This window comes from Dipteris shenzhenensis, chromosome 12, assembly GCF_047967505.1.
Source record: "Dipteris shenzhenensis isolate YYH24624 ecotype China chromosome 12, Dip_SZ_1.0, whole genome shotgun sequence".
NCBI lineage: Eukaryota > Viridiplantae > Streptophyta > Polypodiopsida > Gleicheniales > Dipteridaceae > Dipteris > Dipteris shenzhenensis.
In genome coordinates this window covers 895669-967757 of record NC_141607.1, presented here as the reverse complement: position 1 = coordinate 967757, position 72089 = coordinate 895669, and the positions used below count along the sequence as shown (strand labels likewise).

General features: G+C 40.9%; 1 protein-coding gene across 2 annotated transcripts; it reads left to right on the top strand.

Annotated features, from left to right (window-relative positions):
* The first annotated feature begins 12553 nt into the window (after positions 1-12553).
* Positions 12554-56772, top strand: LOC147895649 (nucleobase-ascorbate transporter 2-like). Of its 2 annotated transcripts, XM_087383257.1 has the most exons (14): positions 12556-12771; positions 13826-13923; positions 14160-14336; positions 30344-30444; positions 30543-30618; positions 38450-38509; positions 38955-39139; positions 39520-39616; positions 49894-49980; positions 50111-50169; positions 50273-50364; positions 50699-50776; positions 55995-56155; positions 56325-56770. In XM_087383257.1, the coding sequence occupies exons 1-14, from the start codon at positions 12678-12680 to the stop codon at positions 56535-56537; spliced, it is 1578 nt and encodes a 525-aa protein (XP_087239383.1). In that variant the 5' UTR covers positions 12556-12677; the 3' UTR covers positions 56538-56770. The 2 variants fall into 2 exon arrangements, with proteins under 2 accessions (XP_087239384.1, XP_087239383.1); XM_087383258.1 differs by lacking the exon at positions 49894-49980 and having other exon boundaries at positions 12554-12771; positions 56325-56772.
* The last annotated feature ends 15317 nt before the right edge of the window (positions 56773-72089 follow it).

Sequence of the window (72089 nt, the reverse complement as noted above, 5' to 3'; positions counted from 1 at the left end):
GCTTTTTGAATTCACATCTGGGCCATAATTGTAATATTGGCTATTTTACTATCACTGCATGGATGCAGAGTAGGTACTAATGCTATCATCCTAAAGAATCTAGGTCCTTTAATTGCTAAAAAAGTTGGAGTCCTTTGATTTGTCTCTGATAGTCCATTGATCTCCATCAAAGATTACTCTATAATTGAACTTCTTTTTTATCTATCCAATTGACAAGAGATTCTTATTGAGCATTGGAACATAGATTACATCATGTATCAATCCTTTCTTGCCTATATAATTGTCCATGGGTACTTTGCCTTTCCCTTGAATAGGATTTTGGTGTATTATCAATAGTGTAGACAATTTTTTTGTTTAAACGGTTCTTTATGATCTATCATGTGGGATGATGTTCTGCTATCAATATACCATGGGTCTTGATTTTCTCCTTCTACATTATTAATATGATGAGTACATTCACCCAAAGTACTTGATTGTCATTCTAATTCTTTCAAGCTTTCAATTACAATATACATGCTCTATCGATTTATTGATTATAGGAATCATTTTGTTGGTTTGCATTGGTGACTAATTTTTTTCATGATAATATTCTCTTCCTATGAAATTTACTCTATTACTCTATCATCCTTGATCATATTCTTTCTTTCTACGATCTCCTTCATGATGTCCAAATTTGTGATAGTAAATTTCACTCTATACTTGTCATGTTTCTTAATAGATTTCCTCACCCTTGTTTAAAGATTTACCCATTGTTTGGTTCATAGGAATCTTTTTTTTTATTTGAATCGTGAGTGTGACCTTGATTTTGTCCATGATCATTTTCTCTTTCTTTGAAATTCCCTTTATTATTATTGTTATGTCCTCCTTGATCATATTGTTCCTTTCTATAGTCTCTTCCATAATGTTCAAATTTGTGATAGTAATTGCACTTTGTACTTCAAATCAACAACATACTATCCAAGGTCAAATGCTCAAGCCAAAGCAATAAGCTGCTCAAGACAACACCACAACATTGTGAATAAGATTGAAAATAATTAGGACTTGTGAATAAGATTGAAAATGATTAAAAGCATAACCTCCACACAGCACCATGGGCCTATCAAATGGCATTAAGGGTCATAAAAAAGAAGCATTCCATTCCAACTAGCATTCACTCTACAAGCAGATTTACTAGCGGAATTCCTTGTGCCAAGTTTGAGGCTTTCCATTCAACATACAAATGGACAAGAAGAAGATCTTTGAAAACAATTCGACCAATACTCCAAGATTGACAAATTGCTATACAATCATGGTCCAAAGCAACAATGGTGATGGGGTTGAGAAGGAGAACATATATCTAAGGGTCTGTGTGCAAGTGTTGGAAGTAGAAGTGGACCCAACCTTAGACAATAGCCTCAAATGAAGTCTAAACTCAAGAGATAAGCTCACCAAAGTCTAGGAGACATTCTCTAGCAAGGGATCCATAATATTTAAGAAGATTAGGTGGCAAAGAGATGAATTATAGGTAGAAGCCAAGGACTTACACTAGCAAAGTTTAGGAGACATTGTCAAGTGGGGGATCCATAATATTTAAGAAGATTGGGTGGCAAAGAGATGAATTATAGGCAGAAGCCAAGGACTTATACTAGCAAGGCTGAAGCTAAGAAATTAATATAGCTACAAGCAAATACAAGGAGCTTGTTGGATCAGATCCCCAAAGATTATGATCCCAAAGGAGGAGAAAGAGGGACATCTATCATAAATGACCCTATAGACATCGACACCCTCAGTAAAAGATATCTTCCAATACTCAAATAAGCCAAGGTGGAGGCCACAATCAAATAAAGGTGATTGAAAAGTTGTTGTTATTGGAACAACAAAGGATAAAATTGCTATAGGAGCACAAGAAGAGCTAGTTATTTGACCTCACCACCAAGGTCAAGCTCAAAGAGTTTGAGCCACCACCAATGCCCACTACCCTTCAAGGACATGACAACAAATACTACTCATGGCCCACTAGCTTGGCCACTACAATGTCTAGACTAGGGAGTTGGTCTTGCCACCAATATCTGCTAGCACTCTCTAAAAATGGAGCAAGCATGGCAAAGGGCCATTTGGATGCAAATTCAAAAATCCCAAAAGATGCAAGATCTGGCAGGTAACTATAAATCTATGCAATTGGACACCATCAAAAGGATTCCAAGTTTACAAAACTAGCATGGAGTCATTTGACAAAGACTAGAACTATAAAATGCACCACATCTTAGAAGCTGGACCTTCTCATATATACAAATTATTTTATGAGTATGCGGAGCACCTAGTGCCATATGGACAACCAACATGAAACAAGAGTACCTTGCACAATAGTGGAAAATCCAAGCTATGAGGACATGGCTTAAGTATCAGTTGGGGGTAATGTTGAACCTTATAAATAGGAGATAGGATTTCAACAAAGGGATAAACCAAACGAGGGACAAAGGGTGCTATTAAGCAAGAGGATGAGCACATAGGTTGAGCAAAGAACAAGGTGATGCATTTGTTGAGGTCAACATCGTTGCAATAGCACACCAAATCAAGCTGATAGGGACCTCCTATGTCAAAGAATCCTAGAGCATTTTGACGCTTGGCTTTATCACACCAATCTGATGGGTAGTGTGGAAGAATTTAAATGCAAGTGGGTGGTAGCCCTCATCGCTTGTTTCAAGGATTTGTATATAAGAGGGTGGATGTGAGGACGTTAGGGTTGTTGTGTTGCCAATGCAAACTGTAGTAGCTACATAGAGTTTGGACATTGGATTCTAGACTTGAGATCTAGAGTCTAGAGTCTCATGGGTCTTTGTAATAAAAATATATTTCTACCATTTCCTTGGGTACATTCTTTTTCTTTTTGTCCCATTCATTTCTAAGAAACATTTACTCATCTTACAACCAGTGATTTGTCCATCCATTGCACATGCCTAGAACTCATTGTAGGCAATGTGGGCTATCACTTAGTTGCTACAAAAGGCAATCTAAATTGTATACCCTAAATTGTATATCACTTAGTTGCTACAAAAGGCTATGCAAGTCACTTCCCTAGGCAAGGTCCTCTAGTATAAAGTTGAAAGCTCTAAAAAATACAACGATAGTTTGGCCCAATCGTTACAAACATTAAAATCAAACATGATCACAAATTCATGATTTACCAAAACCATAGAAACCAAGAACCAGGAAACAAGTGTAATAGAGAAGAGAAAGAGAGAGCAATGCTACATTGGTCCAATCTACCCCCCCTAGATGGTGGCTCTTGCTTCCCATCTAGAGTGTTTATAATTGTAATTCCAAAAAGCAAAGAGCCAGTAATAGTACATCCAAAAGCATCGCTTGTCCACAATTAGAGAGATTGCTCAACATAGCTCCACGAGCTCAAAAATATCACAAGGCTTAATATCCTCATCCACAATTAATAAAATAAACTAGCCCATGGCTTAATATTCACTACTTTACAATATGGCCCATGGCCTTTGGAAACCATTCAACACTTTGATCAATCCAAACCACCTTCACCATCTCTGTTCCTTGTTATCCAACTCATCATTTGTGCTTAAGCCACCAATTGTGTTAGTTGTTACAATCAATTGATGAATCATCACACCAATTGATTCCCAACACAATTGTACGCTTGATATATAGACATCAAAATACACACCTTGTGACCAATTGCAATAGCACCAATAACACTAGCAACATTAGTATTAAGATGGAATCACCCACAATACTAACCATCTAGCCTATCAAAACACAGGTAGTTAGGTGTCCCCAACTAAACCCCACAAAGCATCTGATAGGACCTCCGCCACATCCACTGCGCTCCTATGGAATACTTTGCCATAGTCACACTTGACTAAAATAAAATAATTTTCATAGCAAGAAATATTAGAAATACAATTCCATTGTAACGAAACTCAATTGTATATTTGACTTTTCGAGTCAATGAGTAGAGATGTGAAGAGTACTCTCTTGGATATTCATTATCATCATGGTCAAAAAATTTCTTCAAGAGATCTTAAGCTGTCATTAACCTAGGGATAATGTATTTAGCCAATTCAAAACTTATGAAACATTGTTTTAATTCCTATCATATACCAAGAGAAAGTACTATACCACATCAATTCATTGCTTATGTTATTTTGGTACAGGTTCAAGCATTATATTTGTCATATTCCTCAATATCTATGTTGTCCCATACCAATACAATGTTGAGAAATAATAACAAATACAAAGCATAATTCCTTTTTCTTATGATGTGAGTAGCAATAAGTGACATATACTATTCTATGATCAGAACGTCATTATCTAATCACACGTCAAAGTTTTTTATTTAACTTGGTAGCTAGTAATGATCCAATATGTATATTCTTCAGCAACTACTAGAAAATACATAGAAGATATTATCTAGCATACCAAATATCTCATTATCTATAAAAGCAATTCTATAAAGAAATTACCAAAGCAAAAAGCTTGCCAGCAGCAAATAATCATGACTTCCCTCCTCTTGCTTAGCAAAGATGTCATATGCTTTTTCTTCTCTTAATTTTCTCCAATTCAGTTCACTTTAGCAGAACACTTTATCGAAGCATACCATATGTATCACACAATAATAATTTTGTTATCTACAATTAAGCAGACTAGGATTGGCATCTACCCAAGCAAGCTATGAGGATATAAGCCCTCTAAGTAATTGTATTTCTTATTTCATACATACCACATGATATACGTCTTCTCATCCTTATCAATGCACATAATCATGCTTATTTAATTATAAAAAACTCTGAGCTCACCTAGATTATCCTAGATACTATATAGGCTATCATATTTTATTCTCCTTTTCATGGTATTTTAATATGATCTATCACTCTTCTTCAGATTCAAGTTTTCCATTCCATCGCCATAACATTTTTTCTTGTCTCTATATGAGTACTCCTATGAGATTAGGGAAATTGAAAATATGGGAAAAGAAATATATGGAAATAGACACATATCATCTTTGTCCTTCCAAATATTTGCTTGCTTGGTTGAGCCCCAATTAGCTTTCTTTTGCTTCCCATTCAATCATCGGTCCGATAACTTTGTGGTTCAAAAGAGATTCCTTGTAGAGCCTCTCTTTCATACTGACCTCATCATATGCAACTTAAGAAAAGCAATTCAGTAAAAAGAAAGAAGAAGAATAAAATATGTATCTAAAGATGCCTTGGTCGTCTCGTCATAACACTTGTATGCTTGATTGTGTCTATTAAGCTGACAAGAGAAATTGTCGATTGGAATCAAAGCAATAACATGCATATAGTGCATCTATTTGTCCTTGTTTCATCTGTAGCTCTTGATTCTTGATTTAGTCCTATTTTAAATTAAATAGCCGTGGTCTTTTGCTTAGGAGAGTGACATCGTTGTTGCAATTTTCATATGACTTTCATTATTGAAATCACATGATGCTACTATTACTTCAAATATCATTCATTCTATAAGAATATGAATCTTTTCTGTCCTCATGCCCTAAGATTAAGTCATCTCTGGTCATGTCTTTTCATCTTCCTATCCAAAGATGGCTTCTACCAATTCATTGAGAATAGGTAGTGAAAAGAAACAACCATAAATTTCTTGCCTCAAGTCATAATAGAGTGATCTATCCACTCAAAAGAACTAACACATACCTCTATAACAAGGTTACATGGGCCATTTTTTGTCAATCACAATTGTAGCACTGATTTTCAAAGCATCTTTGAAAACTTTTGCATAAAAACTCAAAACCTAGCAATCAACTAGTCAAAATGATCAACAAGAACATTTTGAGAATAACTGTGTCATCAAATTGGAGAAAATCATGTCGCTTGCCTCCCACGTGAGTGTAGCCAAGCTTTGATACCATTGTTACGAAAGTTAAAATTAAACATGATCACAAATTCATGATTTACCAAAACCATAGAAACCAAGAACAAGGAAATAAGTGGAGGAGAGAAGAGAAAGAGAAAGAGACACTGCATTGGGTCCAATTTGTCCCCCCTAGATGGTGGCTCTTGCTTCCCATCTAGATTACTTATAATTGTAATTCCAAAAAGCAAAGAACCAATAATACTACATCCAAAAGCATCCCTTGTCCACAATTGATGGATTGCTCAACATAGATCCATGAGCTTAAAATATCACAAGGCTTAATATGCCCTCATCCATGATTAATAAAATAAATTAGCCCACGGCTTAATATTCATTACTTTACAATATCGCCCATGGCCTTTGGCAACCATTTGATATTGATTGCTCAATCAATCCAAATCACCTTCACCATCTCCATTCCTCGTTATCCAACTCATCATCTATACTCAAGCCACAAAATTGTGGTAGTAGTTACAATCAATTGATGAATCATCACACCAACTAATCCCAACACAATTGTACGCTTGATATACAGACATAAAAATACACAGCTTGTGACCAATTGCAATAATACCAGTAGCACTAGCAACATTAGTATTAACATGGAATCACCCACAATACTAACCATCTAGCCTGGCAAAACACATGTAGTTAGGCATCCCCAACTAAACCCCACAAAGCATCCAATAGCATTCCCGTCGCATTTGGTGCGCTCCTATAGAATACTTTGCCATAGTCACACTTGACTAAAATAAAATAATTTCCATAGCAATAAATATCAAAAATATAATTCCATAGCATCAATAGCCGAGGAGACAATGAGACATGTTGATGAAGATTGATGTCTCTACATTTGATGCAAAAGGATTGTTGTGACATTGGAGGACTTGCAAACGTACTCCAAACTTTACGAGCCTCAATATCTCTCTCTCAAGATGCATACACAAAACCTCTCATAAGGCACTCAAAGACCTTCACAAAGCACTCCAAATACACTCTCAATCTCTCTCAACACTCACAAGAATCTCAAGGAAAACATGAAGTTTCAAAGAAAAATATCTCACTATTTAGGAATCCAAACTGAGAAATTTTGGAGTTGACAGAAGGCTCTCTTCACCCCTCTATATGAGGGAGATAGACAAGCTTCAATGGAATTCAAATTTATATTTTCATATATTCAAGTTGTTTCCTACATTCATGTCATCATTCTATCGTCTTCCCTTTCCATTCATTTCCAAGCAATGTGTTTAATTTCTTTGCACCTATGATTCACCCATTCCTTGCACACACATAGGTGGCACACACTTCACTTGGCCTCTGAAAATAGCAATTTGCCTTGCTTACCCAAAACAAATGCAAATGCACTAGCATATCCATACAATTCAAGTAATCCATTGCATGCGACCACGATTTGGGCATAAGAGGCTTACTTGTTTGCATCAATCGCTTGAGCAATGTAGAATTTTCCATGTTGTCCCTCGTGGATTTTTGTGCTCCTTGGCCTAAGCTTTGCCTTTACCTTTACTCCAACCAGCTTAATGATTTACTCCAACTAGCTTAATTAATCATCAAAAGGTTCCATAAAGAACATATTACTTTTTGGTTCCTTGGATGAAGCACACTCTAGTATTTACCAAGGACTTGCTTAACCTCTTTTAGTGACATGGATCTAGAAGTGTACCTTTTCTCCTTGGAGCACATCATGACTAGGGCTACTAGTTTCGACCCCACCCCTAGGTAGCTTGATTATTTTTCAGATGGTTCCACTAAGACCACATTACTTTTTGGCTCCTTGGATGAAGCCCTTTGGTATCTACCAAGGACTTAGTTAACCTCTTCTTATGATGTAAACCCATCATTAGGTCCATGTAATAAGGCAACATTCCGATTCTTCATTCGGATTTACCACTTAGGTTTCTATGGCCTAGAGTCAAGATTGTGCAACTAAGGAGGATTCTTTGAAGATTTTATGTCATAGAATCTTATATTGAGTCATTAGCTAATTATAGAATTGATTTTATCATTAGTTGAGTCATCAGACCAAGCATAATAATTAAAATCTAAGCTAGAAGGCTCAATTTCTAAGCTTGAAGTATGCAATGGAAGCATTGCCATGTGGCCATTATGATGAATCAAGCCAAATGATCATGGTATGTTCCACAAATTTTGATTTGGTTTTCATAAGTAATCAATCAATTGAGCTCAAATATATAATATTGCAAACTTTCCTCTTTTGGGAGTTAGTTCCTTAACTATAGACCTACATGCATTGGAAACTATGCTATAGAATCTGACCATAAGATCCCCCAATTTCCTTCTAATGAAATAGATCTTGTATGTTACTCTATATCCGTCCTAGAGGGGTTTTATAGATTCAAGGAGGATCCTAATTCCTTAGATAGTTTACTAGACCTAATTGGTAGATTTTAGGGTGCGGTGAGATACATGGTGGAAACTTATGGAGGGGGTTCTATGGTTGATCCAAATGGGAGGCACACTCTAGCTTATGCTCACTAACCTCCCCTTCTCTTGCTTCATCTTTTGCTATAGGACCTCTTACTCACATAGATTAAGCATACACAAAAGCTTTTGACCCTTCTCCTTAGTCCTTCTTGAGCTATTTTTGAAACCACATTTTCCCTCCATTACATCTGCTCCCATCATATCCACTCTCCTCTCCTTGTATCCCTCCCAACATGTCTACTGCCACCACAACATCCACTCCTAACATGTCCATTCCCTCTAAAATGCCATATCATAGATTTTAGTTAAATTACAAAACTGCAACCACAAAATATAAAGGTAGGTACAAATTACAAAATTGTGACTATAAAATACAAAGGTGTGTACATGCCATATTTTCCTACTTGGTTTCATTATAGGAGAATTCGCAACATCCCACAACATCATAGGAGCATTTGCAACCAAGAGCCCTTAGAAATAGTAACAATCATTAGACATGTTGAATAAATGAAATTAAAAAGGCATCCTATGTCATTTAAAAAGTGGAAATTTAAAAGGCATCCTATGTCATGTAGAAAATGGAGATATGAGATTTAAACGTATTCAATGATTCTTGAATGCATTATTAATTCTTTTTTTTGAGAACCTTTTGAGATCAATTTTTGATGAGGCGGGGGCAAATACTAGAAGCAACCTTGCAATTGGATCAAGCAAATTGAGGTGTGACCATGAAGTGGATAGCAACATATTGGAAGAGTTGAAGGTCTAGGTTGCAAAGGTTGAAGCGATGTATAAAAAAATTAGAAACTCAATTAACATCAATAGGAACCCACTACCCAAATTTCTTTGCATGAAGTACAAGACGTCGACATCCATCTCTAGCCTTTTCTAAGTGCCAACCTCCAAATGGAGTTAGTGGGTTAAAAGATATAATACATGGAAGACATGGACTTTGAACCGAAGTGACATAGGATTCTTTTGGTAGTATTGTTTTACAAAAGGTGACACTTGTGTATTTAAATGCCTAACCAAGACAAATGAGGATCTATGCATGTACAAACCCTAATTGCAACAACTTAATGTCTCTAAACTTGGCTTGATCGTCATGTCATGCACATTCTACAATATGGATTTTTATAAAAATGCATTTTTTCAAGCAATTTTTTAAATTGAAGTTAGATAAGGATTATGGTAAAACCTACTTAAGATAAATAAAAATTCAAGAATTCATTAAATAGAATTAGGGTTCATACCTATGCAAGATAAGGGTTTTTAAACTAATACTTCGCAACCACTTCTATGTAGATTTCTAAAGATTGAGTTTAGTATAGAATTTCAAATGAGTAAAATATCATGCAAACTCAACAATACGAGCTTTTATAAAGCAAAGCGTACAAATTTTCAAGCAAAATATTATTTTGAATGGGTTTTTCAATTCAAGCTAGATAAGGATTATGGTAAACACTCACGATAAGGATATTAAAAATTTTGAGACTTTCGTATAGAAATAGTGTTAATATCTACATCAAATAAGGGATCAATAAGGGTATTTAAAGTAACTCTTCATAACCACCTTTCGGGTAATATTTCTCAAGATTGAACTTTGTAAGATGTAGTCACAAAAGATCAAATTAAAAAGGGTTTGTTTTTGCAAATCCTTGCTTGATAACCTTCAAACATTATTATACACATTCTGAATAGCATGGACACATTCTGAATAGCATGGCAAGAGTGTGAAATACATGGTATGTTTGGGTAACGACATATGATCAAGCATATGCCTACTTGCAAATAATTGATATAGTCTCAAGGATGAGAAGTCGGTAGGAATAGCTCTTAAAAAGAAACTCAATGCTATAGGAAAACAACTTTATCTAGTTTGATAATTTATTGCTAGCTTAATCAATTACATAGCAAGATGATGCATCATGTTGTCTCACATAATATGTTAGATACAATAGTAAAATTCGTGCTAAGAAAAAGGAAACTACAACTTAGAATTTTAGCCTTTGCCATTTATGTGTCCTGAACATAGTAAAGATGTGACCTTACATTAGAATAGGTCAAGTTTTGATAGATCAAGCTAATAGGAACGTTCATATGTAGAGTTGCCCCTTTATGTGCTCAATAATTAGATGGGACAAAATTGTAGCTCAAAGATTTGCTGTGCGTAACGTTTATACTAGATCTATCTTCTTAAATCAATTATGTGGACTAGCTTTCTTTGGATGGTAGCTAATGAAAATAAGTATATGTTTTGCCTTTTAGTGAGAAATGCTTACTTTTGAATGGTAGCCAATGAAAATAAGTATATGTTTTGGTAAATTCAAAATACAAACCTTAGAAATCATAGTTTACATACATGTACCCACATCACACACATATAAACATGCACACATGCATGCACATACATACATGTGTGCAAAGTGTATGTGTGTGAAACCATGTGCATGCGACACCCATGTACACACACGTACACACACACAAGTACACACGCACGCACATCGCCACATGCACACGAACGAACACACACACACAAAAATGTTCATATCAATATCATTTTCAATAGCATGTATCATTCGTTTTCAAAAGCATGTGCCATTCGTTTCCAATAGCATATGTCATTCGTTTTCAATAGCATGTGTCATTGCATTTTCTAAGGTTGTCTACTTTTCATGCATTGTTAATTCTTTTCTTGAATGAAAAAACCTTTAGGGGTAACGTCTCACAAAAAATTATTCACTAGTTGAAGAACATTGAAGATGAAGAAGCTTTATCCGGCAAGATTTTTTTGGAGTACATTATAGATCAGGCCCATTTGTAGCAAAAATACATAATTAATGCCTCATGGGATCCAGCTCGTGGGATTGATCTTTTTGTTTACCTCAACTTGGAGGACATAACACATGCACACATTGTCATGGTGACGCTCAACTTGCATTGCCAAGGTATTAAATTGTATGCCATTGGTGACATGTTCCTTTTGTAGGACATAACACATGCACACGTTGTCATGGTGAGGTTCAAAAAGTGGTTGGGAGATTGCATGTCATGACATTAAATGAAAGAGGGCTTGTTTGAAAGATTCTCTTTAACAATGTGGAAATTTTGGAAAACCAACATTGGGATATGATATGATTTGGCAATAAACAACCTACTCTTAGTGAAGTGGAGTGATAGTGACCTATGATGTTTCAAGCTAAACTTCTTTTCATGACCCCACATTCCCTTTCATGGAAAGACACCCTTAATTTTCCATAATTACCACAATAATGATGAATAAGAGCAAGCTATAGTATCCCAATGTTGCCCAAGCCATAAGAAATAGAAGAAAATGTCCATATCCATACCAACCAAAGGTTTTTTACCCTGCATCTCTTCTTTGTCGGTGTACTACCCACATGCCTTATTGTTACTTATGCACTGAATTTACATGAGTCCAAACAAGGTAACTTTTTCCTCCACATAGTAAATGAAGAGGAGGGGGGGGGGTTACTTCTAGAAAACCCTACATTGAACATGTGTTGAAGGAGAAATAATAAAATCCCTACTAATAGAGGAATCCTAGATTGCCTTCCCCTTAAATATGTTTCTTGGATTGTGTTGATAGATCCCTTATGTATGTAGATTTGTGAACTTTCTAGCTTGCAAGACCCCTGTTTTAAAATTCATGTCCTAGGATCACATATTTTCGGGTGCATCCATAAGTATGTACCCCTTGACATTGAAAAATGGGATGGCCCCATGTGTAATCTATGAAGAACTAATCTCTAAGCTATAACATGATGAGACCCCTTAGAGAGTGTGTGTGTGTGTTGTGGTGGGGGGAGACGTTGAGCTTTGGAAAGTAGCAAAGCATAGGCTTAAAGTCTTCTAATGCATGTGGCTTGTGGGAAAATTAATGTAAAAAAGACTCAAATAGGTACAATCCACAATAGGGTTAAGGATGGAAATAAAAGAATCTCGAAGGATGAGGCATTGGCTTTGTAGTATCCCAACCATCACGGCACACTCGACATCCATGGAACGTGCCATTTTCCTCTCTTATATAAAAGCAAAGAAGAACAACAAAGGCAACGGAGAGGACCCATCTCTGGTTAAGGGAAGAGGGGTAAGACGTGCACGATGCATGAAGATTATAAAAATGGGAGGGTGACGGAGATGTGCGTCTTTTCAAAAGCAAGCCCACTTCATCTCTCTCTCTCTCTCTCTCTCGCTCACGCACTTGATGATGATGATGATGATGATGTTCCAGTTGCGTCTTCTCCCCACTCTTCCCTCTTCTCCCTCTCTGCTGCCCGTCCCTCCTACCCCTCTCTCGCACCATGGCCTCTGCTGTCAAGGCCGAAGACAAAACTCATCCTCCTAAGGACCAGCTCGAAGGCCTCGAATATTGCATCGACTCTAACCCGCCCTGGCGTACTTCCCCTTTCCTTGTAGCCTAGAGAGCATTCATTTTGCACATGCCCTTGCAGCCCGGGCTGAGAGTAGTCACTGCTGCATGACGGGTCCGTCTGATGATGGCTTTGTGGACAGAAAGTGACTAAATGCCTGTATGGGCTTTACAATAAATCTTACAGGATATCTGAGAGCGTTAGAAAGAAAAAGCATTTCACTGGCATCGTTAAGTACTGCTAATAATATTTGCAGGACTGATGTGCGTAGTGAGTTGACTCCTAAGAAATACGTAGTTTTAAAGTTACTAGCAATTGTAAAGTTCTGTCAAGTTGGGTTTTCTGCTCTGCTGATGGCAGAGTGAAATGCATTTAGCTCTGCTCTGAATGGTCAGCGATATACGCGAGAATTCCCAGCTCAGTTAGCCAGCGACCAATGATATTTAAGCTCGTCAGAAATGGGATCCCGTATAGCATAAATCAGAAAATCTTTACATTTACAAAATTTTGAAACGAACAAGCTTAACTTTGGTCGAGCACTATAAATAACTGTTTAAAGTCCGTTGAGGGCTGCAGTATGAATCTGGACCCGTGGTGATTTCACTAAAGGGGTCTTCTCGTGGCTAAAAGAGACTACTCCGCACAATACGAGGGACTTTCAGACTGGACCTGGAGAATCATAGGGGTGGTTCCACCAGAGGGGATTTCTGTTGGCTTAAAAAGACTATTCGGCACAACATTACCCACATGGCTTCTAATTACGACGGATTCTAATACTCAACCTCTCCAGCTTACGGGAATGTGCTATGATACCTCTAAACCACCATGTCGATCACAAAAAGTATCCTTTTTGTGCATTCATATTTTGTACTCGTGCAGGCCGCTCGAAAGGGTAGGTGTGGGCACTGGGGCCAAAGCTCCCCGATAGTTATCCAAAAATGTGTGAATCATGCGGTATATAGGCCCAACGGACACATGAACAGAGCTTTTAGGACCTTAACTTTAGATAGCATAATTCTTACTGTCTTTCATTCCATAATCTGGATCTGTAACGGACGTCTGGTCTTTCATTTGTACAGCTGAAGCGATCATCTTGGGATTTCAGCACTACGTTGTTATGTTGGGAACGACTGTTATGATACCCACTCTTTTGGTTCCTCAGATGGGAGGCACAAATGTACGCAACTAGACTTCTCTGCAGACTGTTTTACAATGCTATAAAGAGAAACGTGAAAGTGTGAGAAGTTGGTGCTTAGGGTTCATGACCCATTGTTGCTAATGAACTGGCCACTATTTATGCCTCAATGTGCAATGCTAAGAATGATATGTATTTCTGCTGTCTTTGTCAAAGCAATTATGATTAAATTTGCATTATCTAGCCGCTATGTTTTTAAACTAGTCATCAATGTACAGGAAGACAAAGTGCAGGTCATCCAAACCCTGCTATTTGTATCAGGCATCAATACACTCCTGCAGACATTGTTTGGGACTCGATTGCCAGCTGTCATTGGTGGTTCTTATGCTTTCCTAATCCCAACTTTGACCATAATAAACTCATCGTCGCTCCAATCTATAATTGGTCAACATGAGGTATGCACAGACAAAACACCGAACATGATGATTTAGAAACCATGACTCTTTTGTTTTGCTTGGATTCATGCTCAACATGATGTCATGTCAAGATCTGATTGAAAGGAATGTTTATATGATTTTAATACGGTGACTGAATATGACTTGAATATGGTAACTGAAGCTTCTCCAAACCTGTAGAGCCATAAATAAGCTCAAATGTTTGCTAAGACATTATTAATACTCCAAAAGGACATCCATATAAACAAAAATGAAAGCAAAAATGGATAAAAGGAAAGAGAGTAGTGACTCATAATTGCCACGTGAAACCAACAGTGTTAAGTTTCAATTACATTTTAGAAAGTTCTCTGCTGAAAAGTCTAAGCAAAGAAATTCCATAGAATATGCATTGCACAAGGGGGATGTGAGGGAAAAACAACTTTATATTTGTAACAGCAACATCGAGTAGTGATGAGGGATGAGAATTTTGTGAAAATGGATATAAATATAGTGTAATGATGTCTCTGTCAATGCCCATATTGCAACTGCATTGAAACTTGGAAAATATACGGCGTCACTGGTGAGAGAAAATGTAGTCTGTCACACCTTATTTATCACGACTGTGAATGCAGAACTTCAAAAGCAGGCTGCAGAAGAGTCTTTGGAGTTCAGAGTCTTTGATTCTCTGTGCTGTGTATTGATACAATTCTCCAATCATGGGTGGTCAGTTGTGCCTTTTTTTGGTTGAGTATAGGCGTACTCTATTTTCTCTCACACGCAGTCTCTATGTCATCTTGTGAGATGATTTTTATGTAACATTTGGCAACACTACATATCATGAAGATATGCTACTTGTATGCTTGTGTAGTCATCCTTTGGTAGATTGCCATATGAAAATCATGTAATATCTTTGATAATGTACTGCAATAGTAGATCTTTGATTGTGATCATAGTAATCATTTCGATGCTTCATTCATAGTCATAATCACACATACTTTCTTAGTGATATGCATGGGTAATGTTTCATGATGTACATATGCATATAGCAATGCTGTCGTCTACATAGTAATTAAAAACGTAATCATCATTTCCTTCTTAAGATAACAATTTAATACATGGCTTACCATGTTCATAAGGAAAGACTTCATAGATGGAATTGAATTACAACATAGAAGGAAACTCATAAAACATATGCACTACTCGTGGTGCATGATATGGGTCCCAAATGGGAGGACCCCATTTTGAGGGGACTTTATTCACTTGACAATGATATGTCCCACGTAGAGCCCTTAAGATAAAACGAACTTGTAATATCTTTCTGATATTGTGAGGCCATATTACAAGGACAAAGAATAAGTCATGTAGACCAGAGCATGATAAAACTTTTCCTTGGGAAGGCTTTTGGTAAAGATGTCTCTCATGTCCTCCACTGTAGGACAATATATGAAATCTATGTGGCGTCCCTAGATCCTGTCCTGTATGTAATAATAATGCACCTGATCATATTTTGTACAAGCATGGAAGACCCGATTCTTGGCTATATGCCAATGGCACTTTTGGTTTCAGAGAAATGGGAGTGGTCATACCTCGTGAACATGCAAAGTCAAGCATCAATCTCCTCAATCAAAACACATTTGATTGAGACAGAAAAATGCCTATTTTGTCTTCACAATAATCGATTGACAGAGAGAATGACCATAGCTGGGTTGAGGAGTTGCTTGAATCAGACTATGTAGAGGGTTTCAAAGTCTACACAGATGGTGATTGCCATACCCTTCATGAGGTCAAGGCTATGAATAATCCTTATTGTGCATATTCGAGTAAATAAAGTGTATTACTTCTCAACAACTGAAAAAACGGATGGGAGTGTAAAAGCTAATTTCAAATCTGAAACTGCAACGTAAAGAGAGGTGAAAAGCCTGTATGCACATCATACAAAATCATAAAGTAAGCAGCATCAACTGACCTAGATCCTGAGGAAAATCTTAAAAAATCCAATGAGGGGCATAATGCCCAGTCATGTGAGACTCCATCAGGTGGAGCTGTTGTAATCTCAGACTCTAATGTAGGTCTCCACTCTGTGAGAAACCCCAAAACATCTTCCTGACTGAGTCCTTAGGGTGAACAATCCACTGATCAAACTTGTGATGAGATATCCCTGCCATCTACAAGATCCTCTATTCCACAAGATTCTTTAAAGGAAGCTAGGAAATTATGGACTGGGATGAAATTACGGACTGGGATTGGTGTGTGGACAAAGTTGCTGAAAAGGCGAGAGATTGCAGCTAGGGATCACTCGAAGACCTGGAGTGGAGAAAGTTTAGGGAAATGGTGTAAGGCTTGCCCTGCTGAGGCTCTCAACAACACCCCTCCCTAGGTAAGAGTCAAGAGGAAGCGGAAATTAAGTTGTCCAAAAATTCCTCAAACATGTCTAGGCTGAGTGTCTACCCATGAATAATGCCTAGTGTAGCATTCCCAGCATGGCAGAGCAATGCTGATGGAATGAAGACCTTCCTATCCTTTGAATCCAAGTGCCTATCGCTGAGTCATTGTGCCGTTTTCCCCCTTACTGTGCCAAAGACTAACTAGTGAGTGCAAAGGCAATTATAATGAAGGGGACGGGCAGATTTAGAGAAAGGGTAGAACTAGCAGAAGGCAGAGAGAGGAAGGGAAAAGGGAGTGAGAGATGAAGGAATAGGGTAGAGAGAGAGAGAGAGAGAGAGAGAGAGAGAGCTGGAAGCAGGAGGGTTGTGTCAATACCAAACTTTGAGACGTACAATAGGAGGTGGGATTATGTAGTTTTCTCAACCATACCTCTTTTAGCACTTCGAGGCCTAGCCTGATCAGTTCTAATCCTCACTAGCCTGGCAACCAATACCATGATTTGAATGATGAGGTCCCTCGTATGGCAGCATCTTCAAAGAGTAGAGCTTTTCGACAATCAAATCATAGAAATCCCTTGCACGGACAGTTTTCAGAAAAGCACCTTTCAGCTCATCAGTTGCAATAGCTATTCCATCTATCTTCAAGAGTGCCAGGAAACATGGGTATGTAGCTGTTTTCCCATTCTGCCCATTTAGCCTTGCAAGTGTGGAGGAACAGGCAGATCTGAATCCTCTATAAGGCTGCCCTTGAATTCATCTTGGCAAGGGGTCCTTCCAAGGGCTCTATTGGAGCCATCATAGTCAAGACAAGCATTTGAACTGCAGTGGCTCATGGAGGTGACAGAGAGGCAGAGGGGAATGGAGATGATACAAGGGAATAAGGCCTATGACAAATGCACTAGGGTAGAGCGAAATATGTTTGGTGGGTGAAACACTCTACGACACAAAAACCCGTGAAAGTATTACCGATAATGGACGACTCTTCAGTCATAGTTGCCAGGGAACGCTGTTCCATAGCTATAGAACGTTGGAACGGCGTTCTCTTCACTGAGCTTGAAGAGAACGTCTGAGGAATGTCTGGTCTATGGAACGGCTATGGAATGTTCCACATCCCTTGTGGAACGTCTAGGGAACATTCCCTAAGCCGTTTTCTACATGCAGATCATCTAGATGATGGAGATGATTAAGAGGATGAAGAGGGCAGCAACCACAATGCTGCAGATTTAGATTGATCATTGATGTTGACAGTGAGTGGATCATGCATGTAGCAGCTAGTTTTTTAAGTTCTAGGAGCCTTAGTAGTAGGAGGTCTCACTCTCCTTTTCTTGTATCCAGATTCAAGATTCTAAGACTCAAGATAATCTCATATGCTTGTGCCTTGTCTCTTATGGACTTTGCTTTTGTATGCCATTGGCAAGCTACAATGATTAATCTAGATTCTATTATCAATGATTATGCATGAATCATGATTCATCTATAAGATTCAGTATTGACTTTATGTCCTGAGTCTTGAGTCCTTACTCCAAAAGCAATTGCAACATTTTTGAGTCTTGGAAGAAATGTATAGAATAGTATGTTTGTTTATGGGTATGGTGACATGGCGTTCCCTTCCCGTTGACGTTCCCTAGGATTTGGGCGTTCCTGTTCCCTAGGGGGTCGATGTTCCGTTGCTGTTCACGTTCCCTAGTAACTATGTCTTCAGTGCCTACAGATGTTATATTCTCTACATGTCTACTTTTGGAACATGTATGCAAAATGTTCTCTCACTCCTCAAAAGTATCCCATCATAATCGTGAAAGTTTTTCATAAATTGCACTCAAATTTGTCAAGTCAATTCAAAATAGAGGTGATCCGTGGAACAAGCTGTGCATTGGTTGGTGCTATGAAACATGTGGAGATGTGGGGCTCTCTTGAGGCAGTGGCAGACAAGGGAGCGTGCATGTGTACAATGAAGCGTTCAAGTGGAATGTGACAAGATGGTGAGAGTCAAGACCATTGCAAGTTGGGAATTAAGAAAAAAGTGTGCTCCGTAGTTATCTAAATGTGTAGGTGAGCTACGAGAGGAAATGAGCTCTAGAATTCACAATGCCCTAATCGGGACACATCTCAGTGATTTTTACAGAGACCTTCAGATATGTGGACTCAAGAACGCCTTGCTGCAATAAGGGATGCTTTTGGAGCAGTGAGCTGAGTTTGCTTATCATGCGTATCAGTCTTTTTGGATTTAAAGAGCTAATAGACACTTTTGCATTGCCTTGGACCATTGTTAGATTCTCATGGTGTTTTACAATTAGATCCATATTTGGTCATATGGATTGCTACTGAGTATTATGCCTCCCTCCTGACAACAGAGTGTGACATACGTGAGAATCTCAGCCATATTGAGGGTTTGGGATGTAGTTCCCTTGTTTTGATTAACCTTCTCCTTTAGTGCTAGCCTTTGTCATGGCTGAGTCTGCCCTTCACCTTTGGAGTACTGACGGAAACTTAGTACAAAGACTTTTGTATAAATGGATGCTCAAGTATGTGTGGGTGTGTGGATTTGTATTTGTGAGAGTATTTGTGAGAGCATATGTTTATACTATGGTCTACACCACTGTTGGGCGCTGATGATGTTGGTGGGGATGCATGATGGAGTTTATGGTTTTCAACCTTATGAGTGACTATCATGAGATTCAAACTGCACTATGTGTTGGCGATTTTAGAGGATGAATTTGGGCATGTTCTTGGATTCATCCAAATATACGTAGTTCCATTGTTAGTGATCCTTGAGATGAGAATATCTTTGATGTGCCTTCCTCTGGCATGGAATTTCAGGATGCCTTACATGTCCTGCATAAGGGTAAATGCTCTGGTTCAGACGGATTGTCTTTTTCCATGTCTTTGTGGGATGATGCTGGTGACCATGTCACCTCAGCTCTTCAAGACATTTGGGACTTCGGTCTTATGCCTCCTTCATTTTTGGAGGGTCTCATCATCTCATCCCTAAAAGGGGCAATAGTCTTTGCTTACATAAAGGAGGCCGATCGCTTCATTTGTCAATGTTGAACCCTCTGAACAAAGTGGCCTCAACAAAACAAATCACCGAATGAAAGGCCTTAGCAAAAAAAGAGCACTGAATGAAGGGCAACAGCAGTCTGAACAAAGCATGAGGCGATCCATTCGCGAACGTGCAGATCATTTGGACTGAACCCAAGTGAGAAGCTGATCCATGGAGAGAGCAGTTCGCCGAGCCAAATGGTGAAGCCACAGTATCAGTTGGAGTTTTGGCACTAGTTAGGAAGGCACCTACCCCACGATGGGTAGGTGCAATCAAATGTAATGCTTGGTGTGCAGTGCCTGCCGTGTCTTGTCAGAAGAAAGGGTATAAAAGGGAGACTGCACGTAGAAGGATCTTTTTCATTACGGTTGTGGTTAGGGAGTGGAGCCGTTAAGATTTATAGCCAAGACCATTGGTAAGAAGAGGCCAAGTGTGCATTGACTGCAGCCAGTAAGCTAGTAAGACTGATAGTCAAGACCGTTGGGACGAAGAGGCCAACGGTGCGTCGAGTCCATCCAGTAAGCTGTTTCTATTGTCTTGAGTAGAAACCAAGTGATAAAAAGAATATCTCCTCGATTCACTGTGTAAAGTCTTGCAATTGATTGCATTCTTTCATTCAATCTTCCATCTGCATTAGTCCACCCTGGTGTGTTTGCTCATTCGATAATTCACTGTTTACATTCCGCATTGAATGAACGCTTCATTAGTTGTCTGGAAACAGTACTTTGCCGAATTCATATGTTAGGTGCAATTTGTAGTTACTATCTTTGGCGATCCTTTGGGGGGTGGTTTGCGGTGGATGTGCCAATGAAGTTATATGGGAACAAGTAGTGCAAATCAAGTCACAATGAGTGTCAGGACCAGTGGATATAAGAACTTGTCAATGGCAAACATATCAGCAGAGGAGAGAAGAATGTATGGCAAGATTGGATGACCAAACTCATGGAAGCTAGACATTGAACAAAGAGGATACTCAAATCCAAGAAGAAGGTGGGCAAATTGAGCACTTAGAAACCAGATACATCATCGAGGATTGAAGAGACGAAGGCATGGAAGAAGACCAAAAGAGTCCAAGACCCTACCTCCCAAGGAGAATCGGTCAATTTAGGCATGAAGAACCAGGAAGCAGATTCCCACCGAACTCACAAGGGTAAGAGAGAAGTCCAAGTTCAATGGCACAGTCCCAAGGATGGATTTGTTCAAAATCCCGCCATGAAGTCCACGAACGACTCCAATAGCAATCAGAGGATCAAAGATAAAGATCAAGTTCTAAAGAAACATGGGATGAGAGGGTGAGAAACCTCGTTCCCACTTGCAATATTACCATGCAATATGGAGGAAGAATACTCGATGTACTTTCCCACAATGTTCCTAGGTAAAGGCATTGAATGGTTTGATCAGTATCCAGAGGGTCATTTTATATATAGATAGAATGGAGGAAAGCCTTTCTAAAAAGGTTTCAACATGAGTTTAACAAGGATGTGATGTTGAAGCTCAATTGAATCAAGAAAAAAAGCCAGGGAATCGGTGTACAAATTTGCAGCCTGAATGAGGGTGTTTGACCAATTAACTGACCAAGGCTCAAGACGAAACAACGTTGTGTTCATGGTCGTTGACCGGCTCACCAGTGGCGTAGAGTTGCATAACATGGAGATCATGAATCTTACAAGAACGTATGGTGGATTGCTTCACAAGGCCATTGCGATCAAGAAGGGGGTCATTGGTGAACCCAAAAGAAAGAAGAAAGTTGTCTTCCATGACATGGATAACGAAGAAGAAGACTGCACGATGTAGAAGGGGTTTTTTGCATCCACTATCTTGAGCAAAAACCAAGTGATGAATAGAGTACCTCTTTCTCTCCATTCCCTGTACAAAATCTTGCTATTGATTGTATTCTTTCATTCCATCTTCCATCCACATTCGCCCACCTTGCTGCATTTTATCATTCCGTAATTTGTTGTTTGCATACTGCATGTAATGAATGCTTCATTAGGCTGTATAGAAACAATAGTCTGCCTTGGAAAGTCTAGAATCTAGAGCACATATCAACCAATGCATGCCCAAGCGAATGATTCCATAAGTTATTTGCAATACGTAGCTAATGGCGATCCTCCTGGGGAGTCGTTTGTGGTGATCCTCTTGGGGAGTCGTTTGTGGTGGATGTCCCAAAGAAGTAATATGGGAACAAGAAGTGAGAATTAATTCGCAATGAGTGTTAGGACCCTTGGATACAAGGACTCATCAATGGCCAAAAATCAGTAGAGGAGAAAAGAATTTATGGCAGGATTGGATGACCAAACTCGTGGAAATTGGACACTGAATGCTCAAATCCAAGAAGAACGTGGGCCAACTGAGTAGTTCGAAACCGGATATGTCATTGATGACCGAAGAGAGGAAGGCATGGAAGAAGAACAAAAGAGTCAAGACTCTGCCTCCCAAGGCGAATCCCCGAATTCAGGCATGAAGGACTGGGAAGCAGATCCCCACCAAACTCACACAATAAGAGAGAAAGTCCAAGTTTAGCAGCATAGTCCACGAGGATGGATTTGTTCGAAATCCCCCTCGTTCCCACTTCTAAAGTTTTGTATGAATGGTGGAAATTTTGCGATGTAATATGGAGGAAGAGTACTCGATATACTTCCCCACCATTTTCAGTGGTTTGATCAGTTCCTTCCTATACAAGAACCGCCTGCCCTTGCAGCCTCGCACTACCCTAAACACACATCCAGTCCTTCCGTGACTTCGCCAATCTCCCTAACCCCCCTACTTTCCACAGCCCCCCTTCTTTTCTATCGCGCCTCTCTCCAGCAGCTCCCCCTACGAGTTCTCAATCCCCCCTTCCCCCCTCGCCTTTTTCCCGTCCTTCTTGCCTTTTCCTATTCTGATCCAATACAAGCAGCCCCCTTTCTTCCTCTTCCATCCCTTGTAAAAGCCCTTTCTACATTCCCATCCAAGCCTCCCTTTTGCAATCGCTGTAGTCAGCTAGCTCTTTTGCCTTCCTTTTCCAGCTCCTGTTGATGACTTTGGATTATGCTCCATAAGGAGCATTGTCGGCCCAAGCTTTCCAAAGATATGCTTTTGCTTCCTTTCACAACAGTCATGCAAGGCCACTTCTAGACCTCCAGGTACAAGTGCAGGTGTGGATCATGGTGAGGGTAGTCATCCCAAAGGATGGTAGGTGTTTAGGGTGAGGGAGCACCAGAATTGGACTTACAGTTGTGGTGAACTCAGATGATGATTAGAGACATTGCGTCGAGCACAGCAAGTTGAGGCACCCATCAGCACCTCTACATAGTCCCCTCTTCATCAGCATCATTTTGATCATGGGGATTAGATTATGCGCTGTTTGGTCAACGGTCACCTTGCAAGGCCAATTTTTATGAAGATTCCAATTAGGACCTTTTCATTACTCACGCGACTATAGTCCTCAAGCCTCTCACTCTTCTTTACCACGAGTGAAGCTTATCTTCAAGGCCTTCGTGGATCCCAATGTCCACCTCTTATTGGGGCATTGTCCTTCAAAGAGTTTGATAATATTCCCTTGTGTACAACATTCGTCCAAGTCTTATGATGTTGCCATAGACAGCTTTGAATTTCTACTTTGATATCGACGCTTCCCACTCTCCCAATCAAACCACATTAAACTGAATCTCCTTAGCTGATTGCCATTTTGGCAACATGTAAGTGGCATCAAAAGGGAGAGGATTCGAGGATTCTCATAAAGTAATTGCAGGGGAAAAGCACAAAGATTTCATGTATATTCTTCTCTTGGTTACTTTCTCCTCACCAATGCAATCTTGAATGCCCTCCTCATAGCCACTCCACATGACTTTGCCTTTGTCTTCCACTCCAATTTTGCCGTGTGCACCTCCCAAGCCTTCTGTGACCTCGCCAATCTCCCTAACCTCCTACTTTCCAAGACCCCTTTCTTTTCTATTGCGCCTCCCTCCAGCAGCTCCCCCTACAAGTTCTCTCAAACAACCCCCCGTCCCCGGTGGCCTTTCCTATTGTGGTTCAATACAGGCAGCTCCCTCTCTTCCTCTTCCATCCCTTATAATAGCCCTTTCTATATTCCCATCCAAGCCTCCCTTTCGTGATTTTCCTAGTCGGTTAGCTCTCTTGCCTTCCTTTGCCAGCTCTTGTTGATGACTTTGGGTTATGCTCCATAAGAAGCATTGTCAGGCCAAGCTTTCCAAAGATATGCTTTTTGCTTCCTTTCATGACAAGAGGATAAGATCTTCATGCAAGGCCACTTGTAGCCTTGCAGGTACAAGTGTAGGTGTAGATCAGGGTGAGGGCCAGGGAGCACTGGAATTGAGCTTATCGTTCTGGTCAACTCAGATGATAATTAGAGATATTGCATGGAGCAGCAAGTGGAGGCACCCATCAGTCCCTTACATAGTACCCTCTTCATCAACATCATTTGGTCATGGAAATTTGGTTGTGCGCCATTCAGTCAACGGTCACCTTGCAAGGGACGCTTATCTTCAAGGTCTTAAGATAAGGACTTTGTGGATCCCAATATCCACTTATTTCTAGTTGTATCTCATGAGGAGATTGAGGCATTGTCCTTCATAGAGTTTGATCAGATTCACTTCCATTCAATCAATGTTCCCTTGTGTACAACATTCAACAGTCTTATGATGTTGCCACAGACACCTTTGAGTTCCTATTTTTGGTTGGTGTTGACGCTTCCCACTTTCCCAATCAAACCACCTTATACTTCTTCGCTTATTGCCATTTTGGCAACATGTAAGTGGCATTCAAAAGGGAGAGGATTATCATAAAGTAATTGCAGGGGAAAAGCACAAAGATTTCTTGGACAAGTATTTCTTTTCACGTGTGTTCTTCTCTTGGCTACCATCTGTTGACCAAGAGCTCTCAACCAATCTTGGGTGCCCTCCTCCACTCCATGTGACTTAACTTTTGTGTTCCACTCCCGCAGTACGAAAGAGGAAAGGTACCAATAAGTGCAGTAGAGGCCCATACCTTACATATCTTTTGCATTAGTGGTAGGCAGCTTCTTTGGCTATTGCTGTCAACCACCTTTCACTCTCAGCTTCCCCCTCATAAGCCTTCTTCTTGGGCCATTATTGCTTCTTCCTCTCCCCATGGTGTAAACTTCATCTTTGCCATCCATCCCTCTTCCAATGCCTTAGCCACCATCTTCACATTCATTTGTTAAAGCTGTCACAGTTTCATGTGCTACATTTGTCAATACCCTAGATTGTCTATGGATGGACTTATGGATTCCAATAGAGTTATTCATACCCATATTTGACTCCCATGGGAAATGCTGTCCTAGTAAAGGCTTAGGACTGTCTAAGCTACCCAACTTAATCGACGCTTTTATACAATCGCTAAAAACATTTCGAAACTCAAAAGATTTCACATTTTTGAAATGTTTAAAAAAATCGGCTTATGTTTCAAAGACCTAAGGTTTTGTTCGGGTATAGAAAAAAGTGCCGAATCTGCGTCGTATATCCCACCAGCTTAGGATGGCCTGAGGAGCCTAGACATGCAAGAAAATAAGATTGAAACATGCAAGTTGCAATCTTTTAAGTCAATAATAGACGCCATAATCAAGATTGGGGATAACAATGCAAAGTTTAACACAAAGACAAAGAGTTGTTAGATGGTCTTGCCCTTGGGCTCTAGGTCCTAGCCTCCAAACTCATATTTTAATCAAGTAAACTATAGGCATTCAAGTTTGAAATTTCACATACCCACGTACGCATGCACACTCACATCCACATGCACATGCACACATATACGCACACGTGCGCGCACGCACACACACATATATGTATGCATCACAACATACATATTTCAGGATATGATGCAAGCAAGGCTCCCAATATGAAGTATGCAGGTAAAAGCAACTAAAAACGACTTATCTGGAAGCCTTGGACAACTTTTTGTCATGGTTCTTTGACACATGAAGATGTTCCGAAATGTTTCAATTTCAAAAAACACGATTTTTTGGTTTCTAAGCTCTGATATGTTCACATGCTGGTGGTCTTGTTGCACAAGAAACTCTACCTCAGAGATGCTGAGGTTACCATCTTCGAAAGGGTTATTTGCCCAATTTTAGAGGAAGTGTACATTGCCATATCTATAGATTATTCAGTTTCTGCACAGGGAGGATTAGAAGGTACCAGAGCTGTCAAATGCAGGCTTTTAGACTGAATATGCTTTGTTTTCTTTTGATTCGGAAAGCTGTTTCTCTTGGACACTAGTTTTGAGCTCTATGCTCATGATTTATATATGGAGTACTTTTTTGCTTTTTAACTGTTAGTTCCTTGAACATGCAACATCTTGTAAGGCTAAGGGCCAGGTCAATTTACATATTTGTATTTTTCATTTATCACAATAAAAATTGCACCAAATGAGTGATCTTTCTATTCCCGAGGGATTTCCAGAGCCTACACCAAAAGTTCTTCGGCACAACTGCGGAAATCTGAAAATTATCCCAATGTGGCGCTCTGGAGGGCCTCCAACCTCTACTGCTGAGTTGAAATCTCCAGGCATTTCTTACTGTGTAGCGAAAGAAGGGGAAGCTCTTCTCTCGGTGCCCCTCATCAATCTATTCCCACTCCCCTGGGTCCCACTGCAAGAACCTAATAGGGGAACCAACATACAGCTAGAGTCTCCAAGACCCCAGCGCAAGGAGAATAGGATCAGGGTCAAGATACCACTGTGAGTCCCTGCCCCACTCCATGAATCCTGCAATCTTGACAGGCTAAAAAGCAACCTCCAAAAGAATATCATTAGAAGATCTGACAACTCTGCCTCCCAACTGAACATCCAAGACAAGGGTATCCTCATGTGCATCCTGCAATGCAATGATCTGTAATGGAATGCCCATCCCTGAAAATGCTCCCCACCAAGTGGACTCTGTAAGCGGCGTGTCAGCTGTATCAATCCACTCTAGCAGAATGGCTGCGTGTATCTGCTGTATCATGAGTGCACTCCCTCTGAGGTGGCCAACTGCTAAAAGTCTCTGTTCCTCTGGAAGTCTCATAAAGGCTTGCCAAGCGCCTACCGTAGAGACAGGTCCCCCCTCCCATCTAGACCAGTGTATATAATGTGACACTCCAAGTGGCTTGCCATGATCATCCATAATCGAGTCATTCCACATGACTGGCTGTCTGTGAATTTCTTCACGAGAGTTTTGGGTGGAACTCTGTGAAGTGTGTTTTTGAAGCAGCCCCAAGCTTTCAGAATAGCAGCCATGAGAGGGAAAGGGGGAGATTTGAGATGGGCTGAAGTAAAGATCCATCTGCTGTCCAACCAATCTCCCCCATGAGAAGGGGCACAAGACTGAATGCTGCGTGATAAAAAATCCTCCCAACTTCCAAGGCTCTTGTCCAGGCATCACTCCACGTACTACAAACTTGCAGAGTAAGGCCATACACTGCAAGTTCGGATCAATAATATTGAGACCTCCTCCTCCTGTGGGGAGAATGAGGGTCTCCCAAGCCACCCCGGCTACAACATCTGAGGTGCCATCTAAACCACTCCATAGGAAGTTCCTGACAGGTCTCATTAGCTGAGCAATACAACCTCTAGATGTGTACCAACATGAGTAGACGAACCAGGCAGTGGTCGTCGATAAGACCTGGTTCACAACCACAACTCTAGATGCAAGGTCAAGTCTTACTGAACTCCAAAATATGAGTTTCCTCCTAATACTCTCCAACACGGGAGCGAACTGTTGTGCCGGGCCCACCCCAACCTGGCATCCCAGATACTTGACAGAGACTCCCCTCTGAATCCAAGTGAACCCTATGTCAATCCCCCAGACTGGAGTGTCCTCATTACTGATCCAAAAACCATTGGATTTGTTCCAATTTATGTGTGCACCTGCTGCAATGCAAAACAAAATCCAATGACGTCCCGAATGAATTCTGTGTCTGTGGAGTGGCATCCAAAAAAGATAGCCGTATCATCTGCCAACTCACTGTCTAAGAGCTCATCCTTCTGCCTCAGAGGAAGCTTGAGCCCTACAATCCCAGCTTGAGCTCCAATGTAATAGCTCATAGCCTCAGCCACAAAAAGGAATAAAAAGGGGGCTGAGGGGCATCCCTGACGGACTGATCTGGTAATCTGAAACCTGTCCCCTCTGACTCCATCAATAAGAACTTGGCTGTGGGCTGATCTGTAGAGGGCTTTCTATTCATGGAGGGATTGCAGTGAACCTATGGAGATCCAGGTTCGGGGCTGACCCTACTTGTTCTCGTTGTCACATGGCAGTTGAGTCAGTACAGCATTGCCTTTGGGAGTGCAGACAGGCGAGGACGATCTGGAAAGGTGTTGCTAGGATTTTCAGCATCTTTCATACAGTACCTTTCTATATGACCTGGGGTTTAGTGGCTTGGTTATCTCTTACTGGCCCATAGGTGTTCTTCGAGGGACATGATCCAGATCCATCTTTCATTGTACGGCGACACTCAGTGGAGTCGTGTTCCCTCCAGGATGCTCCCTTGAATCCTTTCAGAGCTGCTTATGCCTTGGTAGACACGTAGATTTTGGCTAGCATTGCAGCTTGGCATATTTGGAGAGCTAGATGTACATAGGCGATGGAGAGTATCCAGGTTTACCCTTCCTAGACTATGGCGAGTATTTGGACCAACATAGTACACACTATGATGGCCATTTGGGCAAGCATGCAGGGATCCTCCAAAGCAGCCACAGCCAGGAGAGTTACTTTTTTCAGAGTTTGGAGAGGATCTCCCTTCTTTTCAGAGTCTCCTTCAGGGTTGAGATGGCATTTCAGGCCTCCGCCTTGGATCTTTATTAGCTCATTTTGAGCTGTTTTTTTCCTGCTGCATTGCATGATGTACTCCCGCATTCGAGCTTGCTCTCATGGTTTTCTTTCATACTTAATGAAGTAATTTTCTTGAAATAAATAAATAAATTTTTACACCAAACAACAAGGCGGTGCTCAAATCAGTCACTAGGTGACAATACATCACCCTAGCCCTCCTCTTCACCGGTATGGTGAATAAAAGTGGCAGGGGATCCCTTGTACACTTTGCACCATAGCAGCTTCCATTTCTTTGCATCATAAGTGCATACAATAAGTGCTGAGGTAGAACCCCTTATAGGTAAGCAAGTCTTCTCACACTAGTCACCCTAGGCCATCGGTAATACTTCCGGAAGAGAACATGCCCCTGCCTTAGATACTCGAATATAAGACACTCTTGTAATGCAATGATGGTGAGCTGAAGAGCAACGCGAGCATGCTTGTGGGAAGTCCACTCGACCCAACAATGCGTGTAGCCATTTGAGATTGCTTGGTGTGTGAAGACAAAGTAGACCATTCACCTTTAGACTTCTGGTAGTAGTATATCACATGGCCAAAGTAAGTGGGTGACCAAAAATTCACACTTCATTGCGTTGATTGGAATTGTAGGAGAATGGCATATACTCAAGTGTTGTTAGAGCATGCTCAAAATCATTTAAGACGTCCATGACATCATCAAAATATTTCTAGAAAATATTTTCACAATACATTGGAAGGAGGGAGCATTACATAGACATAAGGGCATCTTTAGGTGGTAGGCCGATCCCCATGGGTGAGAAACACAGTCTTGAGCCAGTCCTCTTTGCAATTGCTACTTTGTTGTACCTACTGAATCCATCCATCAAGGAGACAATACATGTCCAGCCAAATGCCCGTGCAACTGATCTCCTCCTTCACTGTGGATTGGTTAAGGTTTGAGAAGTTGAAGTGTACCCTTGTTGTTGTTTTTTCTTTCTTTGGCATAATCATGATCAGAGAGAGCAAGTCTAAGGGGGATCATCTCGCCAACTCCATCTTTTCCAGTTTTTCGTTCACAGCCTTTGTATCGCTCAAGTTTAAGTTTTGCAATTGTCGCCACAAAGATTTTAAGTTCGGGTTTAATTGTTGCAATTGCTGCCTTTGTATCGCTCGGGTTCAAGTTTTGCAATTGTTGCCACAAAGGTGGGCCGTATGGCCATAATGTAATGGGAATGAACCCTTCAATGGAAGGCAATATCGCTTGACATCCTTGTAATTCCAGGCAAAAGTCTCCTTGAACTCTTGGAAGAATAACTTATTGCCTCAATGTTGTCCTCTTCCCATAGGTGCTTGACCACATTCATGTCAGAAGCAGCTAAACATAACCATGGTATGTTAGCCCTATTGTCATTAGGCTCACTACTTGACAAAGACTATTACATCATTTTGTCCCCATGCTGTGTCTCACTATGCGATACTTGCAGTTCATTTCTCATTTCTTCTTTGATGTTTTTAATTTAATCTTCTGACTAGTACAGTGGTTAGCATTCATTATGCCTAAGGGTACAATAGCCTGTGTATAACTAGCAACAAAATTGGGTTTGACTTTAAACTGATATATTAAATGTTCTTCTGTGCCGTGTATGGATATTTTTGACTAGCCTTATCCCAAGCTCTAGACCTTTGTCACCATAATGATGAATTTTCTAATCATTCGAAGAATCACACAAATGAATCTTGTATACAAATAAACCTAGAGCGGACAATAGAATGCAGGCTACCAGTGCAAGATACAGCAGAGTTGTTTTACTTTGTAATTCGAGCAATAACATTTCAGAGGTTCGTACACACAATGCGTGCTGTGCAAGGTGCTTTAATTGCATCATCGAGTCTGCAGATCATTCTTGGCTTCAGTGGACTATGGGGGATTATGACAAGGTAGACCATTCATTTGCAACTTTGACTGTTCCGCTTTACCAAAAGTTTTGGTTTATCTTTTGCATTTTTATGACTTGTTAAACATTGCACATTGACAGGTTTTTGAGTCCGCTGGGCTCTGCTCCTGCCATTGCATTAGTAGGCCTTGGGCTGTATGAACTAGGCTTCCCTGGGGTATTCTGGCTCTCCCCCCCAAAGTATCTCCACTTTGTATATGTATCTTGTTTCACTCACTGACAGAGGTGTCTGTCACTCAATTTACACTCTTAGGAATGCAGATGTATTTCAGGGCAAATAAGCATCATGTTTTTTGAATATGTCCGGATGCAGGAAACTGTAGAATAACTGAAAATATTGTTGGTAGAAGCAAAGCCTCATATCTAGCAGCCCCAACAAAGTCAATCATGGTTTCATCAAGAGTATGGTCAGCAAAAGGGTGACGTGTAAAAATTGAATGAAAGTGTGAAATCATTAGTCCTGTAGGAAAATGTATTTCAGTACTTGAATGAGTCCACATGGAAGAGCTTTCAAACTCTGAATTATCCTTTCATCAGTCAAAGCAAGTAGCTTACAAGCCCTTCGCTTGCTGGCAAATTTTATTGGCAATGAATTACATGATAGCATATGGTGTGCACACCATTTTACTTCAAAGCAAATTTCTAAAACTTTTTCTAGAGTTCTCCCATATAATTGGAAAAGATGCTTGATTTCCTCAGTTCTTGCAATAATTCTTGGAGAAGATAACAGAAAGCAAAAGAGAAAAAGAAAGTTGAATGGTGCCTGATGGCTTCAAAGATTGAATATAAAACATAAGATAATGCCATAAGGAGCTCAATATAAAACATAAGATAATGAGCTCATACCTTTCTTATATCAATATTTGTACATGTGAATTAAGGGAAAAATAATTTTGAGTGGTTTCTTGGGGCCTCAATGATTGAATGTAAAACATGGGATAATGTCAGAATGGGTTTGCACCTTTCCTAGGTGAATATTTGCAATTCAAAGGGGGGTCTCTGTGCTTTTCAGGATGTCCAGAATCACCTGATTCAACACCAACTGGAGCTGCAGCTCCTGCTCCCCGTCACCCCCTCTTCCGTGTCCTTCCGCCCTGTTGCCTCCCCCCAGTCCCTCCCGTCCTGCTCTGCTACCTCCCTCGCCACCCTTCCCCCTTCCCCCTCCCTACTTTCCTTCTCCCGCTGCTACTTTTCCCTTCCTCCCCCTCTGCTGCATTCTGCCTCCCCTTCTACTGTATTCTTCCTCTCCCTTCCCTGCTGCTGCTTTCCCCCACCCTGCTGTTGGTCTCCCCTCCCCACTGCTGCTCTCAGCCTCTCTACCCTGCCCGTTGCATTCCCCCTCCCCGCTGCCTGTTGCTGCCTCCTGCCCTCCCCTCGCCTACCTCTTCCTCTCCGCTGCTGCCTCCCCTATCTCTCGCTTCCCTCCCCTTCCCTCCCCCCCTTCTCTTTGCTGCCTCGTTCCCCTTCCCACCCTTCGCCTTAGTCCTACTCTTCCTTTCCTGTGACAGACGGAACTGAAATTTCTTTAGGTCGGCCATATTCCATCTTTGAATAACAAATAGCTACCCATTTAGTTAATCCTCGTCCACTGCCAACCGGCATGAGAATTTGTACCTTTTCTAAAGGCGAGCTGCTGCAGATTCAGAAGGACGTCAAGTTCGAGAGCTCCACCACCTCCTTCGCATGCATCCATGGGTCCCACCCATCCAGGACTCAGGCTAGAGGCTAGATGCTTACTGCCTTGCCTTCAGACCTCACCCCCCACCTTTCAGATGTTCATTTGTTGGGGTGAGGTTTCTTTCAGGTGGCCTTTGATTTTCTTGGAGTCGTTGGTATAGTGCTCAAGGCTAGCCCCTTGACACTTGGTTCCAAAAAGTTTTTTCTCACACTTTCTCATTGGGATTCAACCCATTGGAGGAGGATAGGCGGTCGCTTCTCTCTTTATCAAGTTCCTCAATCTGCCTCAGGTCCACCACCGGGTCCTCGCGACGATCAGAGCTTCCTCTGGATTGATTAGAGATTCTTCCTCTCCTTGGTTTACCTTTTTCCGTAGTGTAGGCTATCAGGTCTGATGGGGTCCCCAAAGTTAGGGTCATCATAGTGACCCTAGGAGGGAGGGAGGGCTGGTAGTTGTATGACCAGTAGGATTGGGGGAGGGGCTGAACAGCTAGTAGGAGAGAGAGGGGGGGCTAGAATGCTCATGATTCAAAACAAGGACACAGATTGGCCGCAAACGTTAGTGTCCCTTTCGGTCTTTCTTTAATTTATGGAAGACCCTGAAAACAGGTTGAACAGTGGATACAATTTCCTTTTGATCTAGTGCATTCCACAACCCATTAGGCATCAATCTCCCATGCTTAGTCCCTATTGGGCTCTGCTTTCACCAAGCATAACAATAGGTATCCATTTCTGATTAAAAATGCTTGCACTCAGCTTGGAATTGTTTCTAGCCACCCATACTGGGCCACACAATTCTCCACAGCTGTCACCAGTGCCTTCTTGGCCACTTGCATGTTCGGAGCAGATAGAGAAAAGCATAATTAACATCTAGCATCAATGGAAGCTTGAACAAGCCGGTGAGTCCCTTTGCACCACATAGGCCTTCCAAAACAGTTAGAAAGTGGGGCAAGGCTCCCTATGTGACCAGCCTGCTCTTCAAGGTAGCCTACAGCTGACTAGAGCGGCCCTCTGTGACCAGCCAAGCTCCCAGAGCCAATTCGCCATATGAGGCTTGAACCTTGTGAGTAACCAAAGCCTCTCTTCCAAGGTACGTTGTCAAGGCACCTCTTGTGGACCAGCCCACTCTGCATGAGCACAGCTGCGATGCTTTCTTGACCAGCCATGTGACCATAGTAGCTGGCGTTGTCAAATGGCACTCAACTACCGGTTAACCTCATCCAATCAGCTCGCCACACAAAAACAGCCTCCTCTCTTTCCGTCCCTTCGTGGATCGTTGCCGCTATGATACCAAATGCAATGAACACCAAATGTAATGAACCTAATCCTTCGGCTCTCCTTAAATTCTTGATTTCCACTTGAAAAACCAAGACTCTATGGCTGGTCCTCCTACAGCATTCAAGCTGCAATAGTACCCTCGTGACCTCTACGTGGGGTATATCTTTCCCTAGCCTATTCATTTCCTACTCTGACCCAACTAACTATGTGCATGGGACATATCCTAGGTATTCTCTTAGTTGGGTACTACTCCTTGTATGAGAGAGGAGCATCCTTCCAATAGAAGGGTGGAAGATACGATGTGACCACACGAGTGGTAACATCTCATTAGATGTTCCCTTTCAAGTCTCCCTAACTAGCTTATTCCTTAGACCTTAGACACTTCTCCCTACACTTTAATAATTCTAATTCTTTTTTACCCCTAGGTGGTGACCTATAACTTAACCTTTTTCTTTCTTATCTCACTCAACCTGACTCCAATTTTAAAACCATCTAAACCAACGTTCTTTTCTTGAATAATCCCATTGATTAGCATACTAATTTGGGTAATATTGGTTACTCGTGTCATGACATCACACATCTTCATCAAATTCAACTTTCTTATTCAGTTTAGTGACAACACTAACAGGTAGAAGGTTCTTTTTGAGTACTGGAACATTCAAAACATTATGTACATCCCACATGTGTTTATCTAATATTCATATTTTATTAAAATTCTCTTGATTTGGTGAAGCGTTGAGTCTCCTAGCTCAACATGGCGAGCTGAAGAGCGTAAGTGAAGGCAAAAGGGACATTTCATGGCTGAAGTTTTGATTCCGTAGACCCAAAGCACTGCTTAACTGTGTAGAAGGAGGTTGGAATCCTCAGTCTAGAGTTAATAAAGCCTAAATGAGGTCCCTAACAAAGATGATGATGGGAAGATAGTGTGAGGTGGTGGTGCTTGGTGGAATGAATGTGATGACCTCCCCATGAAGCGTCCAATCATCCACATAAAGTTGGCCAATCCTGGCATGAATAGTAGCACTTTGTCTCTTGTTAGACCAGGAGTACCACAAGATAGCATTGCTGAGCTCTTGTTAGACCAGGAGCATAGCAAGCTAGCATTGTTGACGTGGAACTCATCCTCATACCAGCGATCTCTACCTCTCACCCTGAGGACAAAATCTTCGCAAGATGCTGTCTCTGATGGGAGGATACCACCTTCCCTTCTTTTTTAAATCAATAGGCTGTCTACCATATTTAAATCTCCTCCTACAATCTAGGAGCCTGCATGAATTAGACATTTGCTTATCTCTTTCCAAAACAGCCCTATCTTGAAGTACCAATTTTTAGCAACACCTGTTACTCCTCCCCTTGCGGCTTGATTTGCACTCTTGTTTTTGCCTTCCCAGCCCCTTTTTGCCCCCAAGCCTGCCATCTTTGCTCTCGAACGTCCATTTCTGCTCCCAACCCCCTAGCTCCTTGTTTCTGTTCCCCAGCATCCGTTTCTACCCCAACTCCCCCTTTATGCGGCCTGCTCTTCCCCTCCCTTCTCAGTTCTCAGCCCTTTCCTAAAACCTCCACCCTCTTTCCTCCCTCCCTTTCCCTTACTAGTAGTTTCCCCTTAGTTTTCTCCTACAAGTCTTTTTGCAAGCAAGGATTTTTCTTCATCGGTTTCAAGTTGATTTCATACTTCAAGATTGATGAATGGCTCCGCCTTAAGCCACCGGCCTTGAGAATGTGTCTTTTCTCAAAAGACAAGTTGCAATAGTTACAAAAGATGTGGAGAAAGAATACACTCTTTGCTTGCATTCATGGATCCCATCCTTCATGAAGTCAAGCTTGGGATTGGACACTCTTTGACTTTCCAAGCGTATGAGTAGAGGTTTTTTATATGTATTATTCATCTGGTAGACATCATAGCACATGTGCTTCAGGCTAGCCTTCTAGCCCTCTCCTTTGAGATGGTGTTCCTCTCTCCTTACATTTGGCTTTGACCTAGTAGAGGAGAATAGTTGGATCACTTCTTTGTTTATCAACTTTTTGGGGCCTTCCTTTTTTTTATCACCGGCTCCTTCCCACCATTGGTGCATCTTTTGAAGTTCTCACGGAGGTTTCCCCACTTCGTGGTTTACCTCTATAGCATTAGAGGTAGTCAAATCTGATGGAGTCCCTCGGGTTAGGGTCATTGTTTCTGACTCTAACCTTTCTGTTAATCATGCTTCAAAGACGAGATGGTTCACTCTTTCAATAGAGGATCGAGATTGTTGGTCGTTTGGATCAAAGTCGCATTTGCACATTCTGTGTGCATTTTGTTAGGGATTGACCCTAACCTTTCTGCCAATCACATCATGGTTCAAAGACTAGGTGGAGGCCTCATCTTTGACTTCCCCAGTTTAGGCTAGGGTCTTAAGGACCCCCAGCTCCCTTTTTAGCTCATGCAGAGCAATGCATTTACTCCTTTGACTGATTGCAAAGACTTTTCTGAGTGTGTGCCCTCCACTTCTGCTGATATTGTAGCTCATTTGGAGAAGCATTGACTTCTACTAATACAAAACAACATTGTCTCTCTAGTGGACTTTCCACTCCTCAATTGAGGTTTAGAGAGGGCAGACGCTTCCTTCACCAGATTTGCTTAGGGATTGCAGTAGGTTAAGTTTTAGATCATTACTTTGTGGTCTGCTGCAGTTGGCACCAGGGGAAGGACTTTATTTCTGTTCCAGCCACCATTCCCTCCCTTGTGGTTAGCCATATATTATTATTCCATCTAGGAATCAATGGATTATTTTGTTGATTGATGGATGTAAGATTGGCTTTCTCAACCTCTATGCTCCAAATAATAGAGGGGAAAGGGCTCGTTCTTTCTTGAGCCCATATTGCTGATTCTTGGGTAATTGGTCAACATGGTGGAGTTGCCTACTGATAAAAGAGGGGGAAGATATGGTGTCCTTCACTCTCTTGAGAGAGCCTTATGGGATGCTTTCCTTTATCAATTTAGAGGCATAGATTGTTGGGTTGATGATGCTTTTCACGTTTTGCATCAATCACGTCTATTTTGTTGGTCAAACAAGAGATACTAGAGTCCCATCTACACACGGATTGACAGATTTTATGTGGATGATTGGACCTGGATAGAGGTGGTAATATATCCCTTGGCCCTAGGTTTCTACTTCAGATCACTATCTCATTATTATTTCTAATTTTAACCTTACACTCATGCTTGGTTTGCCAATATTAGGATTCTAGGTATCCAATGAAGGATCTTTTAGTGGCAGCTATGCTGATTTGGGATTCTATTTAGAGGATGGTTTATGCTCTTTCTGATATTAGTTGTTTCCATGACTTTGTTGCAAAGACCAGGAGGTAGGACATCCTCAGGCAACAGATGGCTATTCCTTAGCAGCTAGTAGCCTTACAAAGGGAGGAACAAAAAATAACTTTAGATGTCTGGGTCCACAGGCACCTTCCTGTAGTAGCAATGACTCACTAGCAGACTCTTATGGACTACACTTATCATATCATGCACTAGAGTCCTTTTGGGTTCAGATAGGGGGAAGAGTCAATAAATACTTTTCACTACTCTTGGTCCTAGACTTGGTAGAAAAAGTATTTCTCAGCTGATTGGAATCTGACAGGGTCTCGCATTGAGACACTCGTACTACCATGCATACTGCTTTTGATTTTTATGCTTCCATCCTCATTGAAGATTCAGACACGACTGATAGAGATGGTGTCCCTCTGAGCATTTAGCAAGGAGTCCCAATGTTCGTGAAATAGGGTATGAGATCTCTCTTGATGCACCGTTCACCAACGTGGAATGTAGGACTGCTTTACTTTCCCTAGGGCCTTGCTTTTCTACTCTTGGATTTTGAGAAATCTTATGACAAAGAAGATTGGGGCTTTCGGAAGGGTGCTGCTGTCTTTACGTTTTCTGATTCATTGATCCAAGGTGTGCCCTCCATTTACATAGCAGCTCACAGTAAAGTTTTATCAAAGGTGCTAGAGGAGAGAGGTTTTAGATTTTCAGATCAGTCGGTTAGGGAGCCCTCTCGCCCCTTTATTATATTTGTTTGTGGCAGAGGCTATGAGTATTCTCCTCAGATCTCAGGCGGACATCCTGGTTTTAGACTCCCCCTCAAAGCACCATATCAAAAGGTATGACCTCAAAGTAGCTTGCCTATCTTGGAGCATTGCCATTCAATAAATTGGTTCCCTTGGATGAGAAGATGTCAATCAACCCAAGGGTTACAAAAGGATGAAGATGGTCTCTGATGACCTGCTTCTTGCACAATGGGTGCAAGTACAGCCCATACCCTATATGTTGTAGCTGACAACCTTCATATACGAGGGGTTTCACAGTGGAAAGGCTTACTTGACATGAACCCCTTTGAGAGGGCAACAAATTGCAGCATGTCTGCAATATATTATCAGCAGATCAAGAAAGTCCATGGGAGAGGATCTCTTGAGAAGACTGCTCATCCCTCTTCTTTGCAAGGTGCCTATCTCTTCTTGAACAGTGTTGTCCAGTAATCTGAGTTTACATCTGAGGTATGTACGGATGAGTGTTTCTTCCACTATAGCTGCATGATTTTGTAGATATTTCAAATAGAAGCGAAGTACCCTTATGTTGTTTTGGAGCATGTAACACACATGGCTGAATAGGGGCCTGGAAGCAGGAAATGAGAGCGACCTTTGAAGTCTTTAGCAGTCAAAAATCACATTCACAACTGTGTATTGGATCATGAGGCAAGATATTTCTGAAATAAGGAACAATTGATTCAGTAAATCTTCTTGTTTTTTACTCTTTTTCATTTTCTACTCCTTATAGTCATGAGGTGAGTTCATATTGTTTATCTTCAAAATGGACTATCCGTCATCCTCTTTTGCAAGGCATATTGTGGATAATTAATTTTCTGTTAAGGTTTTTTAAATATAGATTGTAAGTTAAAAGTGTATAGGGAAGCCATCTGTGAAATAACCACCTTGGTGATGTTTAGGTCTAACCAATATGGTATTTTCCCCTTTGTAATCTGAACCCTTTGCTTTTATGGCAGGTTGCCAAGTGTGTAGAAATTGGTCTCTTGGAATTGTTATTGCTTGTGATATTTTCTCTGGTGAGTCATAAATGCTCTGGCTCTTGAAAATATTGTTGTTACATCTCAGGAAAAAGGTAGGAAGAAACCTTAGATGTGACTTAATTTAACAGTTCAATTTCAAGCCTTTAAAAAAGAAAAAATGCACTTCATGATGGATGTATGCATATGCGAAGGGAACCAGCAAGTATGTCCAACAATGCACCATTGCAGGATGTCAACAAGGATTATATTCCTGTATTGTTCTTGTTCTTTCTAATTTTTAATCTTAACTGACATGGTCAGCTCATGATATGAAGCTTGATATAATAAAGACATCATTGTAAATCGTACTGGTATTATCAAGCTTCATATCATAAGCTGACCATGTTAGTTAAAAATCACAGGAGAAGATACTTTTTTTTGGCCTGTTTTGAAACAGTATCTAAGACATAACCCAGTATGTTTTTTTCCTGTTTTGTAACAGCATCTAAGACATCTGAAACCTAGAAAGGTGCCTCTGTTCGAGCGTCTGCCTATTATATTCTCAGTGGTGATCATTTGGGCTTTTGCTCATCTTCTAACTGTGAGTGGAGCTTACAAAAATGTTCCTACAAAGACAAAAGTACATTGTCGCACGGATCAAGCTAATCTGATATCATCTGCTCCTTGGTAGAGTGTCTACTTTTCATCAGCTATTGCATCTGTAACATGCTCATCCACTTTTCTGTCCTTTACATAATTGAGCATCGTCAGTCTTCAAACAGGAACCTGAAATTGCTATCACTGCAGTTATGTTATGTGACATCATCTTTAGGGGCTGAAAAACGTGTAGCTTTTTGCAATGTGGCTACATAAACATTTTTTCATTGTTTGATATGCTCGTATATTGTCTGACTTTCCTATTGATACACATGCAAAATTTTCACCTCTGTTTTCAACATCTGGAAACTTCTTGTTCTCATTTTACTAAAATCAATATGAGAGAACTTTACTCAAACATTAAGATTTATAGTTTGACAGGACTTAATTTACTCTGGCTCTTGGTTCAGGATAAGAATTCCTTATCCTCTTCAATGGGGAGCTCCTTCGTTCGATGGAGGCCACATCTTTGGTATGATGGCATCAGTATTAACTTCTTTAGTGGAGGTGCACACCCCTTTATCTATACACTTCCGCATCTCTAATCCATGTCTTATGTGTGATTCTGCCTTCTTTCTTGTCTCTTTATAATGCTAATTTAGCACTCATTTTAAGAATGTCATGTTATATCTGTGTTTGGAGGTGTGAAATTGAAGTGATACCTTCCACAGAAAACCCTTCAGTCTGAAACTGTACTTTCAGCCAACTCTCAGATAGCCAGGAGGTAGTGGTCCCAAGTGTATGGACGAAAAAAAAAAAAAGGTTTTCTTATGTTTCTTCTAGACTCTTCTTTCTGTGGATCAGGAAAAAGGTTCCCTCCATCTTATGCACATTTAAAGCATGCTTGACAAGGCTGCAATCTTTCAAAAGACTTTCTATGGTTGAGCAACAAAAGCTTCCCTTCATCAAAGCATGTGTAAAGCATGCTTGAGAAGACTGCAAAGTCTCAAAAAACAATAATTTTGTCCAAATACACTGTTTTCGTCAAATGCTGCAAATCCTTTGGGAAGGAAGCAAGGCCTATGAAGTTGAACACAACTGAAAGCGTGAAGGAGAGGACACAGAGAGTAGTTCGCCCTGGACGAATTCAGTGGAGGGTTTCTTCCTACACATATCTGGGGGTTCTTTTCGCTGGCATGATTTTCACAATGTGATCAGCGATGCAGGCCGGACTAGGAAGGGGATATGTTGCAGGATTGAGTGACAATGCTTTCACTGTCATATCACAGATCCCCAGATCAAGTCTCATTTCTTCGACTCCTTGCTCCACCCAGTGGGCAAGTATGGCAGTCCTTGTTGGGGGCCTGATCTATGAGAGGTAGATTGGGCTCAAGTGGAGAGGCTCCAGGTTCTCTTATTGTCACATATGATCTGTAATAAGCCGTCAGTCCCACACCAGATCATTTGGGCTATGTTTCGAATAATACCCACCATAGCTTGGCGAAGCATTCTAGATGATCACACATCTTCGCTGAGTCAAAGATTATGGCTCCTTGAAATCAGGCGGATGCAGTTACCATGGCTTGCCTAATCGGCATCCATGACCTTAGCAGCTGAGGGCGATAAGAGGTATTGGTATGTCCGTCATGCAGATGGTTTGAGAGCCTGGATCTCCATTTGGACAGATTGCCTTTTTTTCAATATAGCCTTGAAGTCCCCTTTGTTATGCTCACTTACTTTGAGGTTAACCAGGTTTTCTAGGAGGATCTCAAATAGCTATACACATTCTGGACCTGGTTAGTCCCTAGCGGGCTTTTACAGAGATAACTGCTTATAGATATTAGAGGAGGGCTTCATCGAACCTCTAGGCTACAAATGGATCCACCTCCCCCACCCTTTCAGGATTTCGATTGGCAGTTTCGTGTTTTGTCATACCTACTACGCGTTGAGACATACCTACTATGCGTTGAGACTAGTGTGGCTAAGGGCATGCCTAGAGAGAGATGCATTTGCACTCTATGCGATCTATAGGAGATTGAGTGAGAGGAGCATTTTGCTATTATATTCCCCATGTACAATGAGATTCGAGGTCATTACCACTGTCTTTGTAGGAATGGATTTGGACCCCTCTCGAGCCTATTGTCTCACCCGTTTTAGAGATGTTTGGAGACTTTCATCCAAGAGGCTGTTCAACATACAGACCAACTATTCAGGGCACATAGATGAGATCAACGTGCTCAGCTAGAACCCACCTAGAGTGTAACCACTAAGTTTTTCTAGTGGGATAGCAAGGACTAGTAAGCCTAGAAAGACGGCATAGCCGAGGCTCCAAGTGAGAGATACGATAGACTCGTCAGCATGTCAATGCACAGATCGGGTTTGGGGATCCTCCATCTTCACTAGACTAAAGATATGGCCAATGGGTGTGAAAGTGGCACTTCTTCGATGCAAGCCATGGCTAGCAAACCACAATAGACCATGCATACTCATACATCATGGGAGCCTCTTTGCCGAAATTCTCTTATCCATTCTCAGTTGCCACGTGGACTTGTTGCCTCAATAGCATACAGAGGCCCGCCACAAGGTGGCTTGGGAGACCTTGATTCTCCTATTGCATGAAGGGAGCCTTGACATCATTGATCCAGTCTACAGTGTACGGGTTTGCCTTGCAAGTTAGTAGTTAAAGGACGTATGCTTGGACATGAGTCTTGGAAGGATTTCTTTTATTCGGTGCATTTGTTCCTGTACACCTTCCGTAGGTAGTGATTGGATGTATAGCCACATGTGGATTTTTACTTCAGCACACCTCAAGATGCCTTCCTCTGATATGCTCCCTAACGTATAACCTGTTCCATATTCCCAAGTCTACGATCAATCACGGGGCAGGCACACGTTTCTTTCCTCCCAGCCAAATCTCGATGTTAGCAAGCTCTCACAAAATCTAAATCGGACGTGAAAAGCTTCTGCTTGCAAATCCACCAAGCCTCGATTCCCGAGATGGATCTAGTATGCCACATGTCTTTATTCTAGGGTATCTCTTAAATGCATCTTTACTACCCCTCTCTTGGGATATCAATTTATTCACTTGTCCCCTAGGCACATTTCCACACTTATGCATTTAAGACCCATAGCCTTAGACCCATCTAGTCAGTGCCTTATCACTCTCATCAAGGACCTTGACATTAACCCCTTTGATTATTGACATGAAGCCCAATAAATATAATACAAATATTGATCCTTTATAAAGAAAAATGTCGATTGACCCTTCCGAGGTCATGCTACCTCAACTTGAGCGTAACATTCCTTCCCTTTTCAGGCATCAGCGTCCTTGATGATAAAGTCTGGGAACACTCTCTGTAACTGGTATACGGATTCCCAAGTAGCTTTTGATAGAGGTAAACCATGCCATGCACCAACACTGTGGGTATCTTTCGATTGCGTACTTGCATTGTTCCTCGGTCCAGGATTCTTGTTGGTTTGTGTCTTGCATTATCCTGTATCTCTTGAAACGAAACAACACCCTCAATTAGTGAGTCACTTGTATGCAAAAATTTCTTTAAACGAGAAACATGAAACACTGGTGCATCTTACAACCCTGTGGTAATTCCAAGTTATAGGCCACCTTGCCGATTCTTTTTAGAATTAACCACGGCCCACAATATCGGGGTGATAACTTAGCACACTCTCCTACAGTCAAAGACTTACAGTGCGAAGGAACTTTGAGAAAAACTTTTTCTCCTTCCTTAAATTCTCTAACGGATCTGTTTTTATTCGCATATGCCTTAGCTCTATCCATAGCTTGGTGGATGTTAGCTCTCGCAAGTGCTAGCATCTCCTACATCTGAACCACAAAGTTCGTCACTAGGCACTTTCTGAGGTACTCCAACTGTAGTTGGATTTGCTGGTCTATAACCATAGTTTAGCTCAAACGGGCTGAACCTTGTAGAGGAATGTTTTCTATCATTGTAGGCAAATTCTAACAGTGGCAGTCACTTGTCCCATGTATGTTACCTCAATGACACATATGCTCTAAGCATATCCTCTAAAATTTGGTTGATTCTTTCTGTTTGACCATCCGTTTCTGGATGATCCCCACTACTCATTCCCAACTTAGTTCTTAGTGTCACAAACACTGTAGTCCAAAAATGACTGGTAAATTTAAAAAATGATTGGTAAATTTACCATCCCTGTCTGACGCTATGGATTTGGGTAATCCATGCAGACGAAATATATGTTTAATAAACAAATTCGCCACCTGCGGGGCACTAACAGACTCTCTAGTTGGAATAAAGTGAGCCATCTTGGTAAGACGATCAACTATCACAAGGATAGAATCATATCCACCTTGTGTCGTAGACAGACCTACAATAAAGTCCATGGAAATGCTCTCCCACCTACCTAGTGGTATTTCCAAAGGCTGTAAAAGTCCGGGTGGCTTCACCCGTTCTACCCTACTTGACATGAAAAACAACGTGTCACATATTTATGAATATGTTTTTTCGAGATCATACGTTTTCTTGACTCCTGGATGTCCCTCACATGGGCTATCATGGCATTGTTGAATGACTCTCTTCTTGAGATCATTCTGATTAGTAGGTACTAGCTTGCCATTTCTTTTCAACATACCATCTCTTATGGTATATCTTGCATAAGTTTGGCCTTTTCTGGATGCCAGGTCACCCTTTTCCCCGGGTTTAAATACATGAGGCTTAGGCCGAAGGCTCTAGACGAACTCGTCCACCTTTTGAGTTTCTCTAATCTCGATCATTAGAGCATACCGTGAAACTCATATTATGCATAATGCGTGACAACACATCAGCAACTTTATTATCCTTTTCTCTTCGGTACCAAATCATCAAGTTAAACTCCTGCATGAGTTCTGCCCACCTAGCTTGGCGGCCTCTCAAGTCAAGTTGTTTACAAAAGTGTTTCAGAGTATCATGATCAACATCAACATAAAACTTTGATCCATATAAATAATGTCTCCATGTTTTCAGAGCATGGATAACAGCATACAACTCTAATTCATGAGTTGGCCAATTTCGTTGAGAGGGAGAAAGTTTCTTGCTTTCAAAGGCTACTGGCCTTCCCTCTTGGAGAACTGCTCCTACTGCAATGCCACTTGCATCGGTTTCAAGGAAAAACGGTTTTTGGGGATCAACTATTTTTAACACCGGTCCTGAGACCACAGCTTGTTTTATGGTGTTAAAACTTTCCTGTTGATTTTGTCCCCATATAAAAGGTACTTTATCTGAGGTCAGATCAGTCAATGGTGATACTATTTCGGAATATCCTTTGATATGCCTTCGATAAAATTGGACAAATCCCAAGAATGATCGCAAAGCGGTCAAACTCTGAGGGATAGGCCAAGTTAGTATTGCAGCCACTTTCTTTGGATCCATTTCTACTCCATCAGGAGTAAATAATGAATCCTAAATATTCAAGTCTTATCATACACAATATACTTTTCTTTTTATTTACATAAAGACTGGCTTTCCTCAAAGTATTGAACACTATTCTTAAGTGTTCGTGATGTTCATCAATACTTTTGCTGAAGACAAGAATATTGTCAATAAAATGTACTACAAACTTCCCGATATACGGCTGTAGTAAATCGTTCATAAGCATGACGAAGGTAGTAGGAGCATTGGTAAGTCCCAACAGCATTACCAAAAACTCAGAATGTCCAAACGTGCTTCTAAAAGCGGTTTTATGCACATCCTCGGCTCTAATACAGATCTGATGGTAGCCACACTTAAGATCAATCTTGCTGAAAATTATGGCCCCATGCAATGCATCTAGCAAATCATCGATCCGAGCCATCGGATACCTGTGCTTAAAAGTGATATTATTCAATGCTCTGTAATCTATACTGAGGCGAAAAGTATCATCTTTCTTTTTCTTCAATATCATTGGTGAAGCAAAAGGTGACAAACTAGGTTGAATTTGCCCCAACTTGAGATATTCTTCCAGTTGTCTTCGTACCTCCGTTTCTTTGGTAAAACTTAACCTATAGGGAGGTCTATTTACAAGCTCTACCCCCGGGATTAGTTTAATTTTATGCTGAATATTTCGCTCTAGAGGTAACCCATAAGGTAACTCATCCGTAAAACAATCAGAGAACTCCTCTGCTATTTGATCAGCCAACTTGGCCATCTCCCCATTTTGGGTAACATCAGTACTAGCCGAAGGATCATCAATCGGCTCTACCGATGCTGTACAAAGAAATAAAAACTCTTCTTGAGCTTTTCGAACTTCCATTATTGAAAGCAACGGTCCTTGAGGTATATCTTTTTCACCTCATAAGACATACAATACATCATTCATCTTAAATTGATAAATGTGCTTTTTCCAATCTATGGTTGGATTCTTCCTGGAATGCCAAGCCTTACCCAGAGCTATATCTGCATGAGCAAACTTTGTCATTTCAAAATCAAGCTTCTCAGCATAGTCTTGAATTTGAAGTTCCAACTTGGTAACCCTTTGGTCCCATACTTAAGTTGAACTTTCGTCTACCATTCTGACTGTATATGCATAGTCAGATGGGCTAGTCTTTAATTTCAGCCTCTTTACAAGCTTGGAGTTAATTCCATTATGCGTTGACGCTGAGTCAAACAACACAATGACATCATGATTGGCTACTTGCCCTTTCATCTTAACTCCGTATTGTTAAAGGAATTCGATATATCCAAATCCACTCAAAAGCACCTCCAAACTAGTTTTTCGTCAAGTTCCATCAATATTCAAACGGAAAAAAAATGGGATTCCCTCAGTGATCAACATGCGCCGCTGGAAAGTCTGACATCGATCTGTGCACCCTCTTTAAAGTAGATAAGACTTTCACCTCCGGATAGTCTCTTACCATCGCTTCACAACATTCTTGAAGAACCTCCTTCCCCTCTAAATGATAGCATTGAACACCAGATCATCCTTGGCAGGAGAACTTGTTGGGCAAAGCCTTGAACCGACACTTGAATTCTACCGGGCTTTCACGAGAACACCAACCTTCGCTGCACCTTCGTGACGTGGCTCTGATACCAAATGATACGTTTGTTGGAACACTGAAAGGAAAGAGTAGAGTGGACACAAAATCAGAATACTTGCTTATAGAATGAAGAAAAGAGTGGTCCTTAAGTAGGCACCTCGTACAAGGTCACTGACATCACTGATGACCTCAAAGCTCCACAATCATCTCCTCAAACTGCTCCTAGATTCACTCAATCATCCTATGTGGCTTTTCCACCACCTAACTATGCTTGTGGGCACCTAACTGTGCCTCTAGCACTCACACATAGAAACATAAGGTGTGCCTGAGGCATACACCTTGAGATATCCCAACAAACCCCCCCTCAAGGGAATGCCTCAGGCTATGTCAAGGATACATCTAGTCTCATAGTTTCTCATGCCATCTCATGGTGGTCAAGGATTAATCTATGGCTAGGTTCTCATGCTAGCAAGGGTCCCCTTGGGTGTAAGGTAACAAAAAAGGGATACAAACAGACCTTCCAATGGTTATCTCCCCTGCATGTACATGCACACAATGTTTGCAGGAGGTACCATGGAGCAAAACATACACATGGCCTACATCATAAGGTGACCAGAGGTGTTTACAAAACACACAAAACACAATAATTTATTTTCATTCATTTTGGAGGACTATCCAGGCTGAGTACCTTGACATAAAAGAGAGATCCGGAGCATACATAGAGATGTTTAAAATGCATAATCTTTATGGGATGCCTCATCTTGTGGAGGCTCAACTGTAAGTAGATTTGCATTTTCTTTCTTTGCTTTGGCTCGTGCCTTGTCGTTGCAAACTTCCGATGCAGTGGCTTGAGTAGGATCCCGAGGATTCTTCTCTTTTTCATTTACAATATTCCATAAGCTTTTCTTCACGAGGACCAACTTGATCCTAGTTTGCCATGTATGAAATGATGTTCCAGAAAACTTGAAGCTTAAATCATTATCCTTGGAATGCATCTTGATCAAGAAATAAAAATGAACTTTGACTATGTTTTTACTATGGTTTGAATAATAATGGCTCAAAGCAAATTATCAATGCGTGAGATACTCAGTCCAAATCGATAGCAACCAAAGACATGTGAACAACGGGCAGCAACTAGCTGGAATTTTACTTTAGTCAAGCTGCAGTCAGCTTTGAAGTCAAACTTTGACTTGAGCAAGTGAGGAAAACTGCAGCAATCTTTGACCTCCAGATTCGAGCCACTATAGCAAGCTTTCAAGGGGACTTTGGCATGAAATGAAAGGTCATGAAGTCACCCAGTAGCAGCCCAAAAGACAGGCGAAATGGATACGCAAATCGTCGAGCAGAAAATCGTCAAATCCGGGCAGAAAAACACGATTTTATGCTTCTAGCAGCTTGTTTACTGGAAGATAGGCTTCCAAACTCCACAGATAGGATCGTAATGAAGTCGCGCAGGCTCCTATGAGAGCATTTTGCCAACAGTTTGGTGGATGAGCAGCTACAGTTGAAGAAGGAATCGATAGTTGAAAGAAAAACGGGGCAGTTCTGCAACTTCTTCTTCAAATTCCTCCGGTCAGTGAGTTCGACCTGATGTTAGGAGGAAGCTCCCAGAAGCATTGCTGAAATGGATGAATGGATGTGCTGGATTGAGTCTCTCAAGATCAGCAGGTCATTGCAAGAGATGAAGTTGGGGGAAGAAGATGAAGGAGGTTGTGACACGTGGCAGAGCTAGCTAGGGTTCAAGGCAAACTTGGATAGGGATCAAGGTGGCCAGTAAGGCTCTGATACCATGTTGGAACACTGAAAGGAAAGAGTAGAGTGGACACAAAATCAGAATACTTGCTTATAGAATGAAGAAAAGAGAGGTCCTTAAGTAGGCACCTCATACAAGGTCACTGACATCACTGATGACCTCAAAGCTCCACAATCATCTCCTCAATCTGCTCCTAGATTCACTCAATCATCCTATGTGGCTTTTCCACCACCTAACTGTGCTTGTGGGCACCTAACTGTGTCTCTAGCACTCACACATAGAAACATAAGGTGTGCCTGAGGCATACACCTTGAGATATCCCAACAACGTTCCCTAACGTATAACTTGTTCCATATTCCCTAGTCTATGATCAATCACGGGGCAAGCACACGTTTCTTTCCTCCTAGCCAAATCTCGGTGTTAGCAAGCTCTCACAAAATGTAAATCATACGTGAAAAGCTTCTACTTGCAAATCCACCAATCCCCAATTCCCTAGATGGATCTAGTATGCCACATGTCTTCATTCTAGGGTACCTCTTAAATGCATCTTTACTACCCCTCTCTTGGCATGCCTATAGATCCGGTCTGTCCCATGCACCAGACTACGCCGTACACATGTTGTACCTCCTCTTGGATCTGGTAGGGATCCATGTGCTCGGACTTGCTCTTCAGGCACCTCCTTGCAGTCAGGTACACCTTTGAACATGCTGCCCATGTGGCAGCCCCATGTGCATGCTGCCCACATGGCAGCCAAGGTGCTGCCCGTGTGGAAGCCATATCACCCTATGGTCCACCCCCCCTTTGCTCTCATCATATGGGGGCTTACAGAGGGGGAGGTGACCAAACAATTTCCAACGCCCCCTCTCACCGACACAATCGTGTGTCATAGCTCTCTGGAATACTTTGGTGTCGATGTTGATTCTTGGATTTTCATCTAGTGGCTCCTGCTCCACCAGGTCCGGTTCCGCATAAGCACACCACCTTGGTACATAGGTCCATCTTGGGTATTACTAGTTTGCACCACCTCCTTCAGTCATGTACCCGCCTTCAAACTCGAGCACCCCTGGTACTAGGATCCTCCAATTGTCCCCCTCACGATGGGTGAACAGCCTCAAGTCCTCTAGGCACCGTGCTCTTAGGGTCTGTTTCAACCCGCATCTGGCAAGGTCTGCAACCAAATAGAAAGCATACCCGAGAAATCAGATTACTCGGACCATCAGCATCCATGTGTAATCCTGTGATGTCCCCCTCTAAGTCACAGCATCCATCTGACTCTTGAGTCTACAAGTCCTGTCGAAGAATCCCCCTCTATGTCAGCAATACCAGCCAAGCACCTAGATGCTCCAGACATTTATTACTGCCGTTCACCTTCACAAAGGTTTTGGGCTCCTCATCTGACCATCTCTCAATGTCAGACATCCTCATCTTAAAACCAGGGTCTGCATACTTTACCTCAGCAACACTGGGAGATGGCACCAAGAAAAGCTCATATGTGACCACTACACTCCTCTGACTCTGCACTGCCCCCCTTCTTCTTCTTCTTCTTCTTCTGATCAGCCTTCTTCTTTCTGCAATCCTTTGCAAAATGTCCCGGCTCATCACAAGAGAAGCATTTCTTTTCTTTCTTCCTCTTCTTCTTGTTTTCTTCATTTGAAGAGTCCGCTCTGTCATCAGACTTGTCTTTCTTGGGTTTGTCTTTGCCCATCTTACCCTTACCCTTGCCTTTGCTCGTCTTGAGCTATAAGGGCTTTGTCGTCGACTGTGTCGTCTCTCTTCTCTCCTAAGCTTCTGACTGCAGAAGCAATGGTACTAGCTCTTTTAGTGTCATTGGTGCTGCCCTCTGCCCTGCACTCATCATAGTCACAAAACTACCATAGCTCCTGGGAAGCATGCCATGTTGCTTAAGAGATCTATGTTTCTTTGCTCCTAGTCATGCATCTTTTTAAAATGTCTTCACAATGAGATATAGCTTAAAAAATAATATCAGAACAATTGGCTGTGTGCACAGAACCTTCAGATGACTTATTTAGGTCGTAGTGACACAATTTGTTTTGAATGTTCATCACTACTATGAGCATGGTCTGATCTAATTTTCCTAACCTACAGTCAACAGGAGCATTTTTAGCTGTCTCTCGTCTTGCTAGTGCTACCATACCACCTGCATATGTTTTAAGCCGGGGTACAGGATGGCAGGTAATGTACAGGTCATCAGTGATATTGACAGACATACTATTTTACTGCTTTTGGATTAAAACCTTTCTTTTGTAAGAAATTAGAAAAGAAGTCATGTTTAAACTTCCACCATTTTTTTCGTTTTGATCAGGGTGTTGGAATACTACTGGATGGCTTGTTCGGGACATTAACTGGTTCTACAGTCTCTGTGTAGGTTTTTGAGTGATTAAGGTGTTCTTCAACCAGATTTCATTTAAAATTGTTAAGCCACTGAAGTTTTATTGTCTGATTGATTGAATGCTATCTTGCACAGTGAGAATACGGGGCTTCTTGGAATCACGCGTGTGGGCAGCCGCAGGGTTGTGCAAATATCATCAGGCTTCATGATCTTTTTTGCAATTTTTGGTGAGATGTGTAACTGATTGCTGTACATACCTACAAGCATTTTAGCTGTCCTGGTGGAAGGGACAAGATAAAGCTCACAGAAAATGATCATACTTGTCATTCCTCTTTACATATTCATAGGATTATTGAGGGCCATGTGAGATATTCTTATCACTTTGGGTTGAGCTAGACTGTATGGGTTTGTTTTGGTTACATTGCTTAATCCATGCTTATTTGAAGCCTGTAAATTAATGCTTTCAAGTAAGATGCTACTTATTTCTTGCAGTTCGCCTCTTCTTTGTGTGAGCAATAGTTGCAAGATGATCGTGACCTCCTTTTATGGTGCTTTGGACAGGAAAATTTGGCGCCTTTTTTGCATCCATTCCTTTTCCCATATTTTCTGCAATCTACTGCATACTGTTTGGGATAGTAAGTAAGTGGAAAACTTTTTCTCCTCCTTGCTATATATCCTTTTACGAGGCATCCTGGTGTCATGGATAATTTTTAGATTTTCCTGCTGTTTTGATTGTACCTTGCTATTTAAAAAGGATACCTTTGAAGAGTTCTCGTAAATATATTGTAGTCTTTTGCATATGGAATAGTCCTCTGTTAAAGGGAAAAACATGACAAGCCAGGGAATGTCATACCGTACCAGAGTACAACTAGATTGTTGCCTCCAAAGAATCCTTCCACAAACCTTGAGCTACAATCATCACACCTGTTTGTGCAAAGTCCAGTTGCTCTCACCCAAGGCTCCCAGTTGGTGGTGGGACAACCTGGAAAGCGTCTATTGTCTTGTCACAGGACGAGGTACCTGGAAAGCGTCTATTGTCTTGTCACAGGACGAGGTGCTTGGAAGCAAAAAAGCCAGTACCAAGAGCTGCCCTAAGCACAACCATTGACACAGTCTGAGAAGAGTGCCTAGCAGTGCCTTAAATCAATGTGAGAGATCTCATGACATGCAAGAGCAGCAATCGGCTCAAACATGCTAGAAAATCCTGTTTGAAGGTGTCAAATCATCGAGAATCGAAGGCTGTTAAGGAGGCATCACTTTGAACTGCCAAGGCAAAGCTGTTAAAGATTTGGAAGCTGCTGCTGCACAAACCATCCTCCAAAAGTCACTCAAGGATTACGTTGACACACTTAATGATGTCAGTGGGGATGTCATAGTAGCTAGTCCCTGCTATGCGTGATGGATTTTATGGTTTTCAACCTTATGAGTGACTTCACTACACACTGTGTTGTAATTTTTAGAGGATGAGTTTGGGCATGTTCCTGGATTCATCTAGATATATGCTTCTACCGTATTAGTGGCGGACATGCAAATTTCACATTGTGAAGTTTTCGTCCATGTTGCGGCTTGCTGATATTGCAATAAATTATTTCTATCTTAAGTGGTGTGTGGCCCTATCAGCTAGATGGTCTAAGCATTTATTTTGCCTGGATGCTCGTTTGGGAGACACTAAAATGAAATCATATATCTTCACAAGCAGTTGTAGCTTGAATGAAGAGAATGTGGACTACTTTGTGATTAGCCTTCTCCTTTAGTGCTAGCCTTTGTCATGGCTGACTTTGCCCTTGCCCTTCACCTTTGGAGTGCCGACAAAAACCCAATATGAAGACCTTTGTATAAATGGATGCCCAAGTATGTGTGGGTGTGTGGGTTGCATATTTTTGGCGGCAGCGGGTACTGGGGGGCTTTTGGGGCAGCTATTAGCAGCAGTAGCATCAGCAGTAGCAGTGGGGAGCAAGCAGTTCATGAAGGAACATGGTAGAGGGAGGGAGAGAGAGAGAGAGGGTAGGCTAGGGAGAGAGGAAGTGATACTCAAAAGGAGACATAATGAAATGGAAATGAAATGACTATAGCAATGAACCAAAATGAAAGTACTCACATGTAGACCAAAGAGCTTGTAGCTTGATACTTGATTGATTTGACACTAGACAAGTACAACTCTTATATAAGAGCACACACACACATATGAGCACCTACGCATATGGGATAACTCCCAATATGACACGTGGCATCCATAGGACTCACTAGACTATAAAACACCCCCTAGACACCTAGTATACTCATTTTTTACTCACTTTGGCTTCATATTCCAACAATTTATACCCACCTCTACAAACGAGGTGAGATGACACAGATCATTTGGCCCAGCCTCTAGTTCCAAAGCTTTAATGCATGGGGCACGTTCATCCATTGGCTTCTTCATGGCATCATTCTCCTTTTTCAAAGGTTCCTGCATATCCAATTGAGTGTCCACCCTGTCCATGCATAAGGAAATGCACTCCTTCAAGTCTTTAGTGTTGTTGACTAAAGTATCCACCTATGGTAGGCTTGTAAAAGCCTTTTTGATGACCATTTTCATGTCTTCCCACTTGGCGCTCCGTAGCATCCTGTATGTAGAGAAGGTCTCCCACTACAAGATCCAAACGATTGTGAAGACAATCAACATACCTTGCCGTTCAATGCAGTACGTAAATGACAATTTCTTCAACGTTTGTCGTCTTCCACAATGAAATTCTGTCACCAACTTTTTTGCTGAATGTTAGATTTTGCTTTTGATGTGGGCTATCTTCCCATGTTGGTAGAGTGGGCTGTCAGGAAATCCCCTTCATTGGGTGTATGTTTCACCCTCCGGAGGGCATTTCTTTCCATCAAAGGACTAGAAGAGGTCTTTGTGTTTGAGGAGAGGCAATGTGGTGGGAGGGGGCCTTGTAGGAGATGCTAAGGGTGGAGGGCAAGGTCGACGTAGAGGTAGGTGGGAATGAGTAATTTCGAGCAAGGGGGATGCTTGTTGCATTCCACCCTTGATCAGATCTTCACCTTGCGGGTAGTCATCAGACTTCAGGAGATGCAGATCCTAGGAGACGTGATATGAGGGGTGATGAGCTTGTATGAGTCGGTGAGAGGGAGAGTACGCGCTCCTGGAGGCGTGTTAGATTGGATCGAGAGCATGATAGAGGTGAAGCAAGGATGTCCTCTCTCACCGACATTATTCGGGCTATACATTGATGAGATCATGACCTTCATTGACCGTCTAGGGGCCGAGGGATCATTGTTGGCTGATATGATGATGCAGATATTTAAGCGATCTCCTTTCCAAGAGCTTGGAACTACTGTTGTACATGATGACTAGGAACTCTTGTTCATGGTGAGCAAGAAATTGTTGTTTCTTTTGGTGCACTAAGTATCTATAATCTTTTCCAGTCTGTACCTTTTTAGGGTGTCCTTGTTCGGTCTCAGAGTGCGAGTGTTGCCTAAGCACTTTGCACTCGTCATCATACCAGCTATTTTGAGATATATACCCTTAGGGTAGCTTACCTGTGTTTCTAATTTACCTATGTTTCTAATTGTGTATGGGAAGATGCTCTTTGCTGCAACATGGATTGAGTTGGTGAGGAGCAGGGCTTTGGCATCTTGTCTGGCAGCTTATCTATGTACTCTTGGACATTGGCGAGATAGCCACCATATAGTGATCTAGAGAGTGGTCAGTGTCATATCAAAAGATAGATATGAATGGTCTGCCCCTAGCATGAGGGGTTAAATGTCGGTGTCATATCAAAAGATAGATATGAATGGTCTGCCCCTAGCATGAGGGGGTTAAATGTGAGGTTGGAAATATGTGAGGTGAAGGCTGTGGATCCTAGGACATGGTCCACTACACTATGGCCACAGACAGCGTGTATATCTCTCTGATCATGGCAACCTTTGTAGCCCATTGCAAAGAGAATGTTGCAGACATCTTAACCAAACCACTTGGCAAAGAGATTTTCAAGAAGCACCCTGCCCTCATGTAAGCTGGCTGTGTGGGTTATCGTGAAGACTGGACCTGCAAAGACTGCCCCTAGGTAACTGTGCGACTGCACGATCTTCATTGGCTCCCCTCAGTAAGTGAAGATGTGTCGGTGAAGTACTACTCGTGAGGTGTTGAAGATCATAACCTTGGTCTTGACTCTTGCCAAGGTTGACTGTCAGCTCTCTCTCTGCAAAACACCTCTAGGTGTCTATGTAGGCTTGCTGTTGAGGAGACATCAGTGAGCATGCTGAGGGCCTCAGAGCCATCATAGAGGAGGCCAGACACAGGAAGCAGGGAGTATACTGTTGTTTTCTAAACTTCTAGAAGGCCTTCAACTGAGTAACATGAGCTTGCATTAGGTATTGCACACGATATTATATGGGCAGTCATGGCTTTGTATGAGAGAAGAAGTGAACATGAGAGGGTGGGGATCGATTCTAGCACAGTCTGTCATAGCTATCTTGCTATAGGCTTTTTTTATCTCTAGTAAGTTTCAAACTTTACTCCATGGGAGTAGCTGCAATCTTGCAATCTGCCTTGTGAAACTTCTTCAGGAGACTATCCACATATTTTTGTTGGTTCATGAAGGTGCTGTCTTAGTCTCTCCAAAACTTAATGGGTTATTAGCGTTCATTAATTACATGTCAACATAGCGTGAAAATGATGTGATCGCGTTGCTTACAAAAAAAAATCACGGAGAAACTGCTTAAGACTACCTTCGGTAGTATTCATTTTCCCAATACTATCGACAGCTCATCGGATCTCTTATGTATCTGACCATCACAAGGCCAGATATTTGCACTTGACAGCCTTGCAGGCTTTCTGTAAAAGTTGTGACATGAAGGTCAAACTGGTTAAAACCAATTTCATGATCTCAACACTAATGAGACTCAACTCTAGCGGTACGCCTTCATGCTTACCGAGGAGCCAGTCGAGATTGTCAGATCCTATGTATGTTGGGATGCATTTTCATATGTCCCAAGTTTACCATGAGCACGACTGACCAAAGGCTGTGCTTCTTTAAGGCTAGAGAGACAACGTTTCAAGGCACACTTCCAGCATGTTAACATGAAGTCACTCTTTGTTTGCAGGGGCTTTTTGGGGGTCAACAGCTCTATATGCAGGGGCATTTTGGGGAATGGATCCCTGGGAAGATGAGTGGACTGGACTTGAGAGGTTATAGGTCATGATACTGTTGCGCATGATTTGTGGGAAGAGATGTAACCCTCATGACATTTGTTCTTTCAGACTTTGCAGTGAACCTCTCCACACAGACACCTCATTTCAGATCATCCTTGATTGAGTCAGACAGTTTGGGTGGACAGATGTAGATCAGCAGGGACTATCATACAGGGCCCTCTCATCATCTATGCAGCTTGCAGCCAAGGGAGATGAGCAGTGCTGGTATGCATGAGTATCCAGATGGTTTCAATCATAGGGTATGTCTATTGATCATTAACAACCATAGCAGTAGTCACTAGATGCACCGTTTCCATGTCTGACTTAGCGGGAGATCCATCAGATCATACAGGATGATCTATGGCAGGTACATATCCATGGGACATGGACTTCCCCTCTGCAGCCACACGCGACCAAGATGGTCTTCTACAGAGAGCACTTTCTCCACATGAGCAAGGACAGTTTCATGAAGGCCCCAGGATACTCACAAATTCATTACCTTAATCAAATGAGTCCTACTCTCCTATACATCCTAATATACTTTCTTGAACTAAACATTTTGTAACTTTGCCTGATTTCTGTGGTAAGTAAAACCCTATGATTCTCAAATTTTGCAGTGCTGCAATAGAGATTCAGCAGGTACTTATTTGATGTTGGTCTTGACTGCAGCTGCTACCGGTATCTCTTTCTTACAGTTTGTAAATATGAACTCTCTGAGAACCATGTTCATAGTTGGGGGTGCACTATTCTTGGGTCTCTCTGTACCTCAATACTTTAAAGAGTATACCGCTACTGCTGGGTTTGGACCAATGCACACTCATGCAAGATGGGTAATGGACAAACCCTCTGAATAGATCTCCTTTTTCGTCTGTTGATTTATATTCCTGATGCTTTCAGCATATATTCTATGATTTATCTCCATTTGTAGGCTTGGCTTTCACAGGCCATTTTTAATCTGGAAACTGACCTTCATTTTGTTTTGCATGATGCTGAGAACAGTTCAACGACATCATCGACACTATCTTTTCATCTGCAGTGACAGTAGCCCTGATTGTGGCAGTCTTTTTAGATAACACGCATCATGTAGAAGTATCAAAGAAGGATAGGGGTATGCCCTGGTGGGCCAAATTCCGGACGTTCAAAGGAGACAGTCGCAGTGAAGAGTTTTACTCACTTCCTTTCAGTCTTCAGAGATTCTTCCCTCCAACGTGATGCTCTTACACACACCAGCTCAAGTGCCTTCCAATCCTGAATCTATCAATAAGCTGCTAACACAGAGCTGTATTCTAAATGTTTTCTCAGGACTCTCACTGTTCTTAATGATAAAAAAGGAGGCATCAGGCTAGCTCTGAAGCCCACCATAATGCCTTTTTGACTCAGGCCATCATTGCCCAAATGATATTGAACATGAGGTGTAGGTCATTGTAAGTCTCATTGGAGTCCAGATAAGAGTATTGAGCTTAACTTCAAAGCAATGGTTTTCATCCTCACTGTACCAGGAAAGCCCTAGCCTATGATTAAAGCTGTAGATAGCCACTTCTTTTAGTATTGTTCGATGCAGTTCTCCTCCGACAGAGGCTAGTCCATAGGCAGGACCAAAAATTCAGTAATGACATTGACGGGCACTTGTTGCTCCTGCCAATGCTACTCCATGAGGCCTCAAAGATGATACATCTTTCAGTTTGCAATCATTTGCTGAGGGTGGATGGTGTAAGAGAAGAAAGCCACCTCCACTATCCTCTTTGACTACCCCATGTTGAATAGCCAAGACCACTTCCTTCAATCCCATTGCAATTCTCAGAGTACTCGACCCTCCCAAAGCCTTAAAACATCGTTGAGTGAGCTCTTGACCTTTGCGGTCGATGGCCCATCTCAATTCCAAGTTCCCCAACTACTATAATCCTCTATTCCTCTAGTATGGTCAAGGCTCCATCATTCGTTGATGCCTGTGTTGTAAAAGATCGGGTAGGACTCTTGGAACACTCATTTGCGAAAACTAGTCAAAGCACTGAGGGGCATCTTTTGCATTTGGGCCCACTTTGTACCCCTCTGAGATAGCTGGGTCGATCTCCTTCATCATATGACCTATTTGTCCAAAGTGTGCCCGTGCACAAATTGCTCCTTTGCATGCTCTGGGAACTTGCCCCAATCCTGTGTGGATCGAGTGGGTCCACTGTCTCATTGTGCGTACCTATTATGTATGGCGTCTAACCATGTGTCCCTCTTGATCATGAACCTTTCGATGCCAAATCAAGGGTTATCGGTCTATCTCCTCTTTGCATTGAGGGCTGGTTTGGATAAGGCTGATTGAGAGACATTGCCATACCCTCATCAAGATGGTACTTATGGGACATTCTCGTGAAGGTGTAAAGCTACCTAATTGAAAGAGCTTATCATAAGCTACTAGGACGCGAAGATCACCCTCAATGGCAAGGGGTAGGGAAAAAGCTTTCTGTGGCAGTTCATGCGTTGGAAAACTCTTATTTTTGTGGATGCGCAATATATGGTGCTCAATAGTATAGCTATCTATATGAGCCGTTGTGCTTGTACCTCATAAAAACATTCCGGTTAAGGCTCTAGAAGTCGCTAGGGTGCGTGTGCTAGAAGAACCGAAGCGACTTAGTGGTCAAATTGAGGTTGAATCTTGGGATACAGGTCTTTTTGGTAGGCTCTTGTTGAACTTATATAGTCAAGTGGCATTTGGGAGCGGTCTACAATAGCAAGGAATTATGAGTAAGAGAGCTAAACTTGAGGCCATAGAATGGATTCTCAAGCCAATAAGCTAGACATAATTGCATTCTTTCACAATTCTTGTAGCTTTTATATAAGGTTCATCAAGGAATTTGCCTAACACGCCTCTCCTTTGCAAGAGCTAAACTCAAAAGAAAGCGTGATTCATATGGACTAAGGAATGAGCTCAAGTTTTCCATTGAGTGGTTTTGTCCCCCATGCTCTAAGAGTCAAGATTGGATTTGGTCTTTCATGTTTATGTGCATACGTCAAGGTTTGTTATCGGTGTGATCTTGGCACAACTTCATAATGCTTGCTTCTCTTGAGAACAATTATAGTACCATTGAGCTCAAGAAGTGCTTGGTATGGTGTATCTTGTTCGCAAATCTAGCCAATATCTGATTGATAACCCTTTTGCATTTTATGGGTATCACCAAGCACTACTCTATTTGTTCAAGAAGACATTAGTCCAATAAAACCATTGTGGAGCTAATCTTCTATCTCAGTTATCTATCAAGGCAATGAGAAAGGAGTGCCCTTTGAACTTTCCCACCAATCTTTGTTTGACGACACAATAGAAGTTGAGCATGGTGATATGCTTCATTATTTCTCCACTACTACTTTTCCTAGGAAATGCTACGAGACAAGCACATACAATTAGCATTGAAAGCATGGAAATATGTCCTCATTATAGGACAACTCTATAGGCGAGGAGCCAAGGTTGTGTTACAAGATGCATCTCATTGCTCGAGAGACTTGTAGTCTTGGAAGATGCCTACTGAGGAATTGTAGGTGGGCAATTTGGACGTAGACTTAGAGTCTACAAAGCGTGTGAGTAGCACTATGTGGACCCTTTTCGAAGATCATCCTATTTCTTCCGAGTTCTCATATGCCTCTTCAACTAGTAGACCTTTGGGAACCATGCCAAAGGTGGGGACTCAAATTTATGGAAACCATCACATTATGAAGCAAGGTTTCCTAGCCTTGACTAGGGAATTTATGGTAAACACAAGATAACAACTACGGTAATACCTATGATGTGATGGCCAATCTAAGTCTACTAACAAGGCATTGAAGACATTTCAATTATGACATCAATGCAAATGGAACCAATTGGGGTAAAAGCTTCATGCCGCATTATTGACATACAAAATGACCTACAAGGTTATAATGGACCACGCTCATTTCATCTTGCTTATGAACTTGAGGTCTAGAATTCATGGTATGAGTGGCTACGAAACATCTTCGTAAGCCTTCGTCCATCCCTAAATTGCCTAGTCCCAAGAAGTAATTCATTATCAATAGAATGCATAGCATGACTACTAAATTTTATCACAGCATCTAGATCCAAGAAAGCAAGAAAGCTTGTCCTACTATAGAATTCTTGATTGGGGGTGTAATGGACCTTGTTGAGTTACAAAGTTTTTTCCAAATGGAACACTCCAACTCAAATACCTTTGAGGTGATCTCCTACCCAAGTTGATCAATGGGAATAAAATCAAGCTATACTACGTGAGTCGACCTCTCACACCAACTCAATCCAAGCCCAAGGTATTCTAGTCACCAAGATCTCAAGGAATACTCTAGGTGATGACTTTTTGGTTCAACACACAAGGTCATAATAGCTAAACATGCATGAATCTAGCAAAATTTCTTTGGATGATATTGGAGAATCTAATCAAGCCTCATTGTGCAATGATAAGGGGGACAAATGCATGTAGTCACTTTAGTGGGAGTGACATATTTAATAAATATGCCTCACTATAATTTAGTTGAACACTTGATAGCACTTTGCATGAGCAAGCTTTCTCCTCAAACACTAAAAATACACTTTGTAAGAGATGGTGTGTCCAAGGAGTATTCTAGTCTTCAAGCAAAAAGTGTAATTTATAGGATTCAACATAGTACTTGTTTCTCAATAGTATTGAAACACTTTAGCGAAGCAGATGTGATCACCTTTTTCAATGGTATGCACACAAAGACCATGAAAATAGACAACCATTAGAAGTTTTTTACCATCAAATTTTAAGACGTAGAAGGGGCGTTCCTCAAGTGAAAGTGTAACATATGGCTTCGTTCAGTGCATATGCATGCGCATACACTTCATTCAATGATAATAGGCTTAAGATATCCAATGTATTTTCAAATAGTATTTGTATATGTGTAATTATGTAGATAGAGTGGAGAGCTAAAATACCCTAGGATGTGGCACACTTTCATATGTGTCGACTCTTGCATGGGATCAACCCAATGAAGCTATTTGTGATATGGGCAGTGATGATATGGAAAAACATTGTTGTAGTAGTTCCCCACCTATCTGTTTGTGTAGATATTTGTACTATCAAAAAGGGAAGGGATGAATGGAGAAGATAGCTAAAAGCATGAGGTGCATGGGAGTATCATGTGAGTATCTCATTAATGAAGCCATATGAAGGCTATAAGAAAGCACCTTGTTGATACACCACCACCCATTCTTCTCACATATGTTAGCTTGTTGTACAAGTATCTTTTAGAGTCTATACATCTCCCCTTGAGCGCTCTTCCCTTGCTCCTTATCTTCCCGTGGCTCTTCCCCTTCGTAGATGCTCTTTTCTCTAACACTCATCCCACTCCCCTCCCCCCCTTGATCTACCCACAAGGCTTGCTAGTATTGTTTGCAATGTGTGCCTTTAGTTCATTACAAAATAGAAGCTTCTACTAGGTCGTGGACAAGATGTTACACATAGCAGCTTTAACCAAGTATAGTAATGGCTTTTGCCCACCCCCAAACTTTTGTGCATGCGTGTGTGTGTGTGTGTGTGTGTGTGTGTGTGTGTGTGTGTGTCTTTTCCTATACATTAGCAAAAGTAATCACCAAGCGTGGCTAAGGAAAACTTTAGCCCTTGTCCAGTATACAAAGATGTGTCAAAATCAAATCAAATGCAAGCCCATAAAGATCTCCCCTATTCTCAAGCCCATAAAATGGGCTATATTTGGATTTATTGAATATTAATCAACTTATTAATAACTTAGCATAATCAAAATAAATTTAAATAAATTAAAGAAGCCTTCACGTTTTGTCTTTACACTACTCAAGTCAATAAACCATTCTAAATAAACGTTCTAAAAAGTATTTTATACTAACAAAGATTCTTAAGTTTTGCAATATATATATGGAGAGAACAAAATATTCGCAAAATTGATTTTTGTTTCTCAAGATTCAAGTAATCAAGACTTCCAAGTTCCTATTTGTAGTAGCATTGCACTATGTATAGTTTGCATATAATGGCGGTGAGGACATCCTTTTTTAGCAAACTTGTTCTCGACAAAAGGCTTATTTTTTCAATTTTTACATAATCAAGTTGTCATAGATAGACCAACTTAATTGCCACCATCCCACCAAGACTAAACTTAAAACTTTAAGTGTATGAATGGGGTAGATAGGCTTTACATCCAATATTTTAAACTTAGCAAAATAGTATAAATATGCTTATAAATATCATCACTTATAAACATTTCCATAGCAATCATCATTCATATATTTAGTTTTAAATTAGCCCATTGCATGATAATAATGAGTGATTTTAATGAGTTTCTTGTCATGATCTTATTTCTCATTTTTACATAATCAAGTTGTCATAGACATACCAACATCCCACGAAGACTAAACTTAGAACCTTTAAGTGTATTAATGGGGTAGATAGGATCAAAACTCTATGCTTGCATTTTCCATAAGAAGTTTGGGCATCAAGGCCAAAATTTTTCCACAACCTTATGGCCAAAGATTCTATGTTTGTATCTTGCCACCAAAAGTTTTGGTCACAAGGCCAAATCTCTTTCACAACCTTATGGCAGAAACTCTATGTTACTCTGCCACAAGGCAAGTTTTGGCCTCAACGAAAACTTTTCCATACCTGATGGCCAAACATTCTATGCTTGTATCTTGCTCTCAAAAGTTTTGGCCACAAGGCGTGTTTCCCTAAGAAGTTTGGCCACAAGGCCAAAAAATTTCCACATCCTTATGGCAAAAAATCTATGATTATTTACATCAAAAGTTTTGGCTAGAAGGCCAAAACTTTTAACAACCTTATGTCTAGGTGCCACCAAAAAAACTCTATGTTTGCATAGTTCCATAAGAAGTTTTGGCCTCAAGGCCAAAACTTTTCCATACCTTATGGCCAAACATTCCTTGCTTGTATCTTGCCCTCAAAAGTTTTGGCCACAAGCATAGAGTTTTGGCCGCAAGGCCAAAACTTTTCCACATCCTTTTTCAACCAAACCATATAAAATAAAATTTGTCCCTTCCTTTGAGAGCATAGAAAGATGCTTGCAACCAAACAACTTTGAATTTTTGGCAGACACTAGTAGTAAGGAATCCACACTTCTTAGTGTTCAATTAATACATATGCATGCATGTCCAAAACTGTATAAAAATTGCATAGCCCATGATAAACAATCTCAATATCATCCCAAACTCATCATCAAAGCTACTGCAAAATCCCTTAAGGTCCATAAGTCCTATGCAGTTTACAAACGTATGTAGTTTACTTCTCCAAACTACAAACCAAATGACATGTCTCAAGACATGCATAAAAATCCAAAACACACAAAGATATTGGTGCTAAAATAGGCCATCATGCACATAGTTCATAGTTTGGACTCGTATAGAGTATTGACTATAGAGACTTTTGAAATATGACAAAAATTGTAAGACTCAAACTCATAGACATATTTTGATTTCATAAAGACATCTCCAAGCAACCTAAAGTCCCCCTTCTCTCTAAACAATTTGCTAGAGCATGGCATTCTTCCATGGTAGATAGATACACACAATGATCCAATTTACGGAATTCTTCCGTTTGAATATGAACAAATGAGCCTATATAACATGTACATATCTTGTGGTTCTATATTGATACCGAAATAAAATTGAAATCATATAACACCCAAGAAACATAGCTATTCATAGAGGAGAACTCGTAAGACCAAGCCAATGTCTAAAGCTATAATTCAAGACATGTCCACATGTCACATAGCCTACTCCACATTTTGTTAATCCTCTAATATCTACAATAAGTCATTATCAATATTTATGCCAAGATAATGACACAACATGTCTCTGGATTGTCAATTAAGTTTGTTAGTGTTAAATTACACGGCGTAGCAGAATAGAAACTGAACAAAGAATAGAGAGTACACAGCAAACTAGAGATGAACAAAATTTTCCTTCAATATTGATGTAGTACAGATGATGGCCCCGTCTAACCCGTGCACTCCCACAGTGGAGCTTAGATGGCGATCTAGACAGATACTAGGTGAAGAGCTACTAGCTAGAAGATCTCTATTGGAAGATTTGATCTGAACTGATCTGATACAATGGACTGGGGAGGTCCCCTCTTTATAGCGATGAGGGCGGTAGTCGGTGGAGTCGACCAGTCGACCTAGTTGGTGGAGCTGACCAATCAACCTAGCCAGTGGAACTGACTAGTCGTCCATGGAATATTCAAGGAATATTCCCTATACCGTCGCCTCGGGGGCTCTTGGCCCCGAACTCCCACCAAGGGGGCCGTTGGCCCCCAGGCCCCAGCAAGAATAAGGGGCTCCCACACAATCACCTTTCTACCATCAATGAGACAACGGTCTCATTGATAGACCTCATCTGACATGCAAGTTAGGATCCATCCAGTATCCCGGGCTCACACATGGCTTCTCCTCATATGGGGGCCTTACAACTTGAGCACCTTGGACTGCTAGTGGTTATCAGGAGGGTGGGGCATTGAGCATATCTAACATCTAGTACCATTGATATACTACTGACAATAAAGTTCACTACAGAGTTTGTGAATGCAGCTAAAAAATCTCTCTAGAGTACATTCCAAGGGAGGATGTTAATGTCCCATATAAGCTCAACTAGCATTCTTGTGGGCAAATTCGCTCATACCAACCTACGGACCTCACGTTGGCCAATTTTTCATCTATGAGATCCTAGAAATTAGCCTTTCTCAAAAAAGAAATTATCCTATTAACAAGCAAGCAACAACACTAAAAACATCATCTAACAATCTTTATAAGACATACCTCCATGTGATACCTACAAAAACAACACCAAAAGATTTAGCACTAGGTGTTACCCATATATCTAATACTCACAAGTTTGGCTTGTCATTAAGTCATTCCACATCCCCTAGAAGAACATCCACATATGTACCTACAACAAAAAGACCACCATGTGCATCGTTGTCATGCGATGCTGACAGCTATCACATGTGATTGCTTCCATGGATGAGTGACCACGGTTGTCATGTCGATAATTGACCATAGTTATTATATCATAGCTATTGTCACTGGTTGGCATGGTCGTCAATAGTTGACACAGTCGCCATTGGTTGACATGGTTGTCACTGGTTGACATGGTCATGATTGGATAACATGGTTGTCATTGGTTGACATGGTTGTTGGTTGACATGTTTGTCACTCATTGACATGATCGTCTAGTGACGATTTGTTTAACATCTGCTTTCATGTGACCTGAACTTGAATATGTACAACACCCATGTGATACAGCTTTCTAAATGCAGAGGTAGCTCCTTACTACTAGAAGTCAGAAGCACTAGGAGGCTCACATGAAGCAGTCAAACCAAAAGAGGTTGCACATGGAGTACTGAGTGGCAGAAGCCATCAAGAGTATGATATGGCTAAGGAGAAACAAAGACAACCAATAGGAGAGAGGGAAGGGGATTTCTATTGAGGAGTCGTCAATGAAGGTGACGGTAAAGAGGAGATAAGGGTTGGGGGATTTAGGCATTCATGCTTCTGGTCTTATCGTCGTCAGGGAAGCATCTTATGTAAGCTTCTTGCCTACTAGATCTAGGAGAAATACCTTGGAGAACAATTGGTCGTGATCCCACCTTGATACCGATTGTCAACTACCTCTTCGCACAAGCTCATGTATGGCTTTTTGCCCTTTGTGGTATGTCTCCTCTCTCTCCTTGGCTCTTTTTTTTCTTTTTTTTTTCTCTTACTATCCTCATGGAAGACTCCATGCTTTATCTTAGAATGTGGGCATGCAATTGAAGTAAGTATCAAAGTAATCAATCCAATGGAGGGCATCAATGACAACCACATCAATTTCTTTTCTCAATATAGTCTCTGTAGCCAACCCCATTCCATAAAATGCCACATTCCAACCTTTCATCTGATATGCTTTTACCATCTCTTCTATCAAGGAAGGATGCTTTGGATGTCGATAATCAAGAGAAGGGGAGACTATTTTTAATATTCCTCTCTCTTGGAAAAAGAGCTGAAGAGTCTTTTGGGGAACTTCAAATGATGGACCATCACCCCTATGCATAAATGCAACCATCATGGGTTGCAAGATTTGGATGCCAATGTCACCATGATAACTATGTTCATGCCATAGATTTCAAACTAGCAAACAATGCATCCTGTTGTGCATCTGTGATAAACATGACAAATGTTGCTCTTGATTGTCTTGCCATAGGGCCCTGTATCATAGTTTGTATAAGCTAATCCACGACATTGACAAATCATGTAGTTCATCAAAGAAAAATGCATATGGGTTCTCCCAAGGTTCACTACCTATTGTAGCCATAAATCTTGTAGTATCAACTCCCTTGACAATAACATAATTCCTTTGACAAACCAATCTCATAGATCATTTAGTATCGCCTCCCTTGACAATAACATAATTCCTTTGAAAAACCAATGTCATAAATCATTTAGTATCGACTCCCTTGACAATAACATAATTTGAATTATCCTTTAACAGACCAATGTCATAGGAGAACATGAAAGACTCATAAAGGACTTGAAGTTGCATCTTGTTTTTCATGCCATTTGACTTTATATGTGCATACATCAACTCCATGCTAATAGGCATCTTTGCTCGAAGTTCCTTTGTTGGTGCTGCATCTTTATCCCATGATTTTATCCATTGCGAGACCCAGTGCTTGTCAACTATTTTTCTTAGCCCACATGATTTTTGCTTGTCCACCTGATACTCTTGATCCACCAACTCTTCATCTGAATGAAGCAAAAACATTAATGCTCCATATGCAGCTTCAACCTTTACTATTTGGTTGACTATTTCTTCAAGGGTTCCCTGCTTGTTCTTCTTACCAAAAAAGCATCTCCATTTAGTAACTTCTAAAAAAACACCTTTACTATCTTGTCAGAACTGTATCTCAATGGCCTCCACCAAATAATTGGAATAATCTTTATAACTTTCTACTTCTTGTTTACCTCGTGTTCAGGTGACTCAAAGGATATCATACCAGATTTGAATGCAATGCATACATCCACAATATATTTAAAGATTGTTTCAGCATACAATGCACCGTGTAATCCATGTATTTATTAATGGCTCTTGTAATACCTAGAAGACTTGGCTGAACATTATTTACAATAGTTATCTAGCACCTATAAAATCGTGCCTACTCTCCTAAGAACTCTACCATGGGTATCTTACCCTTTAAGGGTAGTGGCTTCTCGTACCCAATCCATAACTCTCTAGGTTTAAGAAAAGCCTCCAAAAGAGTTGGCTTCTTCTTCGTTTGAATAGGTTCATTATTGAGCCTAAGGGATTCCAATATATACTTTGAGTCATCTTTGAATAAACAAATATAAGTGATGACTATTGCAAACTTTTGCATGTACTCCTCGGATGGTAATTTTCCTCTTTTGGTCTCCTTGAATGTAATTCTACATGCCTCACAGAAGTGACGAGCTCAAACTTGCACCTTTCAAGGAATCTATTTCTAGATAGCATATACTTCTTTTCATCTCATCATCCTTGTATCTGCTCTCATAAAGTGCCGCTTCATGCACAATGTCAATCCGTCTAAATTCCTCAAATGTTGTAAAGAAGTCTGCATGCTTTTGGAAAGTCAGATAACACTAAATCATCACTTAAAATTTTCTTGAGTGATATTGGACATAGCTCAATATTATTGGGAGCTGGTCTTTTGGCCCGCCTTGCATCCTCATATAACTTTCTTGCAAAGTTCTCATCAAGCTTTCTTTGATTGGTGAGCAAAGTAGCTTGATTGAAGTGTATTGTCTACATTGAATACTGTGAGAATCCCCATATACACCCTTCATCACCATTAGAGTGCAGATCAATATTTATAAAAGTATTTGCAAGCAGTGATTCTGTAAATTTGGCTTCTTGAGCTTCTTCATCCTTGTTGTCACTGTCATCATGATCCAACCTCTCACAACGTTGTAATTGGGTTTCTTTTGGGTCATCTCTTTGAGGTCGAGGCCTTTTTTCTCCTCTTCAAGATACAACCATAGCTTCCACACGAGCGTCAAACTTAGACAGTGTCTTTTTCTTTTCCTTGCTCATTGCCGTCTACACCTGTGGCTGGATAGTTGGGACCAAAGGTGAGGGTTGTACATAAACCTTGAGAAGATCCAAGTGTACCACCATCTTGACCATCCTGAATATTTGGTAATGCATCCCATATAGGCTTAAGAGAATGCAAGGCATCACCTATATATGGATACTTTGCAGAATTTGGCACTTCCTGCAAGAAGTACTTCTTAGAGTTTGTCCTCAGAATTATTATATGCTGGCCCTTCATGTTTTCATCACATATGGCTATCATGAAGTCCCCGTGTGGAAACACATCCAACTTCAAGATAACTCCAGCACTTGCAATTGCTTGGCTAGAAAATTTGGGACTTGTCACTTTCGCTGAAGTGATAACAAGGTGGCAACTATTTGGCTTCTCCATCATAAGCATGATCAATGAATTTCTCATGAACAGGCATGGCCATTGCAAATTCTTGAAATTGTAAAACATACTACATAAGACACCTTAAGGATTGTAGACTACCCTCCTTAACCAAAGAATGAAAACACAAAAAGGCCGTTACTAAAAACTTGAACATTGCATAGTAGAATCACTTTTACTCCTATAGGGTTTCTCTAAAATATAATATTTGTAACACCAAGCACGTCAAGCATGGTAAGAATAGGGACGAGTTCCTTTCAGGGATGGTGTCCATCAACAAGGAAACACAATTAAAATTTAGTTTGTCTAATACATTTAAACCATTATACGGGCATTGCCTAGTGCAATGACCCCTACCCTGACCCCTACCCCGTGGTGGTGGGAACCAAGAAGTACCGGGAAAATCTTTATCCAAAGGGTTGGGATTCCTTGTTGATGATAAAAGAGCATCAATAAGGCACTCTCTATTCCAAGAGTAGGGATGAGTTTCATTAAGCATGGTAAGAACCGGGACACATTTCTGTGATGGATGGTGTGTCCATCAACAAGGCAACAAGATTAGATCATGGTTTGTCTAATACATTTAAACCACCACATGCATTGCCTAGCGCGATGACGCCTACCCCCTGGTGGTGGGAACCTAGACGTACCAGGAAAATCTTTATCCCAATGATTGGGATTCCTTGTTTTGATAAAAGAGCATCAACAAGGCACCTCTCTATCCCAAGAGTAGGGATGAGTTTCATTAAGCATGGTAAGAATTGGGACACAATTCTGTGATGGATGGTGTCCACCATCAACAAGGCAACAAGATTGGATTGTTGTTTGTCTCAAACATTTGAACCACCATGAGCATTGCCTAGTGCAATGACCCCTACCCCGTGGTGGTGGAAACCCAGAAGTACCGGTAAAGTATTTATACCAAGGATTGGGATTCCTTCTTGATAAAAGAGCATCAACAAGGCTCTCTCTATCCCAAGAGTTGGGATGAGTTTCGTTAAACATGGTAAGAATCGAGATGCATTTCTGTGATGGATGGTGTCCACCATCAACGAGGCAAGAAGATTGGATTATAGTTTGTCTTAAACATTTGAACCACCCTAGGAATTGCTTAGTGCAATGACCCCTACCCCGTGCTGGTGGGAACCCGAAAGTACCGAAGAGAAAGTCTTATCCCAGATGAAAGAGAATCAACAAGGCACTTTCTATCCTAAGAGTTGGGATGAGTTTCGTTAAGCATGATAAGTTTTAGCCTACGATTTTGGTTGGTGGTCTAGACAATTGAGTGTGTAAGGATGGGGTGTTATACATTAATTCTATTTTAAATACTTATATTTTAATCATAACATTATGTAATTTAAGTTCCAATTCTAACTAACATAACAATTCTAGACCTTATATTTATTTGAGTTTAATATACCTTATATTAATTCAATATATTTTCAATTTACTTATATATCTTATATTAATTTATTTAAAAATATACCCTATATTCTAAATTACCACACTATGATTTTTAATCTAATTTTCAATTCAAATAGACTATCTTATATTAGTCGTATATCTTATATTAATATACAATAATTAACCTAATTGAATTAAATCAACTAAATTAAACTAATCGGTTTAATTTAATTGGTAGTTGTGTCTTAGTTAACTAAATCAATTTAATAATTTAAACCAATTAAATTAATTAATTAATCTAATTAACTAGTGCAATATTAATATTAATATTAATATATTAAATGAACTATAAAGTGATTGATTAGATTAAATGTAATCAATCGCATTAATGTAATTAGCTTAAATCTACAATTAATGTACTTAGAGTAATTAATCTAGTTAATTACATTCATAAATCTAAGTCATCTTATTAATTTGATTAATCTAATCAATTGATAAATTACTTAATGTAATCACTCTAGTTAAATAACTATTCTAATATTTATGGTTTAACCAATTAGAGGATAGAACATGATGGCATCCTTTAGCGATGGCGGTAGGGATAGGGCGTCTCCTAGTGATGGCAACGACAAGATCAGTGGCAGCGACAAAGATAGGGTAGGAGCTCCCGCACATTACATGCTCGACATACGGAGCTTGCATGCACAAACACCCCAAAGTAAAAAACATGCACAGAGTGGTAGCACGAGGCCATCAAATCATGCAATCATCTATGGTGGGGTATGGAGAAAAATACATTTTGGACCCTGCTGCATAACAGGATAGCATCTAATTTAACTATTGTGGTCGTCAATACCACAGTCTTGCTCTGTCCATGATGAAGTTGCTTCTTAATTGCTTTCTGCCTCATCCTAAGGCTATGGATGTTCTCCTTCACCTCCTCCACTCTTCACTCACTCCATGCAATAGCTTCATCTGATTCCCTCAACATCTCTTGAAGCTGCTTATATTGCTCAAAAACAAGACTTCCACTCTAGTTTGGAAATCTCTCACGACGACGAATTGCTTTTCAAAACTTTTGAAAGCCACTTCAAGCTCGTGCACAACCCTATCATAATCTTTGAACTTCCAAAAGTGTTTCTAGATAACAACCCACATTGTGGCTGTTGTAACTTGCTCCACCGTGGTGGTTGCTCTTTGCATCCTTCCTGGCCTAGAGACTGGCCTCATTTTCTTGTCCCACCGTGGTTGCTCTCTGCCTCATCCTTCCTCATCTTGAAGCTCTCTTGCAGCTCCTATATTACCGCTCTAGTTTTTGCATTCTCCCTTTTCAGTTCCTCCATCATCTAGTCTTTTCAATGTTTAATGTGTTTTGCATGTTGTAGAGCCGTTTATAAAGAGCCTCCTTTTTTGCTCTCTAACCTTCAAGATTGTCCCCATTAGGTCTAACTTCTTCAAGCCTATCCTGGCTACTATAGTGGTGTGAAGATTGGGGTAGCTAATGTATGATTATTAATGGGGCAAGTTATCAATCATGACACACCTACCATTTCCCACTATGAATGCAATTAATATTTTTGAAGCACTTTTGAATGTTGTTAGGTGTCCTAAGACCTCTTTGCAATGTGTTGGTGCGGATGATGTGAGCCTCAATAACCTCATGGAGTTTCTTTGTATGGCATTTGTGAATCTTGAAAGTTGTCTTGTGGGACGAAGGCATGAAACAAACCATTGGGGATGGCGTGATCTTATAGTTTTATCCAAATGACTCTATGAACGTTGATTTATTGGGTGAGGATTGCCTTGGGGTGGGCATTGATATCACCTTCAATACATCAATTTAATGCCTTAGACTCTCCTATGCAAGACTTTGAGTTCAATGGCCCATTAAGCATATTACCATGTCGAATGAAAGCCCATTGCAAAACAATGATATGTGACCATGAACCAAGATGCTGGTATTGATGAAGCGGTCAATAATGGAATGTTGGCACAAGATGCTCCAACTTCAAAGAAACAATGATACATTTTCATTTATAAGAAACCTAAGCAAAGAGATCCATCATCATTATTCAAAATGCAATTGTACTAGTGTACTAAGTTCCTCCATTTGTTGCTATGGGAGAGTGTGTTTCCAATGTGCTAATCGAGACATGTTAATGAGAATAAGAAAAAAACTTTGATGCCACTCCTTGGAGTCTCATACGAACTATGTGACTCGGTCGGGAGGGTATGCTATAATTTAGGGCGAATAGTATGGTGGTTTTGTTTGCTGAGCATGGTATGAGATAGATAAAATATCAAAAACATAATTTTATCAATAGAACAAGAAGTTTGAGAATAGTGTACAACAATATTTGCATGGGAATATAAGTACAAGACTTTGTGGATCACAACTCAAAGCATATGCGCTACTTCGAGGGGTAAGGGATGAGAAGGGACAAGGGAGGAGGAGGAAGGAGGAGGAGGAAGAAATTCACAAGAGTAGAACCATGTTGGATGGTTCTAGAGAGACACAATTGGTGATACCTGAAGTATATAAGTAGGTAGACATCCTATGCGAGGTCAATACCATACTAAACCAATGGGGCTATGATAGGCTATCCCACTATGAATGTAATGAATATTGTTGAAGCACTTTGGAATGTTGTCAGGTGTCCTAAGACCTCTTTGCAATGTGTTGGTGTGGATTTAGAAGAGCTAATAGCTCAACGGGATACACGAAGTGAGTGTCAATAACCTCATGGAGTTTCTTAGTATTGCATTTTTGAATCTTGAAAGGAGAAAAAGGTTGTCTTGTGGGATGAAACAGACCATTGGGGATGGCGTGATCTTATAGTTTTATCCAAATGACTCTATGAACTTTGATCTATTGGGTGAGGATTGCATTGGT

Excerpts from the sequence above, each read along its gene's own strand:
- LOC147895649 (XM_087383257.1), top strand. The coding sequence starts at position 12,678 with ATGGCCTCTGCTGTCAAGGCCGAAGACAAAACTCATCCTCCTAAGGAC. Across the intron at positions 13,924-14,159 it reads CTCAGATGGGAGGCACAAAT|GAAGACAAAGTGCAGGTCAT; the intron begins GTACGCAACTAG and ends ATCAATGTACAG. Across the intron at positions 39,617-49,893 it reads TATTAACTTCTTTAGTGGAG|TCAACAGGAGCATTTTTAGC; the intron begins GTGCACACCCCT and ends CCTAACCTACAG.